Genomic DNA, 72,089 nt, shown 5'->3' on the forward strand with positions numbered 1-72,089 from the left:
CTTGTAACAACGTCCCATATTTTAATTTAGGCAAATAAAGAAATAAATAAAGTCTTTATAAATTAATTGAGTAATACTACATACTAGCAGTCCTTCACATGTTCAAATCTTATCTAAGCTTTCCGTGGTAACAGTATATTATTAAAATAACTTTACAACTTTCTTTTCGACTAATTGTATAGTATATAAATAATGGTAACCACTGAATACATAATTAGTGAAAAAGTAATCCTTTCATTTATTCAACTAAATGTTATCCAAGAACATTCAAAAACTGAACGAAACCAAAATAGCCATCTCTACCTTTCTAATGATAATTTCACTGTCAACCTAATATTTACATCTGCAGTTTTCATACCAGTGAGAATTTTACTACACTTAATTTGCCATTTTTAGACAGAAAAAGTACGGATAGCCGTAAAATATTTGCAAATTATGTACCCATGGCCTTAAGCATATTTAAAACTATATTTGAGACACTCAACATCTATCTTGTTAGACGAATGTGACTCACTCGTAAAAAGTATTTGCCATTTTAACGAGATGGCATTGAATATCTTTTATAAATCGGTTTGTGAGGTAATGTAAATTCAATTTGGCTTGTTTGCTTATTGATCCCAGCTGTAAAACGAGAAATAAAGGATTTGCGTCTAGAGGATTTGCTATATTTCGTTTCGTACCGGAGATATATTGATGCTCGCCTTGGGTGCTTTAATATGAATACATACATAAACCTATATACTTACGTACTGATTATATTGCGTTACATCATACAAGTCAAATAAAATATTTGAATTATTAAAAATTTCATGCATTTCATAATAGTTATTTTCCTAACAAGTGCAGAAAGTCATTCTTTTCCTCACACGACTCCAGTTTGCCGAACGACGCGAAGCGGGAGTTCGGCAAGTAGTCGAGTGCGTAAAAGAGACTTTCTGCAAGAGTTTTTTCAATATTTTTTCTAATAGTCTTTAAAAACTTACCAAATCTTAATCAATTAATTTAATTAATATGAAAATACATACACAAATTAATTCTTTGACAAGGTTGTCAAAACCAAACTTTCAGTAGTAATTGCACAATAGCTCTGAAATTATTGAATTTTTCCCGAGTGACACTTTGACAGTTTTAATTTCACGAGCCGAAGGCGAGTGAAATTATGTCAAAGTGTCACGAGAGCAAAAGTTCTATATTAATTTCAGAGGTCGAGTGCAATTTGTTGCGATTATTTCATGAATAAAACTGTTCAAAACCAAAATTTTATTGTAATTTATTTATGTAAGTACCATTAAACACACAGTTTTTATAAATATTTGACGATTGAAAGTCATCACTTTTATAATTTTTAAAACATTAATTGTCATTAATGTCACTGAATGTATTTTTTCGTAGCAACGAAGGGCATCTGACGTAATATACTTAACGACGCGGGAGATTATCAAAAATTATCGATTTAATTCAGATTTCTGTAGCTTTCTATTGGTCAGAATCTCCTATGAATGAAATAATCAGTAGTAATTGCACAAGAGCTCTGAAATTATTGAATTTTTCCCGAGTGACACTTTGACAGTCTTAAGTTCACGAGCCGAAGGCGAGTGAAATAATGTCAAAGTGTCACGAGAGCAAAAATATAAGAATCTCCTATGAATGAAATAATCAATATAATTAGTTAGCATGACGACGATCTTGGTTTCCATGAGGATGATTCAAAACGACTGTTATTGTCTACCGATTTGACTTTTCGAATATTATGTCAAAATAATTTTATTTCATCGAATTTTCGCGTTAATTTCATTAAAACAGGAACACAATAAGATATATTTGAAATAAATTAGTAAATAATATCTAAATATTAGTTTATTGCATGTATTATAATTACTTTAAAGCCATATTAGCATATCTAAATTAACACGCGTGCGGAAAAGAAAAAACCGCGTGCGGAAAAGTAACACGCGTGCGGGAAAGTGAAACTTTCTAAACTAAAATGCGCGCGCGAATGTAGACATTTTTTCACGCTCGTAGAAAAAATACTTTTCAGATATACCTGTGTACAAGAGAAAAACTTGATGACAATGATAGAAATATGTATTATAAGGTTCCATATTGTAAATTATGTCATAGAATTAAAATACAAGAATTAAAGATTACTACAAGATACTACTACTATAATAGATACTACTACTATAATAGAATTTTATTTATATAAGATTATATTTTCTTTGCCGAAGTCTGTACCAAGTGTACATTATTATTTGTTCACTGGTGCAAACTGTATTTACCGATCGTAGATATCTAGATTTCTACTCTGCCAATTTTGCCTTTGCATCCTCTGGCTCTACTTTCAGATCGCATTCAGGTATCTTCCCATATGCTCTATACAAATCACTGTAAAATTCCTTTACCATTTCTGCACTCTTTTCCGCAGATGGTGCGTGTGTATGTTCACAAGTAAAATATTTTGAAATTTACCTCTTGTTGTTGTTCTGAAGCTATTACCTTGTAGCATTTTTCTAATAAACTATTTTAAATGGGAAATATACCACAATTTTACTAAAAAAATGATTTTATTAACGTTTCGACGTTAGAATACCTTATTTACCTCTTATTTTTAAAATATGTAATCTTTCTGAACTTTCCTGAACCTCAACAGTTAACTTCTTTAAGTTTTTTTGGATATTTCTATTTGGTCTATTATTATTAGAAACCTGTTACCAATATTATATTTGTACGTCCCCTATTAAAGAATCTGTAGTGTTTAACTGATGTAAATAGTAAACATTAAATGGAAGTTCGATGGACAAGTTAGGAAGATGCCAGAACTCGTGGCTGAAAGACCTGAGGACCTGTGGAGATGGTTTGACCGCTCATCTGCAGGAATTTTTCGTGCGTCAGTTTCCAAAGCTACAAGACAGAAGAATTGCCGATCGATCAAAATAATTACAAATTGGAGATATTGGAATCATAAACGTCAAAGAAGAAAACTACAGCGGAAGTAGTTAGTCAGCATAAAGCAATAAACTGGACAGAGATGGATGCAAAACGCTGAAGAAAGAGAAATCTGGGAAAATAAGGAGGAAGCCCTGTTCAAAGCGGGATGTTCTTGGTTGATTATATAAATTAAAATCTGAAAATCAAGATATAGTTTCAAACTAATAGTCCATTAAAATGTTACATTTTTTAGGCCGTACCTTGCGTTTCTTAGAGGAGTCAATTTTATTTCTTTAATGTGTAGGGGGGATCAGTAGAAGCTTAAGTTCAAGTTTTTGGGGTCGCCATCCTTGTCCCCCGGTCGCCATCTTGGAAATGGGGTGCAAAGGGGTTTCGCGCTATATCTCGTAAACTACCTAAACTACGGAAAATCTAATTAAACATAAAATGTAGCAAATTAAATTTTACACAATTTTGTTTCTATTATTTTTTATCGTCAAGTGACCAACAAAAAAGATATAACCAAAAATATGTAAATTTTTTTTAAGAAGTTTCCTTTTGGATGTTATAACTTTTTTTCAGTTCATTTTAAAATAAAATAACATTATAGCAATTTTGTAGAGGGTTTTTCAGCGCACAATTTCCACTATAAAGTTGTTTAATTCTATTTATTTATATAGGTTTTACAGCGCTCCAAACTTGACAAGATTCTCGAATGCTCATAGGGATACAATAAAAACAAAAGTTAGGCTTACTATATATTAGTTAGGCTATCTATATATATATATTTTTTATTCATACAATTTATTATGATTTTAACATTCCTATGCTATTATTAATCTGTTTTTGACCTTTCTTCCCACTATAAAACTTATAACTCTAAGCATATATAGAAAAGGCCCAAGAAGTTGTTTGAGGACAAATTCGCCGCTTCAGAAGAAGAATGACGCAACCTCAAAATGCAAAATTCTTAAGCAGAGCAAAAAAAAACGATTTTAAAGTTGTTTAATTCTATTTATTTATATAGGTTTTACAGCGGTCCAAACTTAACAAGATTCTCGAATGCTCATAGGGATACAATAAAAACAAAAGTTAGGCTTACTTTTCTATCTATATATATTTTTTATTCATACAATTTATTATGATTTTAACATTCCTATGCTATTATTAATCTGTTTTTGACCTTTCTTCCCACTATAAAACTTATAACTCTAAGCATATGGGAGAGGCCCAAGAAGTTGTTTGAGGACAAATTCGCCGCTTCAGAAGAAGAATGAGGCAACCGCAAAATGCAAAATTCTTAAACAAAGCAAAAAACGACTTTTGGTATCAAAATCATAAAGTATGATAAAAATTAGCCATTCACCACACCGTAGTCAGGATCTCGAAATATAAGCGTTTTTTGGGGTGTGCCGCTTGTATATGAAGTAACATAACTTTTTTCCTATTATATATTTTGACTTAAAATTTTCCAAAAAACTTCTTCATGAACTATATTTTATTGTTGTGTTGGTTAAAATTATAAACTAAAAAGTTTGTCACTCAACTTTTTTAAGTAAACATTAAACTAACGAAATATGATGACAAAATGTTAATAAATTAACAACTCCTTTTTTAATGTGTTTAAACATTTTGGACAAATTTCATTGTTATCTACGTACTTCAAAAATGACACACTAAAATTTTTAAAAGGAAATATTTACAGCGACCAAAGATACAGCGAGGTAAATTTGAAAAATCATCATAATTGGTTTTTGGCATTTTTGTATAAAATTTATTATTTTAACATGTTTCACCAACTCTAGATAAAAATAAACTTCATATTCGGATTCAGCGACATCGAAAACATAAATATAGACCAAAATTGATCATTCACCTTAAATTTGATTTTCGTGGTTGGCATAACGGTTAATGCCGCTCGTCGTATTCATAGAAAAGCATTATTTTTCTACGAGAATTAGAGAATCTGGTCAAGTTTGAAGCGCTGTAAAACCTAGATAATGAATAAAATTAAACAACTTTATAGTGAAAATTGTTTATTGAAAAATACTCTACAAAATCGCTATGATGTTATAGTCTAAGAGCTAGTGAACCTTTTGACTAACGGTCGTCCTGTAAGGCTAAAAATTTGTAGAGTGATAATTCATAGCACACCAAAGCTAAAAACCATGACCTGGCAGGCCTCAGCGGTGCACGTGTATCTACCAGGTGAATCGAAAAGTGCAAATTTAGGGGGTAAAATAAACTTTCTCCTGTAAGGTTTAAATTTAAGTATGTGTTTGAGTAAGTCATTTAGATGAAATGTGTACAATGACAGGCGATTCTGAAGAGCATAAGACCTTGCCAGGCGAGGGGAAAGATTAGGGGTTTTTCCTAAAATTATTCTTTTTGCATCGAACAAATTTTTTTTAGGCTTTTTGAATCATTCCAAACAGAAAAGGTCCTTAGTTATTTTTCTCTTAAGTTAATAGTTTTTGTTATATAAGCGACTGAAAATTTTGAAAATTGCGAAATCGGCCATTTTTAACCCAAATCGGACATTTATCTAAAAATTTCAATATTGGCAAGGTACGCAGATATTCCTTAAACATTGATTGATGAAATCCCGAAGAGTTTTTTGCAATAAAATATCGAAAACCGCTTTGTTTTTTTAATTGCTAATCAAGCGGGCGCTACACTGTAGTATAATTGAGGACGTTTGAGCTTGCATAAATTCATTATCTCGAGAATGGGCAAATTTGAAGAGAAATCCTCAGACAGGTCGATTTTTATTTTTGAATTAGGACTTTTTGGTATATATATAATACTAGTGACGTCATCCATCTGGGCGTGATGACGTAATCGATTTTTTTTTAAATAAGAGTAGGGGTTGTGTGATAGCTCATTTGAAAGGTTATTTAATTCTCTATTCAGTAATATAAACATTAACATAATTATTTATACAGGGTGTACAAAAAAAAATTTTTCTTCTATTTGTCAAATTTAATCAAAGTTAATTTAATAAAAAAAAATTTTTTTGTACACCCTGTATAAATAATTATGTTACTGTTTATATTAGTGAATAGAGAATTAAATAACCTTTCAAATGAGCTATCACACAACCCCTACTCTATTTAAAAAAATCATCGATTACGTCATCACGCTCAGATGGATGACGTCACTAGTATTATATATATGCCAAAAAGTTCTAATTTAAAAATAAAAATCGACCTGTCTGAAGATTGCTCTTGAAATTTGCCAATTCTCGAGATAATGAATTTATGCCAACTCAAACGTCCTCACTTATACTACAGTGAAGCGTCCGCTTGATTAGCAATTAAAAAACAAAGGGGTTTCCGATATTGTATTGCAAAAAACTCTTTGGGATTTCATCAATCAATGTTTAAAGAATATCTACCTACCTTGGCAACTTTGAGATTTTTAGATAAATATCCGATTTGGGGTTAAAAATGGTCGATTTCGCAATTTTCAAAATTTTCAATCGCTTATATAACAAAAACTATTAACTTAAGAGAAAAATCACCTAAGACCTTTTCTGTTTGGAATGATTCAAAAAACTTAAAAAAAATTTGTTCGATGCAAAAAAAATAAATTTAGGAAAAACCCCTAATCTTTCCCCTCGCCTGGCAAGGTCTTATGCTCTTCAGAATCGCCTGTCATTTTACACATTTCTTTTAAATGACTTACTCAAACACATACTTAAATTTAAACCTTACAGGAGAAAGTTTATTTTACCCCCTAAATTTGCACTTTTCGATTCACCTGGTAGATACACGTGCACCGCTGAGGCCTGCCAGGTCATGGTTTTTAGCTTTGGTGTGCTATGAATTATCACTCTACAAATTTTTAGCCTTACAGGACGACCGTTAGTCAAAAGGTTCACTAGCTCTTAGACTATTATTTTATTGTGAAATGAACGTAAAAAGAGTTATAACCTCCAAAAGGAAATTTCTTACAAAATGTTCTCTTATTTTTGTTTATAACTTTTTTGTTGGTCACTTTACGATGAAAAGTAATAGATATAAAATTGTAGAAAATTTAATTTCCTTCAGTTTATGCAAAATTAAATTTTCTGTAGGGTAGCTAGTTTACGAGATACAGTACGAAAGCCCTTTGCAACTCTTTTTCCGAGATGGCGGCCGGGGGACAAGGGCCCCAACCCCAAAAACTTGAGCTTAAGCTTCTACTGAACCCCCTACACATTAAAATAATACAATTGACTCTTCTAAGAAATGCACACTAAATGTAACATTTCAATGGACTATAATTCAAATAAAAATTTATTTGGCCTATTTTTTGAAGTTATCCTACATCTTTAGGCGCATTTGGGTGCGAATTCATGAAAAGTCTTGGTCCTGGGTGCAGCTGAAACGTTATACTTCCTTTGATTTGGGTATTACAACGATCTGTCAATAACTGTTCAATATGTCGGTTATGGGTAAACAGATGTTGTGTATATTAGTTTTTGTTGTGCGGACAGAGACAAAAGCAAGTTTAGAATTTTAGTGACTTTTTTAAATAGTTTTTAAAAGCAACAGGTCCGTAATTGTAAATGTTTCATTATTGTAATATAAAATTATATAGGTACTTATTTGGAAAATGTAAAATGTACCTACCTGGTAGGTTATGCTTTAACTTACATAATTTGATTACCAACAAAATTTATACCAATCTTCATCTAACATATTGTTTTCTTACTCTATGTTTTGTTGCATTTTAATATTTTAATTCCACAAAAATCAAACTAAATTGATTAAATTCAGAACTGTCAAAAAGTTTAAAACGTTCAGTTGTTCTATCTTCCCACATAAGGGGTGTGTCTAAGTTGCTAAATTCTAAGGTGCTTTGATTTTAAACCTAACCACACTAATATACGCGGTTCGATCCCCAATGCAAATTTTTATTTTTTTTTTATTCTTTTTTGTACATTTTGTGATTGTAAATATATTTATTATATAACTTTTTTTAAGACAATACGTATTTAGTTAAAATTTTTGCCAACAATTATTGTTCAGAAATTATTTCTTTGTGGCATTTTTTAATGTGTTTGTGTTTGTTTCATTCTTTAATTTTTGGGTATTAATAAAAATTTTTGGAAATTAGTAAGTATTAAAATTACTTTAATATTATAATAAAATATAAATAAACTGTTTAAAGTATGTTAATTTCGTTGAAATCATATAATAGAAGTATAACTTCGTGCGTACAAAGTACAGACACACACACACAATCTTTTTTTTTATGCTCATATTCCAGAAAGCCACTGCGCATCGGTCACTGCGAAATTCGGATTTTTTGCACAATCTTACTCAAAAAGGACTCCTTTTAACAAATTGGCATGTTGCCAGGACCAAAAGGTGGTCAAAAATTTTTTAAACGTTTTTTTTTTGTTTTTTTCCTAAAATTATTTTTTTTGCATGGAAAAAAGTTTTTTTAGGTTTTTTGGATCATTCCAAACAGAAAAGGTCTTTAGTGACTTCTCTAAAAATGACAGTTTTTGGCATATGAGCGATTAAAAATTGAAAAATTGCGAAATCGGCCATTTTTAACCCTCGAAAACTATGTGAAAAACTGAAAATTTTAATGTTGCCAAGGTAGGTAGATATTCTTTAAACATCGATTGATGAAATCCCGAAGAGTTTTTTGCAATACAGTATTCAAAACTCCTTTGTTTTTTAATTGCTAATCAAGCGTGCGCGACACTATTTTCCACCGACAGTATGGTGCAAATGAAAGGAATAAATTCGTTATTTCGTAAACCGGCGACTTTAAGGAAAAATCCCGAAACAGGTCGATTTTTATTTTTAAGTTATGATGTTATGGCATATATGGTATACTAGTGACGTCGTCCACCTGGACGTGATGACGTAATCGATGATTTTTTTAAACGAGAATAGGGGTCGTGTGCTAGCTCATTTGAAAGGTTCTTCAATTCTCTATTCAGTAATATAAACATTTACATAATTATTTATACAGGGTGTCCAAAAAATTTTTATTAAATTAAATTATTTGACAAAAAAAGAAGTAGAAGAACACCCTGTATAAATAATTATGTAAATGTTTACATTACTGAATAGAGAATTGAAGAACCTTTCAGATGAGCTACCACACGACGCCTATTCTCCTTTAAAAAAATCATCGATTACGTCATCACGCCCAGACGGATGACGTCACTAGTATACCATATATGCCACAATATCATAACTTAAAAATAAAAATCGACCTGTTTCGGGATTTTTCCTTAAAGTCGAAATAACGAATTTATTCCTTTCATTTGCACCATACTGTCGGTGGAAAATAGTGTTCCGCACGCTTGATTAGCAACTAAAAAACAAAGGTGTTTTGAATAATGTATTGCAAAAAGCTCTTCGGGATTTCATCAATCGATGTTTAAAGAATATCTACCTACCTTGGCAACCTTAAAATTTTCAGTTTTTGACACAGTTTTCCAGGGTTAATAATGTCCGATTTCCCAATTTTTCAATTTTCAATCGCTTATATGTCAAAAACTATCATTTTTAGAGAAAAGTCAATACAGACCTTTTCTGTTTGGAATGATCCAAAAAACCTAAAAAAAACTTTTTTCCATGCAAAAAAAAATAAGTTTAGGAAAAAAACAAAAAAAAACGTTTAAAAAATTTTTGACCACCTTTTGGTCCTGGCAACATGTAAATTTGTTAAAAGGAGTCCTTTTTGAGTAAGATTGTGCACAAAATTCGAATTAGAATATTTTTCCTAGCGGATGCGCAGTGGCTTTCTGGACTATCAGGGTTTCATAAAAATCAAAATATGATGCAAATATTATAAATTTTTTTTCCATAATGCGATTACTACTAAAAGTTATAGTATGCAAGAGATGTCTCTTCTTAAATGTCAACAGTAGAAATACATAATCTAAAACAATATTTCGCTTAACCAACTCCAATGAATGCAAATATCTATCTATAGAAAAGTACCTCTGAATCCTGAGAAATATTCTTAACAACTATTTGAAAACTGCTTAAAAGCTCATGGTAAATCCAGCATGTACGTTTAAGAAAAACATTTTCCATTTGATAAAATTTCCATTTCCATCCAGCCCGAGGTACATACCAAGAGCCAAGACGAGACAAGGCACGACAATAATGGAAAATAATAGTTCGCTCTAGTTTATCTTCATTTTAGAAAAGTAGAAAGCATTGCCAGTTATAACTTTACTTTGATGTAGAATGTCTCTTTTACTGATTATTAATGACTTCTGAAAATGAGGCTTGCCATATTCCGAATGGTACAAAACGGGACAAATTCGAGAAAGACGTAAAGACGTCGGTTTTTAATCAGGATGGTTTTCTTTGAAAATTACACTTATTATAACTTGACATGATTATTTATGACAATCTCTTAAATCTATCTTTAGAATATTAGTAACAGATGAGCATACAGTGGCGTATCAAATCAGAAAATCAGCATTTTTTAAATACTATTTATACTTTATTATTCATTATGGATTATTAGAAAATAGATAACTAAATAGATAAAGAAGTATAACTTCAACAAGACATTAATCGTATGCAACAGATGTGTGTTCTTAAGTATCCACAGTAGAAATACATAATCATAAACAATATTTCGCTTAACCAACTCCAATGAATGCAAATATCTATCTATAGAAAAGTAGTTCTGAATTCTGAGAAATATTCCTAAAAACTATTAGGTCTGGATCCCGCGGATGAAAAAAAGTTGATTAATAGCAAGCTGAAAATTTGTTAATAGCTTAAGGGTGTCTAGTCGGATAAACTTTGATATATGGGAACACTGGAACAGGAGCAGTTTTAATTGGGGAACAGGTTAAAAATTTACAACTGTCAGACCACGAAAACGACACATTTATTTTTTCCGACAGAATAGACTTAAACTCTCCGAACAAAGATTAAACTCTTCTTCTTCTTGTAGTTTCATGGCCTCCACCTCTTAGGTACTTGGCCAGAAGATTAAACTCTAATGCAAAAATCAGACTGTTATTTATCACCTGTCATAATTCCTGTCATTTGACATATTCTACGTGTTCCGCTCATTATAATTCCCATTTGGTGATAAATAGCAGCCTAATTATTGCATAAGAGTTTAATGAAAGGGTAACAAATCAATTGGAAGTTCTGTCGCACAAAATACATGTGCCGTTTTCGTGGTCTGACCGTTCCAAATTTTTAACCTGTTCCACAATTAAAACTTCCCCTGTTCCAGAGTTCCCATATATCAAAGTTTGTCCGACTAGACACCCTTAAGCTATTAACACATTTTCAGCTTGCTATTAATCAACTTTTTTTTCCTACGCGGGATCCAGACCTATATTTGAAAACTGCTTAAAAGCTCATGATAAATCCAGCATGTACGTTTAAGAAAAACATTTTCCATTTGATAAAATTCCCATTTCCATACACCCGGAGGTACATACCAAGAGCCAAGACGAGCCAAGGCACGACAATAATGGAAACAAAATAGTTCGCTTTAGTTTATCTTCATTTTAGAAAAGTAGAAAGCATTGCCAGTTGTAACTTTACTTTGATGTAGAATGTCTCTTTTACTGATTATTAATGACTTCTGAAAATGAGACTTGCCACATTTCGTATAGTATAAAACGGGACAAATTCGAGAAAGACGTAAAGACGTCGGTTTTTAATCAGGATGATTTTTTTTGTAAAATTACGCTTATGATAACTTGACATGATTATTTATGACAATCTCTTAAATCTATCTTTGGAACATTAGTAACAGATGATTATACAGTGGCGTATCAAATCAGAAAATCAGCATTTTTTAAATACTATTTATACTTTGTTATTCATTATGGATTATTAGAAAATAGATAAAACTGCGAAAGCTATCGAATAATCATTATATCGTTTATGGGGAGGCTGCACGGAAAGACCATTATCATCATCATGGCATCCACACTCTTAGCGGAGTGATTTCCGCCCTCTTTGGGCTCTTCCGGTTCGTTTGTCGCGATGAATTAATCCGCATTAACATTTTGGTTTTACAATTGGTTGTGTGACTTGGCATCTTCTACAATTTTTCTCCATTCCTTCCTGTTTTTGCTTCTAGTTACCCATTCTCTGACTCCCATCTTCTTAAGGTCCTCGACTATCTGGTTCTTCAATCTAGTTTTGGGTCTTCCTCGTGGTCTGCTTGATACAGGTCTCCATTTGGAAATTTTCTTGATGACGTCTTCTGGATTTCTCCTTTCTATATGTTGCATCCATCTGAGTCTCTGTGCCTTGATTAATCTGATGATGTCTTCTCCTTTCAGAAGTCCTCTTATGTAATTCAAGGCATTACATGTTCTTTTGGTGGGTTCATTTTAAATTTTCCAAATAGGTAGGTACCTATGTAATTTTTATTAGGATACTGATACATTTACAATTATTACGTACCTGTCGCTTTTAAAAACTATTTAAAAAGTCACTACAATTATAAACTTGCTTTTTTCTCTGCCATCACAACAAAACAATAAAAAATAATATACACAACATTTGTTGATCCATAATCTCCAACAATTATTGACAGATGATTTTAACACCCAATACGATCCCATATAACGTTAGAGCGACTATTTTAAATACACTGTCATATATAACGATAATTGACTAATATACTGTCGGTGTGCGCATGCGCCAGGGAAAGTAAAAATTCACCCTCGTGCCTAAAGAAGTATAACTTCAACAAGACATAAAACTAATCGTATGCAACAGATGTGTGTTCTTAAATATCCACAGTAGAAATACATAATCTAAAACAATATTTCTCTTAACCAACTCCAATGAATGCAAATATCTATCTATAGAAAAGTAGTTCTGAATTCTGAGAAATATTCCTAAAAACTATTAGCTCTGGATCCCGCGTATGAAGAAAAAGTTGATTAATAGCAAGCTGAAAATTTGTTAATAGCTTAAGGGTGTGTAGTCGGACAAACTTTGATATATGGGAACACTAGAACATGGGCAGTTTTAATTGTGGAACAGGTTAAAAATTTGGAACGGTCAAACCACGAAAACGGCACATTTATTTTGTCCGACAGAATAGACTTAAACTCTCCGAACACAGATTAAACTCTCATGCAAAAATCAGACTGCTATTTATCACCTGTCATAATTCCTGTCATTTGACATATTCTACATGTTCCACTCATTTAAACGCCCACTAGGTGATAAATAGCAGTCTGATTTTTGCATGAGAGTTTAATCTCTGTTCCACAATTAAAACTGCCCCTGTTCCAGTGTTCCCATATATCAAAGTTTGTCCGACTAGACACCCTTAAGCTATTAAAAAATTTTCAGCTTGCTATTAATCAACTTTTTTTTCATACGCGGGATCCAGACCTATATTTGAAAACTGCTTAAAAGCTCACTGTAAATCCAGCATGTACGTTTAAGAAAAACATTTTCCATTTGACAAAATTCCCATTTCCATCCAGCCCGAGGTACATACCAAGAGCCAAGACGAGACAAGGCATGACAATAATGGAAAATAATAGTTCGCTCTAGTTTATCTTTATTTTAGAAAAGTAGAAAGCATTGCCAGTTATAACTTTACTTTGATATAGAATGCCTCTTTTACTGATTATTAATGACTTCTGAAAATGAGGCTTGCCATATTCCGTATAGTACAAAACGGGACAAATTCGAGAAAGACGTAAAGACGTCGGTTTTTAATCAGGATGTTTTTCTTGGAAAATTACAGTTACTATAAGTTGACATGATTATTTATGACAACCTCTTAAATCTATCTTTAGAACATTAGTAACAGATGATTATACAGTGGCGTATTAACCTTTCCGGAACCGTGCTATAAAAACTTACGCTGCAGGCCGTGTTGGGCAACTATGTTACCCCACTAAAATACTTTAATAATTCATTTAAATTTTACATTATTGTTTGGAAAGTTATATAATAAGGCACTAGTAACTGAAATAATTTGTTTTTATTATTAAAAAGATTTACATTTTTTTTATTTTTACCTGTAATTACAATTTGATTTTATTCCTGATTTTTACAGTCAGGGCATAAAAATGTTTTCTTCTCGATGTATGGTACAAATTGGTTTTCTGCATGTACTACATGATATTTGAGTCTTTCTATCACGTGCCCTGGCACAAAAGCTGCATTTGCGACTTGTATATTGTTGAATGTCTCTGGCAGAGGTTTCTGGCACTGTGTGTGCCGCGAGGAGTTCATTTCAATTTTAGTATAAAATTTAAATTATATTTGATAATTTTTATAAAAAAACGATTTAGTAATATATTTTCTAAGATTACCTGAAGGGATAAAAAAAAATAAAAATATTTTGAAAAGTTATAAAGACAAAACCGCATCTGGGGTAACCAAGTTGCCCCGCACGGCCACGGAAAGGTTAAATCAGAAAATCAGCATTTTTTAAATACTATTTATACTTTGTTATTCATTATAGATTATTAGAAAATAGATAAAACTGCGAAAACTATCGAATAATTAGCATTATATCGTCTATGGGTAGACTGTGTGGAAAGACCATTGAAACGAAATAGGCGATGGACTACCCCAGCTAATTGACATAATATTCGAAAATATTACCTCAATCATCCAAGATAGCCATCGTTACACCCTTAGCTTAACTCAGTCACTCAGGTGTGTGTTCGTCTTGTCCTAATCTTAGAAATGAACTCTGAAAATTTAGAATGGAAGCAAAGAAAACAGTATTTTTAACTAATCATGTTTATTGTTCAATAAATATATAATAAAAATATGACTTAGTAAATTGCATTAACAAATATATTCAAATTCTTGCCAAAAACTAACAATTCTGGATTATACTTATGGCTTTTGGTAGCTGATGGTAACTTCTTGATGACGTATGGTACAGCTGTTGATTTCTCTTGACATGGGCTAGATGAACGGCCTCAGGTCAGTGCAGCTCTAGTTTGCTGGTGGTGTTTGTCGCTGAAGTCTAGTTGCGATACATCCAATCGTCTTTGCCTGAAGAGTAGCATCACCGGTGATGAAGGCAGGTGGCTCCCGAAGGGAGAAAGGTAATTTTATCCAAAAACTATAAAATAGAGACACATATCAATCATCAAGAAGAAAAACCAACGTGTGCCAGCCTGCCATTCTTTAATCCAAAGAGTAGCAGATGATAAGAATAAATTAAATGGAATTAAGATGAGGAGAATAGTTAAAATTTTGATTACTAAACGTGCATATATGTAAATTAAAAAGAAAATATATTTAGAACTAAAATATTAGAACACATGGTCTGACATTGAAGGTTAGTTTAGATATAAAAACATTAGAAAAGCTGTAAGATGTATAAATGTAATTAAAAAAAATAATGAATTTTCTTACCCCAAGAGAAGAAGATTTGATTTGGAATAAAAACGATTTAATTTTCGAATTACAGGCCTTTTTAAGAAATAATAATTCTTCCCTTCCAGTTTATGTCAGGGAGTAGGGATGAAGTGACACTGTCATTGAAAACGACATTTGAAATGACGACCAAGTACTATGAATTATCAGGAATGTTCCGTATTGAACGACAGATATTTAGAGAGCAAAAGTATACGGGGTACGTTCAGTATGTTCAGTTGATAATTTAAATGAAAAGAGATATATTAAATAGAACATAATAAAAGAGAATAATCAAAGAGGGCGCCAACGAGTTTTTAACGAAGAAAACTGGTAAAACAAATAGAAGAAAATTATTGTTAATGATATATTAAAGAAAATAAAGTAGAATAATTATGTAAAAATAAAATATCAAAGATGTTTGTAACGTTACACACTCCTCTCACCCATCAGAAAAATTTTAAACAAAAGTGAGAAACTTTTCTCAAAGGAAACAAAAATGTTACACCATAAAGGAAAATAATTACACTTTTATAAAAAATAACTTTTTAGAAAGAATATAAAATAATTTGACGAAATAAAATGCTTAAAATTCCAACAATTACACTAGTTTAAAAAAGTACTTTTTATAATACCACGGTTGTGTAAAATGGTATATATAATATTTATATAATATAATAATTAACTTATAAAATACGAATTTTAAATATATCAACTTTTAATTATTTATTAAAAAATTAAAGAAATATACGCAACAGCCGTGTTTGAACTATGGAACTCTTGGTCTGCAGTGTAATGCCACTGACCCACCGTCAATTTGTACATATCGATTTATTAACGTACTTTAAAAAATCATTGCATTAGCCACATTTTTAAAATAGTTTGAGATAAAAAAAATCGATTTATCCATTCAGGGTGATTGATTAGTGGGGAAAAGCTCCGTAGATCCGTTATATTAATAGATAGCAATAAAAGTTAATAACAAAAATTGTAGCCAAATTTGTAGCCAACTACAGATGGATAATCAGTAATCGTAAATTGTCGGTTTTAGACAATACCGTCATGGCTTACCTAAAATTTGGAAAGATTAATTCGTTATTAATAATTTGCTAGGAAAAATGAAAACATCTCAAAAACTAATAAATTTAGATATAGTGAACGTTATATATAAATTAAAGTACGGTAATAGTACTTTTCGATAGTGATATAAAATACAGGGTGTTTCTTTTGAAATTACTGAGAAAATAATGTACTTGCATTTTGACTCACCCTGTATTCAATATAAATAAAATCCGGAATATCAATCATTTATGAAAATTTTGGCAATAAGTTAAAAAATATGGCATCAATAAGCAATTGCCGTTTTGCTTATTTTTATTTATAAAGGCAGTTGAACTTGTTACGATTTTCATATAAAAATTTTTATAACTTTGTAAATACCCTGTATAATATACCAAACCTTTATATTTTTGTAATGAAGAAGTTAAGAAGATTTCGAATATAAAATAAAATATAGGGTGTTCCTTATAAAAAAACATAAGTTTGATCTGCCACTATGTTATCGAACACCCTGTAAAATTCTTACTAATTCTGTAATATGAAGCTCAAAGTTGGCTACAATTTTTGTTATTAACTTTTATCGCTATCCATTACTATAACGTATCTACGGAGCTTTACCCTACTAATCAATCAACCTGTATAATAGCAGTTAAATATTACGTTGTTAGCTAGTTCAAAGCTATTCTAAAAATTTCAGATACCTACGTAGCCTAGAACTATTTTTAAAATGGATTACAAAATTTGCGGAGTCCGTGACACCGACCAAGCCAAGTATATATAAAAATAAACGTTTTAAAATTTAAAATAGATAAAAAGGAGAAGATCGGAGCGAACCCGGCAAGGTTTACAGCGTAAAAGCATGAAAAGCAAGAACACATTTAGACGGTCGACAACTAATAAAAAAAGACTGACTAAAAACAGATCGAAGTTCCACGAATATTACTAAAAGCAGTAAAAGCATTTTATAAAAATGTATATACATAGGTATACCCTAAGCACAAAACGAAGATGACCTCAGCTTTATAATGAGAGAACTGGAAGAGAATTATACAAAGAATAGAAGGGAAATAAACCTAAAGAAAACTGAATACCAAGAACAACCAAGAATACAGATATACAAATCAAAGGAACAAACAAGTACAGTATTTAGAACTGACTATTTCACTAGACTGTTTTTAACTGATAAAACGGTATAGCAACGCATAGTTTCCTACTGACAAAACTCCTTAACGACGTGAAATCTCAGCGACAAAATTATGACAGATAATAAATAAAGATAAATAAATAAATAAAGAAATAAAGATTATATTTCGTTGATATGGTGCATTAATTGTCTCGTGAAATAGTCTTGTCGAATATCATTCGAGAGAAAATTATTTCCGGCAAAATTTTCTCCTGGTTTCATTCAAGTTCGTTGCCTTTTGGTAATTTTCGCTTATGAAATTTTTACAAAATCACTCGACTGACGTCTCGTGATTTAAGTCAAAATTTAATTCGCGAAAATTGCCAGGCAGCAAACTTTCATACCAGTCGAAAATATTGCCGGCAAAATTTTTAAGGCACTCATGTGAATTGCAGAACTCGCTATCGCTCATTCTGCAAACTTTCACATGCGTGCCTTAAACGTGTACTTTTAATACTTATATCATAAATAACTCTTAAAATACTACTGGATTAGGAAATGAGTCTATACTCGCAATCTTATAGTTTGTATGTTTATTAGTTGTTACAATCAAGGGGCGACCGGTTTCGAAGCTTACATTTTATGCTTCATCATCAGGCCCAGTACAAATAGTCTTCACGTGTACAAACTACTCGCTAAAATTAACAAAAAAGGCGAAATGTACATATATATAAAAATATAAAAAACAACTATGTCTAGGTTGTGATCAAAAACACACCATAAAGCAAACCAACTGTGGAGTATTGAACTCAGTGTTCCATAAAGTGTATATTGTGACTTTTTATATTGGGAGTGACCAGTCTGATGTAAATTGCTTGGTATATAAATTTTAATATATACTACCCTCAATCCTCAATTGCTTAAGGGTTGAGGGAGTGTAGACAAAAGAGTATAAATGATCAAAATACACATAAAGTTTTTTTTGCAATAGGTATGTACTTACATATCAGTACTTGGAACTGTTCTACAGCCAAGGATAATTTTTTCGGAAGTCACCAGCCCCATCAAAAAGCAGATAAGTTATATCTTTTGGATCTTAAGTTGCAAATGTATAATTTTTTGTAAGAACAGTTGGTTTTTGTCTTCAAACTTTTTATGCAGTTGTTTTCTTTAATGTTGTATAATAATGTTTGTATTGGTGTATAAACTCTTAAAATTTTAAACATATGAATCATATCATAAGTTAATCAAAATAACTGTGCCTTTTCATATTTAACTTCAAATATTTTGAAAACTAATGACTTTATCGTTACCAATAAAGAGTATATTATTTACGTAGAAAGTATTGGAGAATCTAAAAATGGCACTAACATAGTAATTCCTCCAGTAGCGTAGAATTTCAGAAGGGTCAACCATTCACTATCCCCTGTTGTTTGCCTCTGGTAGTAGCTAGAAACGTTTATCATAATTTAGTAGGGTGTATAGTAGTCGCACTTTCTGCCAAGTATGAAAAGGATACGTTGTATAGTTTTGAAATTCTGAGCAAACATAGTTTTTAAATTATTAGATAAAACACCCTGTAACTCAGTAAGGAACCACATTTTATTTAATTGTTTTAGGTTAAATCTTCGTATTTTGTACTAAGGTTTCTCCAATTACTATATGGACAATTATTAGTGAAACACCCTGTATAAATAAGTACAAGTATTTAAAAAAATATTTTGTTTAAATTTTTAATTATTTCTAGTAGTATAGAAGCAATCATCGATGTCCTAATGCATTTGGATCCGTTTTGAATATAATATATTTTCTACAAAGAAAGAAAACGAATGGGAAATGTCTCAAATCCATTTTCATCTTTCGTGTCAGTAACCTTCTTCAGTAAAATTCTCGAGAGGAACGTCTCAAATTGATTCAATTCTAGTAAGGGGTGAGAGAAAACTTCGATCAAATAAATAAGGGTATCCAAATTTCAGACTGGAAAAATAGGGTCGCTTAAAAAAAGAATCGAAAAAAGAAAGTTTTTACGTGCTGTCCAACTCCATAGAGTTACATTTGTTTAAAAATATTGTAAGTATGCTATAGGGAGCTTTGTATTGAACAAATATATAGGATAAGTCATTATTATTGGGGCATAATATACTAAACTCAATTATTTTTACCAAAATAAGGCTACTGCCTTACATGTCTAAATTTTAAATTACTGCCTTTTTACATGTCTAAAGAGAAAGGTATTCGATCAGTGCGTCCTCCCAGTCTTGACGTACGGATCAGAAACACTTACCTTAACTAAAGCCTCGGCTACCAAACTAAGAGTCACGCAGAGAAGAATGGAGCGGTCAATGTTAGGAATAACTCTGCAAGACAAAATCAGAAACGAAGAAATCAGGAGAAGAACAAAGGTGACTGACGTCATCGAGAGGATAGCCAGGTTGAAGTGGAGATGGGCAGGACACGTAGCCAGAATGACAGATGGGCGATGGACGAAGAGGTTATTGGAATGGAGGCCAAGAGAAGACAAGAGAAGCGTCGGTCGACCGCCTACAAGATGGACTGACGACTTAAGAAAGGTAAATAAAAACTGGATGAGGGCGGCGCAGGATAGATGGGGTTGGAAACGAGGGGAGGAGGCCTATGTTCAGCAGTGGACTTTTGAGGCTGGATGATGAAGGCTACTGCATCACGTATCTCTTAAAATATTTTTAAAAATCTTTAGCATCGAAGCGAAAAACTTTTGTTGTAATTGCTGTAAATATTCTATTAATAAATTAAAATAAAAATCCAAATAGATTACAATAGTTGATTATTGTTTAGAATGAACGTTTTCGGACTTATCAGTCCAGCTTCAGTGAACTTTGAAGTACTGGCGCTAATAACCGCAAATCTAAACGAAATAACTATCCTGGTACAAGTATGACCGTACTCGAAATAGCAATTACATCAGTCTTGGTCTGTAATAGCCTGCCAACCAAAATGCCACGGCTAGTGTAAGACTATCTAAAATAGACAGTTTTTAATAAGAATATTATCTACCTAAATTATCGAATTTTTAAATAAATACATAAAGCCTTTATTGAAAATACTTTAAAATATACTCTGTAATTTGTGATTACATTTTTTCTTTTTTTTTTTTGCAGGTAAGTCAGCTGATGAACCAAAATGCTTTATTGTTAAAGGTATGTTTTTTAATTATATAATTTAAATATTGTAATTGTATACTAGGTATTAAATAATTCAATTCAAAGTTTTATCTCGAAGAAACTAAAACTTTTAATAAGATCAAGTTTGTGGTTCCATCATCGTGGTTTCTATTACTTGCAAACCATACGAATGTTGAAATAAAAAAGACTAGGGGAGATCTATAATTTGCACCTCATTTTCTTTTTGAAATTCTTTTTTTTTATAATAAATAAATATTGCTACAGTAAAACCTGTGTTAACGGCCACCTGCCAACATCGGCCACCTGTCCTAACGGCCAGTTTAAAAGTTTCCCAAACCATTTATATGTAGACTACAAAAACTGGAAATGGCAGCCACCTTTATATATCGGCCAATAGTTCTTTCATTTTTAGTGGCCGTTACTGACAGGTTTTACTGTATTACTAATCAGATGACAAGACTTTACAAGAGCAAGAAAAAAAAATAATAATGATGTCTTCAACTCAGAAAAGTATTAGAACACTCGCAATTAGTAAAGAACCAATAAGATGTAAACTTGAAGTCGATGGGCGAAGCCTTGATAGCATTGAACAAGTAATGAAAACAAAGTTCCTAATTATTAGCTTCACTATCTAGCTATGGAAACGTTCAAACGGAAGTAAGAGATTAAGTACAAAGAGCAAATAGATTATCAGGATGTCTTCATAACACTATAAGACGTAACCAACATATTAACTTAAGGTATAATGAAGATTCTATAAGGCAAGTACAAGACCAATAATGACTTGACTTGAAGTACAAGACTAATAAACATTAACTAAAAAGGGGTAGTTCCCTGGGTTGGCTGTATACCTTATAGTTAAACAAACTGGAACATGAAGTAAAAACCACTTCTATGTAAAAGGTATATTTACTAAATTTTTTTTTAAAATCCCAATGGATTCAATAAAATGAGTTCATCAGAACGTTTTCAAACCTATCGGTCCATCATCAGTGATCAAGTATATTCAAATGGGAAATAAGCCACAATTTTACCTAAAAATGATTTTATTAACGTTTCGACGCCCAAGTCGGGTGTCGTTGTCAAAATACAAAATAATACTAAATAAACAAAAATCTTGTTGCTTAGTAAAAAATTCTTCTAATAATTTATTTAATCTGACTCATTTATATCGGCAATTCAGACACGTATTATACATTTTAAAGTAGACGACTTTAAAATGATATTGCCAATATTGATGAGTTGCGTTCCTGGGACGACTTTACTAAAACATAGTTCATTCGATTACATGAACTCAATCCAAATTCAAGAATATCCGCCACAAAAAATCATAGCGTGTGATCTGTCTTTAAAAAGACAACCAAATGCAACGGTGGCACTGAAATTCTCACGTTAGAGATTCCATAGTAAATCACGAGGGAAAACCAGGAAAAACCTCGTGATACTATCTTAGCTTATTTCCCATTTGAATATACTTGGTTATAAAAAATGCCACAAGAAAATAGCTTCAGAACAATGTAGTCTGACTTAGTAGTCATCGTTGACCGAAGATGGTTGATTGGGTCCTCGGGTAGAGTTTCACCATGTTCCCAGAGGTTTAATCCCTGAACATCGGCGTTTAGCCATTTTAATTTTATTTTAACATAATGTAGATTTATTTATAATCACAACCATTGTTTGGTTCTGGAGCTATTTTGCAAGTATTCAAATTCACTGATGATGGACCGATAGGTTTGAAAACGTTCTGATGAACTCATTTTATTGAATCCATTGGGATTTTAAAAATTTTTAGTAAATATACCTTTTACATAGAAGTGGTTTTTACTTCATGTTCCAGTTTGTTTAATAAACATTAATGCATCAGAACAAGGCTCGATACAGTCAAAATATAGAGATTGCTGGAAACAGCATATCAGTAGATTGGCGGAGACAAGGGTCGTTAAAATAGCAAGAGGAAAATCGCCAAATAGAAGAAGAATCGGCTGACCACGTAAGAGGTGAAGTAACAATCTTCCGTGGAGACAACAACCCGGCAAAAAAACAAGAAAAATTGCTTTTATAAAGGAAGAGTAAGAAGACTTCTAGTGAAGTTGATTTTATTGACAGAACAGGGTGTGGTCCCTATTAAGTAGTAGAACCAAGTAGTGTATCGCCTAAGGTAAGAATAATATGAAAACGAAAATGTTAATTTGAATGCATCGATGCATATTAAAAAAATGAGTCGCGTATTTTAAAACTTTATTTTATTGAAAAACTATTTACAATTTCACCATTTGTTATTATAACCACCTAACTTGCTTGGAACATATGATTTTAAAAGACCACTGTAGTCGTCACCATGACCGAAGGCTTGGCTGTGACCGTAGCTATGGCTGTACTGTGAACTTGAGTCACCCAAACCGTAGGAGTGTGATCCATGACCATAAAGTCCATGACCAGAACTTCCATGACCTCCTAAGTGACCGCTGGAACCACCAAGACCACTTAAGCTGGAACTTCCCCAACTGCTGTAGCTTCCACTGGAACCTCCCAAACTGCCATATCCTAATCCGCTTGAGCTAGAACCTCCATAACTGCCATATCCTAAACCGCTTGAGCTAGAACCTCCCAAACTGCCATATCCTAAACCGCTTGAGCTAGAACCTCCATAACTGCCATATCCTAAACCGCTTGAGCTAGAACCTCCCAAATTGTTATATCCTAATCCGCTTACACCAGAATTATAGCTGTCTCCATAGCTTCCTAAGTTGTAGCTTGAGCTGCCATGACCTCCATAACCTAAAATTAAATTATTTTTTAAATTTCTTTAAGAATCTGAGCACCAAAATTGATATTTTGGTAGCTATGTTACTAATATCTAACAGGATATTAACGAGGCTTAGCACATTTAAGCTAACTGCTGTTGCTAGTCCTGATATTTTACAGGATAAGTTCTAAACAACTATTAAGAAATGAAGTTTTTTGAATAGGTATGTATTTTCATTTCATTGAGTAGCAGGCCGGCTTTAGAAAGGACAGATATACTATTTACCAAATTTTCTTTTTAAACGAGACGCAGATAACTTGTTATGAGAAAAAGTTCCTTTGTATGTTTTGTTTGTGGATTTTAGACAAGCATACGATAGAGTGGATAGACATAAAATATACCCAGGAACATTTGGGTATACCAAAAGAATTGATCAGACTAGTAAAAATGACACTACATAACACTGTAAAATTGCTTGGCACGGTCATATTTCATATCAATTTACGGTTGAAAAATGGTTGAGACATGGATACCCTGTATCCAATACATTAATCAACTTAATGTTAGAAACGGTAATCAGAAAATGCAGGATGGAGCTGGAAGAAATAATCATGAAAAATGAGCACCAGTGCATGACCTTTGATGACGATCTAACGATCTTAAAAATAATCGCCAAAGAATTAGGAGAGTGAAGAAAAAAATTATTGAGGAAGCTCATAAATTCGGAATGGAGCTAACTGAAGACAAAACCAAATATATGATCATGGGAGGGACAGAAGAAAACAAAAAGAAGAAGGCTTTTAGTGTGAGGTTTGTAAGTGATAAAAGCTATAGTTTTAAAATGGTGGGCAATTTTGAATACCTGTATTATTAAAATGGAACAGAGAAATGGGAGCTCGATGCCAGAGTAACACAAGGGAATAAATTTAGTCAGTTTAAGAGCTAGCACTGATGAATTCAAAATACGTTTGCAAGCAAGGCAAACTCCAAATATATAAAACAGCAATGAGATCCACAGTAACATATACCTGAGAGGCATGGACATTAAATAAGAAGGAAAAACCATTCTCTGAAAAGATGGGAAAGGAAAATATTTAGACACGTATTCAAAGAAAGGAAGATAGAAGACGGATGGGACAGAAGAACCAATACCGAATTAATGGCTTTGCATAACGAATCTACTATCACCAAAGTCGCAAAAGATTAGATGGTTAGGACATGTAGAAATAATGGTAGCGAATAGAACGCTTAAACTAGTTACGACCAGAAAACTAATCGGTTCCAAAAGAAGAGGCAGACGCAGAACGAGATTGATTAATAAAGTGAAGATATCTAAATAATTTTAAATTATATTACTTATTATATCTGTTCCTGTCTTTTTCACCTCTAGTTTTAAATATCTATTGCAAAATGATTAAGTTTTATATTAACTTTTGTAATTACTATTTTCGATTTACTTATGTAATTGAATACTTTCCAACAACTCAAGTATCTATATTGATTAACCTGTTCTAGCACGTTGCTAGTGATTTCGAAGGGTAGAGGTATGTTTTGTTATTGTTAAATTGCCATTGTAAAAAACTAACACTGACTAAAAAATATTCTTCTTACAAAGCTCAAATTTTTCAAAATTAACTGCATACATTGCGAAATATTTTGGAAGTACTCACCATAACCAGATCCATAACTAGATCCATAATTAGATCCATATCCAGATCCATAACTTCCAAGAGAGCTACTATATGATGAAGCATCATAACCAGCATTTGAATATTGTGGAACTTGTGCAGAAACTTGAGGTTTGAGAACGATGTGCTTCTCAGGCAAGTTTTGGTATGAGTTGGAATAAGTGTGTACTACTTTTCGCTCTTTTACGTAAACAGGAGTAGGTACTTTTACTTGTTCATACTTGGTTACTGTCACAGGGTAGGGTTGTGGTACTGGATGTGGTACTTGTACCAATTGCTACAACAGCATCAACAATTAGGTATCTAACTTAAAGAAGTTTATGAATATGAGGTGATATGAACAATAAAAGTAAACTAGTGTGGTACCTTACCTTAATGTAAATTTTCTTTTCAACTGGAACGGGGATGGTTTTGGTGATATGAACTGGGTATGGCTTTGGTACTTCCACGGGTACGTGCACTTTAACAGGGACTGCCACTGGTTGGGGAACTTTGACTTCGTATGGTTTGGGTACTTCGTATGGCACTGGAACCTTGACAGGTACTGGGTATGGTTTTGGAACTTCCACAGGCACTGGTTGTGGTACCTGGACGGTTTTGGTAACGGTAACAGGGTAAGGTTGAGGGACTGGTACTGGAACTTTTTGGGTGATGCGGCGAACTTCGTGGGTACTGTGGACGTTGTGGACTACTGGAGCTGAAAAAATATAAAATTAGATCAACGAAGGTAAAGTATAAAATTAGATCAACGAAGGTAAAAATTGACCAATATAAAACTGGGTATATGATAAATAAAGGAAAGGAGAAAAAAATGAGTTAAATATAGATAAGAAATATCTATTTATTTTTATACAGCTTCATTTATTCAATCTACGTAATCAGCCCTAAACATCCATCCTTGATTATAGGCCTCCTCTTCCTTCTTCCATGCCTCTCTATCTTGAGAATTTGCATTCATTTTGACCCGGCGTGTTTCTTTAATTAGGCCATCTGACCATCGCATTTGTGGCCTTCTCTTTTTTCGTTTGTGGTTCCACGCTCCAATGTATAATCTTCTTAGTCCATCTTTCGTCCTGCGGCCTTAGAGTGTGTCCGGCGAACTTCCACTCGTTTCTTTTCCTGTCTGATTGTTTAATGTTCAGCGTTTGTCTTTCCATGAATATTTCTGTTTTTACTATCTTTTCCATATTTTCCTTTATAAGCGTTCATATCTGAAAGCCAAATATGAGGACGGGGAATATACATTGATTGAAGACTATTGTTTTAAGGTAGTGGTGGTATGTTCTGTTCTTTAGAATATAAGACCGTTTTCCGAATGATGCGCAGGCCAATCTTATGTTTCTTTATATTTCTTCGGTCTGATTTGCTTTATTTAATTTATTGTCTTGTCGTAGATATATAATCAAATAAATTTTATTATTATCTGCGGAGAAATATTACTTACCTACTGAGTGGTATCCATAGGATACAGAACCTGAATCTCCTAATAGACCTCCGTTTAAGCCACTGCTGTATCCAGATGCATCACCACCATATCCATATGATCCGCTGCTGTAGCTTGACAAATCGCCACCATATCCGTGGGATCCGCTACTGTATCCAGACAGATCGCCACCATATCCATGGGATCCGCTGCTGTATCCAGAAAAATCGCTACCGTATCCTTGGGATCCGCTGCTGTATTCAGATGACGATCCACTGCTGTAACCGCCTTCACTGCTGTATCCAGAAAGGCCGCTATCGTACCCAGAAACTCCACTGCTGTATCCTGAAAGACCGCTACCGTACCCAGAAAGACCACTGGAGTGGCTGGAGAGGTCACCACCATAGCTTGAAAGGCTTTGACTAGCGAGATCTCCTCCGTAGGTGTTTAGGGTGCTGTAGTGGTCATGATGACGTTTTGAGATTTTCTTTTCCTCAACTTCGACTTTCTTGTTCTTAGCGTCTGCGGTACTGGCTACAGCCAAGCCCAGACAGGCTACAAACTGTAAAAAAAATTAAGACAAAATTAAAGATAATTAAAAATGAACAAATACTGCATTTATATAAGCTAAAAAAAAGCTGCAAAATAATCGATAATAATCTAAGAGGTTATATTTCAAGGAAAGCATAATGATAAGTATGCCATTGGTTTCTGTACTTCCCATGACCTTTGAAGTAATGTTAGCATTGAGAAAAAAAGCTTCCTTTATTCCCAATCGTTCTCTGAAACCATATTATTTGTCTTTAATTTTTTATTTACATTTATGCTTAAGGAGATGCTCAAAATCTTGGTCCAATGTTATTTAAATGCATTAATTTTTTTCGAATCCTGAGAAAACTAATAAATGTTTTTGAAAAATTTAAACGCAGAATGAAAGACTATGTATACTGAATGTCGAAAGTCCCTTAGAATAAACAAAAGTTTCTTTTGGATGAAATATTTGAAATTAAAAATCACACTAAATTTTTTTTACCCCTGTAAATTATTAAAACAGACATTGTAGAAGTTTTCAGGGACTTTAGGCTCTCGATAATAACGTAATCTTTCGTTGTGTGTTTAAATTTTTCAGAAATACATATTAGTTTTCTCAGGATTCGAAAATATGAATGAATGCATTTAAAAAGCATAGGCCTGAAATTTTGCGCCTACCCTCTTAATATAAAATTCCTTTTAAAATTTTGCATACAGTACACAAAACCGTTAATATTACGACCTTTCATGCTGCACTAATTTCTAAAACCCCTTTAATAAAATTTTCTTAAACGAATTCGTCTTTTCTAAAAATTGAAAAGCGAAATACCGGCTTTTCCGAGATAGTGGAAAAATTTGCGATGCATCACGATCCAAGTCTTTATTTTTTCTTTGCACTTTGTCAGGATATAAATTTGTTTGTGAAGTATCTAGTAGCTTAAAGGAAGATATATTTATGGTGCAATTCCTGCTTGAATGTATGAAGATTTCAAGAGGTATGTCAGACAAATATAGCTGTTTATTCGCTTGAATTCATGAACATATCAATATTTTTAATAAATCTTAGTTGGGCTATTGTGTGAGATTTAGCATTATTTTTACATGAGATTGAGCCACAGTTGTTGATGAAATTAACTTAACTATTGTTTGACGTTTCTATTTTCACTACAGAAATCGTCTTAAGCAAATTAAAAAGAAAATTATTTTTAAAAATTCTGGGAAAATTTCATAAAATTATCTTTTTATTTATGTGTACTTTCTATACAAATGAAATTTTGGTCTCGATCTTACGCACCCTAGCAATCTGTGGCTGAAGAAAACATTGTTTGAAATGATATAACTACCCCTGGTAACCATAGAAAAATTACAGAGGAACTAACTTGTTCAATAAAACACTAATATCAACAACCAGTTGTAACCAAGTGATAACAAACAAACTGAATGAATTTATAACAATAGCAGAAGAACAAGAAGGTTTTAGATTGGGGGCATCATGAACCGACGCTATATTATTTATAATGTGGCAAATGTAATAGAAATCCTTGAAATACAACAAACCGGCATGTTTATGTTTCGGAGATATTGAGACAGCATTTGACACGGTAAAATTAAAGGACTTTATCTATTTATCGTACACAAGGGAGATACTTCTAGTAATAATCAAAACGATCGAAAATATCAACCATTACATGACAATAAAAGTAAAAGTAGAAGAAGAACTAACTGATCCAATTGAACCTGACAATGGGCTTCCCTAAGTCCTCTACTCTTTAACCTGCTCATGAATGAAATAATAAAAAGTAAAAATTCAAATAGGATACGAAATAAGAGAAAAACAACTTAAAATATTCTGCTATGTAGACGACACCATATTAATCTCTCAAAGAGAGAATGACTTGCAACGTAAGCTGCACGAACTTAATATAACCATCAGAAAATTGAACATGTTATATTTCCCCAAAAACAACACAATGCAAGGTTATAACAGAAAATCTTCTAAGATCTAAATCATGTTTCCTCAATGAAGGAATATGGAGATAAAATTATCGGCAAATACATGAAAGGCAGAATTTACAAAACAGTGATCAGACCATGACTGTTTTGTCAACCAATGACATATGCGGCAGAAATTAGTCATAAGTAAAGACTTAAGGCTACGGCTCCACGGGCGGGAAATTGACGCTAGCAGTAGCAGTAAAATGAACTTAAGATTCCGCGGAACGGAATGTGAATAGCCGAACTGAACCGACTACGCACAAGTCCTGTAGTCGGTACAGTTCGGCTATCCCTATTCCGTTCCGCGGAACCTTAAGTTCATTTTACTGCTACTGCTAGCGTCAATTTCCCGCCCGTGGAGCCGTAGCCTAAGACAGATAGAGCAGGGCGCATCTGTAAAAATATTACTACATTTGGACATTGAGAGGGGACTCATATTTTTTTGTAGAAATTGCTTGAAAATAACTCATATAATAATATTTGAGTTATCCTCCCACTCAAAAAGGTCCGAAACATTGTTTAAATAATCAAAATGTCAAAAAATCATGGAAAAATTCGATTTTTTTTTGGTTTTTTGATTATAACTTTAAAAGTATTCATTTCTGAGAAAAGTTATACTGACAAAAAAGTTGCGTAAATAAATTTCCTATAACATAAAATTCGTTAAAAATTTTAAAAATTGTCACCCTTGTTGCAAAATAGCAATAATTGCGAAAAAACAATAAAAAAATAAGTATTCCTATTTTACGTTTTGCAACCATTTATGCTACACTTGGGACCTTCATATTTTACCCAGAAAAACTTTATGATATAAGAAAACAACACTGTGAATTTTAATAAGATCGGTTCAACACATTTTGCAAAATAAATTTTGCAATTCAGCTTTCGCAAAAAAATTTTTATTTTTTCAAAATGTTGCAGGACTGAAAATAAAGCAGATAGTAGGTTGAATTTTTTCTTACATATAGAATAATACTGTACCTTTCATTTGCAATTTGCAAAATTAAAATAGGTTAACTAATACAGCGTCAGGAATTAAAAAAAAAAATCAATTTTTGGTGCTACGCGCAGGACAGCGGATACGTTTGCTCTGATTGGGCATTCCAATGACTTTTGATAATGATTAATAAATTTTAATTTTTAGTATATTTCGATATAAATAAATAAATTTGTTTATTGCAAAATAAAAACACATACTCTGTCCTTTGAAATTACACTTTTTTAGCAAAAACTTTCTTTGTTCATATATTTTAACTTAGAGAATAAAAGTTTATTATTTTTAAACATATAAAATTGTTTAAACAATATTTCACAAACAATAATCAAACTAGTTTGATTTTTGTGGAATTAAAATATTAAAATACAACAAAATATAGAGTAAGAAAATAATATATTAGATGAAGATTTAAAGAAATTTTGGTGGAAATCAACTTGTTTGAATCGAACACCACTGTCCTGCTCGTAGCACCAAAAATTAATGTTTATTTAAAAAAATTGTTGACGCCATGGTAGTTAATCAATTTTAATATTGAAAATTGAAGATGAAAGGTACAGTATTCTTCTATACGTAAAAAAAATTCAACTTGCTTTCTGCTTTATTTTCAGTCCATGCAACATTTTGAAAAAAATGAATTTTTTTTGCGAAAGCTGGATTGCAAAATTTATTTTGCAAAATCTATAACCCATCTTAATAAAATTTAGAGTATGGTTTTATTATATTATATAGTTTTTCCAGGTAAAATATTAAGGTCTTAAGTGTAGCATAAATGGTAGCACCAGAAATTTTGGTGGAAATCAACTTGTTTGAATCGAACACCACTGTCCTGCTCGTAGCACCAAAAATTAATGTTTATTTAAAAAAATTGTTGACGCCATGGTAGTTAATCAATTTTAATATTGAAAATTGAAGATGAAAGGTACAGTATTCTTCTATACGTAAAAAAAATTCAACTTGCTATCTGCTTTATTTTCAGTCCATGCAACATTTTGAAAAAAATGAATTTTTTTTGCGAAAGCTGGATTGCAAAATTTATTTTGCAAAATCTATAACCCATCTTAATAAAATTTAGAGTATGGTTTTATTATATTATATAGTTTTTCCAGGTAAAATATTAAGGTCTTAAGTGTAGCATAAATGGTTGAAAAACGTAAAATACAAATACTTGTTTTTTTACGGTTTTTTCGCAATTATTGCTATTTTGCAATAAGGGTGACAATTTTTAAAATTTGTAGCTAATTCCGTATTGTAGGAAATTTAATTTCGCAACTTTTATATTAGCACGACTTTTCTCGGAAGTGAATACTTTGACAGTTATAACCAAAAAACGAAGAAAATAGTCGAATTTTTCCTTCATTTTTTGACATTTTGATTATTTAAACAATGTTTCGGACATTTTTGAATGGGAGCATAACTCAATTATTATTATAGGAGTTAATTCCAAGAAATTTCTGCAAAAAATATCAGTCAACTCTCAACGTTCATCTCAAAACAGATGCGCCCTGGACTAAGAGAGAATTCTAGAAACAGCAGAGATGAAAAATCGATGGTAAGGCACATCTAGAAGTACATGGCGGAGATGCAAGGTGGATTGACGACTGAGTAAAAACAGAAGAGTAGAATGCAACGATCATATTATAAGCCTAATGACCACAAATAGAGTAGTAGGACAGCGAGAGATGGTTCCCCAATAGGAAGACGATCAATGAGAAGACCAAGAAAAAGATGGAATTACAACTTACTGGAGGCACATTAAAAAAACAGACAGTATCATGTATACTTACGCAAAAAGAAATAGAACAAGAATAAGGTGAAAGTTAAACACCAGCTTAATAAAATTAAAATAGATTAAAGAATGTTGTTGAATGCAATTCATTATTTTTGTTGAGAATAAGCCATAAATTTCATTTTTAAATAACTTTATTTGACGTTTCTATTTCCACTTCGAATCTTTCAGAAATTGTCTTTTGAGAACGATTTCCAAAGTGGAAATCGAGACGTCAAATAAGAGAAGACGATAACAGAAGAATGGAGGACAAGCGAATTAATCCTATTATTTAAAAACCGCAATAAGAAACAATAAATTATCTTCCCTGCTCTAATTGTAAAATCTAATTGTTCTATATATCTATTGCATGCACTACAAGAATTACAGTTTTCTCACTTACCACCAAAAACGCCTTCATGTTTTTACCTTCGCAACCACCGGATGCTTCTTCGCCAACCATGAATGTTTCTCGCTATTTATATATAATATAAAATTCAGAAATATTTCGCTACCAAGGCCGGTCGCTGCCAGGTCAAGTTTAAGACCATTTTTTCTAATTTCCATATATCAAGGCGTTATAATTATCTGGTAAATCCTAATGTTTAGATACACGATTTATTATGTTTATTTGAATTTTTAATTGTAGATAACGCTTTTTCTGTTATGTCATAATCTATATCCGTTATATTGTGCTCTTGTAAATGCCAAGCATCGAAAAAGCATTAATCTGTTATAAATTCCATTAACTTGTTCATAAAAGCTTAAGAGAAGCTATAACAATGCTATTAAAAAGCAAATAAAGATAAAAATGCAAATTGCCAATTATATTTTCGGACTGTATGCTTCTGTTTAATCTGTTTCCTTTGAAAATATATGCTTGGTACTGTAATCGTTTATTTTCATACACTTTCTCTAAGACGTTCTGTGTTGCTTTAAGTCCTATGATTTTTTTCTTCTTATTCATCATTATCAAAAGACATTCCAACTATGGTCGGATGTAACCGTCCCTTAGATGAGTCCATTCATTTCTCTTCGTTGTTTTTTGCATTCATTCCGTACAAAACCACAACATTCCGTAAGTCATACTCTTATAATATTTACAACTTATATAATGGTATCCCTGAATCAATGAAAAAACTACCTATTAACTCATTCAAAAGAAAAATGAAATTACATCTTCTTGAGTCAACACATAATACCCTATAAACATTACTTTTTATGTCCTATCACCTGTATTGTTTCTTTTTTATTTATTTCTATTATTTAAATTTAATTACTGTAATATAACTGTTATATATTTTTGATTTATATATGCCAGCAGAAAATGTTCTTTAATTGTTAAAAAAAGGGCCAGAGCTTTGATCAGCAGGCACAGCATTCGTGTTGTGCTATGTTGTTCTCTTGTCCCTTTTACAGAGATTTCTTTTTTTTTCCTATATTGTTATATTTGGTACATGTACTTCTTTATTTTGTCTCTGTAATAAAGAGTTTTATTATTATTATTATATTATTCATGACCAGCCATTCGCTTGATGTCATCAGTCCATCTGGTTTGAAGTCTGCCTCTTGTTTGTTCATGATCTCCATTCAAAAATTTGGTTCGTCCAACGTTTGTATTCCATTCTTCCTGTGTCCTGCCCAGTCCATTTAAACATAGCAATTTTTTGGTTTATGCCTGTTAGTTTTGATGGTCTTCTTATTTCTTCATTGGGTTTGCGATGGCTGAGCTTCATTTTGAGCATTCTCCGTTCCATAGCTCTCTGATTTACGGTTGGAATTCGTGGACTATGTTTTTGTTAAAAGCTTATGTTTAAATTCCACATATTTCAATAAATAAAATAAAATATAAATTCAAAAATAGATATTTACAATTATAATAATAATAATTCAATATAAAATAAATAAATAAAAATAATAATTCAATAAATAGTTCTTTAAATTAAAAAAAAGACTACCAACTCTCTTCTGAAAATATAGGGACTGTCTTTATAACTTAGAAGGGAGTTGATAGTACCAAAAATATTTTAACAAATGTATATTGTTTATTTAAATTTGTTAAATGTATTTGTTAAATGTAATTAATAGATTATGGCAAATTAAGAGGCTACAGTAGCGAGCAACAGGTAGCAACAAACGCGTTCCAAGATTGCGGCTCTAATTTTGAATATTTTGTCGAGATATTTGGCACACATATTAGTAATATAATAAACAATGGCGGTACAGAGCCCAATTTCAGAAATATGTTAGTACGTGGAAATTACTCTATAACTAAATAAAATATTGAAAAAAGGAGCCTGTACCGCCACTAAGAAGAAAAAAATAATAAACTTTCTTCAAATAAACTTTTTTATCCCATGCCTAGATTTTGTGTAAACTTGGAACTACTAAAATTTTTTATTTCTGACAAGAAATCGAACATATTATAACTAAATAACTAATTAGGCAACATAGAGAAATTATCACTGTCTTTTTGACAAACCTGCGTCAGATTTTCTCTAATTTGTTCTGTCATCTTTATCGATATCTGTTCAGTGCAGTAGTGTGTTAATTTAAGAATTCGTTATAGTTGTTTCATAGGCAAATAGTGTTTATTGGTAGTTAATTTATTATATTTTTGTTGTTGTTGTATAAGTTGTTGGCCTCTTTGAAATAATAGATTGTTGTTAATTGTGTTTTAGTTCTATGTAGGTAGGTAAGTAAATTTTACGTAAAAATATTTCGAATTCTAATGCGAGTATAAAGTTTTAGGAGGATTTTTTTATTGTTAACATATCAATAGTTTAACGAAATGGGAAAAGTTAATCAAACGAAAAATAAAGCGAATCATTCCAAGAAAAAGTCCATTAAAAGCCGTGCCAAAATTACGAGAACACCGAAATTGGAGCCACCACAAATTTTAATAATGTAAGTACCTATGAGAAGTAATCTACTGTTGTCATAAATAAAAAAAGTGTGAAAAGTTGTTTCCCATGAAAATGAAATTCGTAATAGATCTATGTTTAGGTACAGAAATCCTGACTACAGTACAAATGCCAATTTTTTTTAGGTAGGTATTCATAGTCCTGTCGTTAGGGGGGTACAACGGCCTCCTTTATTCAGATCTTTATTCTTTATTCAGATCTTTATTCTTTGGCGCTCTATGAACTAAATAAAATAAGACGGCTCTCGTTTCGCTTCACAACGAAATTATTATTTATTATTATTATTTCGTGCAAATACCTATGCTAACATAAAATATTTTCACCCATTTTGGTTTATTTTTATAAATATTAATTTATTAATAACAAAATTGGTTTCGGTTACTTCCATTTAGCGCGCCTATGAGTTAAATTGTCAATAATATTAATCTTAGATAATGTCAAAGATTACCACTGTTGCCAAAGTTTATGATACTATCTCCCGAAGTTATATTTTATTGCTACCTGTTGATCGCTACCGTTTACTCTTAATTAATAAATTGTAAAAATAGATTAAGTAGTTTAGTAAAAAATGTAAAAATATAAAAAAATATCTGTAATCCCATCAGGAAAAAAAAACAACTTGGATTAGTCACTAGAGGCCAGGTCATATGTATAAACAATAAATAAATAACTAAAAAAAAGTTTCAATTCCACATAATAGAACAAGCAATATTATAACATCATAATAATGTCAGGGTAGAACTAAACTTACGTGCATAGAAATCGGCCCACTTAAAAATTTGGTCATTTTTGATGTCTCATATTTCCTAAACCTGTATGCCGATTTAAGTAATTTTTTAAACATGTTATAGCCTGATTTTTTAACAATACCACTGTAGTAACATTGTTGCTAAACAGGTAAATTTTTATTGCATACCGGGTGTACCAATTAAACTGTGTTTTTTTCTCAAAGTTCGCATCACCCTGTGGATATTCTAGCATTTATAAAATACTGAAATTAAAACCCAACTATAGCCTCAGGTTTTTTTAATATTTTGTTTTTTGATTCATTCGTTTATGTTGGTTATTAAAAAAGTTAGGTACTTTACCAACTAGACATGTTCTTCATCAATACACGGTGTTTCTAAATTAGTACTACAAACTATAAGAGGTAAGTCTGCATGAAAAATAATGACAGTTGGCTTTATAAACGTATGTCCGCAAATGTTTCGTTTCCGAACTGCGGGATGTTGAATTTTTTCTTACAAACTGACGATTTATTTTATTGCTTTAAAACCAGTTGAGCTAGGCCAATGAAATTTGATGAGTTTTAAGACGTAGTTATTGCACACTTTTTGACATACAATTAATAATTTAATATTCACCATTAGCGCGCATAAGTGTAATATGACCGATCATATTACCCGTATGCACGCTAATGGTGAATATAAAATTCTTAATTTTATGTCAAAAAGTCCGCAATAACTATCTCTTAAAACCTATCAAATTTCATTTGCATATCTCAACTGGTTTTAAAGCAATAAATAAATCGTCAGTCTGTAAGAAAAAATTTAACATTCCGTATCTCGAAAACGAAGCATTTGCGGACATACTTTTTTAAAGACAACTGTGATTATTTTTTCATGCAGAATTACCCCTTAAAGTTTGTCGCACTTATTTAGAAACACCGTGTATTGATGAAGAACATGTCTAGTTGTTAAAGTACCTAACTTTTTCATTGTCCAACATAAACGAATGAATCAGAAAACAAAATATTAAGAAAACCTGAGGCTATAGTTGGATTTCAATTTCAGTATTTTATAAATGCTAGAATATTCTACAGGGTCATGCGAACTTTGAGAAATTTACTTGTGTAGCAACAATATTATTACAGTGGTATTCTTAAAGAATCAGGCTATAACATGTTCAAAAAATCACTTAAATCGGCCAACAGGTTTAGGAAATATAAGACATCAAAAATGACCAAATTTTTAAGTGGGCCGATTCCCTAATGTATGTTACTCCTTAATGACTGCAGATTATTTAGCGTTCTTATCGTCTACAAGACTAGTGTCAGATCAATAGTATGCAATGGATGAAAGACATCGATGATGATAGAAAACACAAAAATGAAGCTGGAATTCTTTGAAATAAAGTCCTAAGGAAGATATTTGGACCTGTTAGTAAAAACGAATTGTAGATCCAGGTACAAGCATGAATTCTTGTAACTGTTCAAAGAGACAATTATATCAGAATTCGTTTAACATCATAGACTTCAATAGGCTAACCATGTGGTGAGAAGCCAGACCTAAACACTGCCGAAAAGAGCCCTAGATAATAAAGGGCCAAGGACAAAAGGAAGACCACGAAAAAAAAGGAAGAAACGGTTCCCCAATGCGACAGAGAAAAATGTTTTAAACAAGGTAGGCATCTTTTTCTAATCAGCGGGGTTTATCGACGACGTGACTTACACTGCCTCCAATTAAGTAAACTACGCCGATTAGAAAGAAGGTGCCTACCCAGCTTACAACATTTTTCTCTGTCACTCTGGGGGAACATTCTAGCATTGTTTAACTAGATTGTCTAGTTAAACAATGGTTCTAGATTGCAGGTATTATAATGTTTATGGATTAGGTAAGGCTATGTTAGGTTAGAGACTAGGGACTATCAAGACTGGAGGCCAAGTTTCTATTTGGGCTCTAATACCTTTAGAGAGAGAAGAAAATCTTTAAAAATAATTAAAGTGAAATCTGGAACACCTTCAAAAAGATTTGGAAGTGAATAGTGTAAAAACAGAAAATATTAAGGTACCTACTATAATAATAATAGAGCAATAGCAAGCACATGAAGGAAATGAAGGAAATATAAATGGGCTTTACAAAAAAAGCCTTGGATTAATTAAAAATTTGTTTTATTTAAAAGTTATATACAATTTCACCATTTGTTGTAACCGCCTAAATATCTGGAAATTTGTGTTTCGAAAAAACTTCTGCATTCATCATAATACGTGGCTATGGACGTGTTCTAAACCGGCACCTCCCACAATGCCTACTCCTGCACTCCCTATACTGCTATATCCAGAAGATAATAACCCGTTTACTCCAGAACCACCTAAAGCACTGTAATCACCAACGACAGAGCTTCCTAAGCTGCCGTAGCCTGCGCTGCCAAGACCTCCCAAACCTAAAAGTAAAAAGTTTTTAAATCTTCTGAAGAATAATAGACGCTCAACAATGCAGCATTATCATTATATAGCAGAGCGTTAAACATTTCAAAAGACAATTTGTGTTGTCCTGATTATTTCATTCATAGGAGATTCTGACCAATAGAAAGCTACAGAAATAAAAATTAAACTTATTATTTTTTGATGATTTTAACTTCCAATCGTATAGTAAGATATTTGATCACGTGTTTAATTCTGTCCAATTGGATTAAAATTATACTGAGAATTATCTACTGTAGAAAATTACCGATAGAATTTTTTTAAGTAGGTTGTTTCTGTTTAATGACAACCAGTTTCCTAGTTTTGACAACTGTCACATTTAAGAAAATATCCATAATATACGTATCAAAAAAATAATCTTACGAATATCACACGACAGTAAGAATAAATAAGAAAATAATGCTTCATTTTTAATCAAATTTGTTGTCATTGGGCAATATCCGGGCTCTCGTGTCTATTGCCAGACAACAAATTTTCGAAAAACTGTCGCATTATTTTAAATTGATTCTCACTCTCTTGTGATATTATACCCGATAATTTTTGATAATCTCCCGTCGTTAAGTATATTACGTCAGATGCCTTTGTTGCTAAGAAAAAATACATTCAGTGACATTAATGACAATTAATGTTTTAAAAATTATAAAAGTGATGACTTTCAACCGTCAAATATAGGGCTTTTCATCGATTGTCAGTTGTTTCGAGCTTCTGTCATATGTTGTATAATATGTGTATAACATTAATATACACGGGTAATACGAAATATGGAAGAAGCTCGAAACAAATGACTGTGAATGAAAAGCCCTATTTATAACAACTGTGTTTAATTGTACTAATTTGTACTTAAGTACATAAATAAATTACAATAAAATTTTGGTTTTCAACATTTTTATTCATGAAGTAATCGCAACAAATTGTACTCGATCTCTAAAATTATTATCGAATTTTTGCCCTCGTGACACTTTGACATAATTTCTCTCCCCTTCGGGTCGTGAAATTAAAACTGTCAAAGTGTCACTCGGGAAAAATTCGATAATCTTAGAGCTCTTGTGCAATTACTACTGATAATTTCTTGATTTTATTTTAGTTTATCCAAAAAACAAAATGTTTTCGGTGATATTATATTATATTTTAAACAATTACGTACTTATACAATTATTAAATCGTGACAAAATGAGATAGATTAAGCGACGAGACGATTAGCACAATGGCTAACTAAGACCAATAACAAATAAAATAGCTAAGATACAAATACACTATAGTATGAGCATCGGCTGAGGATACAACCCAACGGAATTACAAGAAAATTCCACGAAGCAAACAACATCGTAAAAAAAGAAAGAGGCAGGCCAAAACGAAAATAAAGCAAGTAGTAGAGGTGGGAACAAAAATCACTCCTGGAATTGAAAATAATGACAGGAAATGGAAAAGAGCGGAAGAGATGGGTGGATAGAAATTAAAATAGCTAGCCCAAACCCAACACCCTGATAGGATAAAACTAAGGGGAGAAAAAAGAACGATATTCAGTCATGTTAATTAACAATCAACAATGCAAAAGAACAAAATAAAAATAGGTAATTTCCGAATATCGAGAGGGAGCCTACATACTTTGCATGAAGATGTAAACTTAAATATAAAGATTCAAGAAATTACTGGTATCACAAATAGTGCACCTACAATATCCTTGAAACATACTGTAAAGTTGATTTTGGACCCGGTAGAGCTATGAAACTTATGGAATAAAGTGAAGATCTTGAAGTCCCTGTTTGAAGACCAGGGAGATGATAGGAAACCTGTCAACTCGGATGAATGGTCTGATTCAGAGATTCTTAAATCTCTGAGGTTCAACAAAGCTATCTGAAGAATCGAAAGAGTTCAGGATATGATAATGTGCATGTCGAGATTCTTAAAACATCTCACGTTTCAACACATTTTTTCATCCAAATGTATGATTCAGACAAAGTTTCAACATACATACAAGATGCATTTTCTGTTTATGCTTCTCTTTATAATGTTCTTCTCATTTAAACTTCTGGTGGATTATTTACTTCTCTAGTACCTTTATTTCTGCTTTTTATTAATTTCAATTGATAACTTATTACCAAATGATGCCACTGACTCATAACTAAATGATATTGACATCGATATCCCGTTCTGTACCTATCTTGTACATTTCATATTAACATGATGATGTAAATATTTATAACATAGAAATAAATCATGTATTTTATTTACTTTTCTATGAGCTTTAGTACCACTATTCATTATAGAAACAATTATCTGACTACCATCTTATTTATATGCAAAAGGAATTAATCGAAGATAAAATAAATAGGATTGAAATAAATTAAAATTGGCGCTTCCTATCTGAATTTTTGATAATTTAAAACAACATTAGTCAAAATATGAATGCTAGAAATAGCAAAGATAAAAACCCTTCGAAAAATCAATGGTAAGACATTATGGGACAGAGCTAGAAATACAGATATACGACGGATATGCAAGGTGCAAAATATAAGTGAAGGGGAAGAAACAGAAGAGTAGAATGGATCGACCACATAAGAAGAATGACAAGAAATACAGTAGTAAGGACGGCGAGAGACGGTTCCCCAGTAGGAAGACGATCAGTGGGAAGACCACGAAAAAGATGGAATGACAACTTACTGGAGGCACATTGAAAAACAAACAGAGTCATGTCTACATAAAAAAAAGAAGAAGATAAATACGAAAGTACTTACCATAACCGGCTCCATAGCTACCAAGAGAGCCACCGACTCCATAGCCCCAAATAGATCCACCGACTCCATAGCCCCCAATAGATCCACCGACTCCATAGCCCCCAATAGAGCCACCGACTCCATAGCCCCCAATAGAGCCACCGACTCCATAGCCCCCAATAGAGCCACCGGCACCATATAAACCACCAATGCCTCCATTTGCGTATTGTGGAATTTGAGGAGCTACTTGAGGTCTAAGTACGATTTGCTTTCCAGGCAGAGGTTGGTACGACTTAGAGACAGTGTGTAATACTTTACGGTCTTTTACGTATACAGGGGTAGGTACTCTTACTTGTTCATATCTGGTTACAGGTACTGGGTAGGGTTGTGGTACCGGTTGTGGTACTTTTACCAATTGCTAAAACAACAACAATAATAATTGTTATAAAAAAGTTCTTTGACATATGGAATATAATTGTATATTCAAAATAACTTTTAGTTTCCTTACCTTAACAAGTACTTTCCTTTCTACTGGCACGGGTACGGTTTTGGTAATCGGAACTGGATATGGTCTTGGGACTACCACAGGCACGGGAACTTTAACAGGGACTGCTACTGGTTGAGGAACTCTAACGTTGTATGGCTTGGGTACTTCGTATGGTACTGGAACCTTCACTGGAACAGGGTATGGTCTTGGAACTGTCACTGGTACGGGTTGTGGAACGGGAACGGTTTTGGTGACGGTAACAGGGTAAGGTTGAGGGACTGGTACTGGAACCTTCTGAGTTATACGACGAACTTCGTGAGTATTTTGTTGAAGACCTACAAGTACACAAAATTTAACACAGATAATTGTTTAAAATTTATATTATAATATAACTAAAGGAAGATAGATAAAAAATGATTAAAAAACATTAATAATAATAATTTAGGAAAAACTAATGCCAGTTAAATGTACCGAAATTACTAAACCCTCAAATGATCTCCTTGATGTGACGATCTGTGAGGAATGTTGGCGATCACCATGGCAATCTTTATCTAATCTGCAGCATCGCGGAAAAGCTGTGCAGATATTGTGTTGAACCACTTCGTGGACCTTGCTTTCAGCTTGTAAATTTTTTTATAGATTATCTTTACTTTTTTGAAAGGCAATAAACTCAGATTTCAGCCATTTTCTTAATATTGTTTTAGAGTTGTGTTGTACTTGTACCTACATGTTTTTGAGTATCTTTGTGATTATTGCTATTGATTTGTTGTCCATTAGTTGACTAGTTCTGCTGGTATACTTGTATATATTATCGAGTCCTTTTGCTTTGCCATCCTTTAGCTATTTTATTGTAGAATAAATTCCCTACTGTCATATTCTTGGTCCATAATTTACCTCCTCTTCTAGACCAAAGGTGTTATCTCTTTTGTCTTCAAATAATTTCTCCAGGTATTTTATCCACGTTCTTATTTTACTTCGTCCAAGATGATGTTTCCATCAGAATCAGTTAGATTTTCAGACTATCTCCGTCTTTGTCCATGTGTGACTTCTTTAATTCTCTCACAATCTTTTCTATGTACATTGTGACTCTCTTACTTTGACTGTAGAGTCTCAATTTCATTGCATCTTTTCCATTGTTTTTTTTTCGTTCGCTTCTCTGATTTTCCTTCCTATTGATATATATCTCTATTTGTCTGGGTCATTTTTGGCTTTTCTTCTTTGGTCCATTAATTTTAGGATCTCATCTACCGTCTACGATTTTTTTTTATTATTTTATCTGCCATCAAATAATCTAAGAAGGAACTTGAAAACCAAACTACAAGTGTAGTGTTTAAAGTAAATTCCATTAAAACAAAGACCATAGTGCATACAAAAGATAACAAGCAACAAATGTGGGTAGAAATATAATCAATATTTAAAAAGGGTTCAAGGCAGGTTTTGTTTATATTCGATTCAGAGTTGAACTACCATCTCCATATAGCAACTATTTCAGCATCCTTATGCATCATCAGTGAAGATTATGCAGTCACAACTCTGAAGGGAATATAAACATTCTGCCTCTTTTAAGGCAAAACATCGCGATGCAATGAACCCACCTTTTGAGACGCAAATCAGCGACATCTAAATCAATATTTACTTTTATAATATAGCTGACGTAGGTAGAAATATAAAATTATTATCAATTTAAGAAAATATGTTTACCTGCTGCTCCATAACCATATCCTGCACCTCCCAATACACCTCCGCTTAAACCGTTGCTATATCCGGAAAAACCGCCATCGTATCCAGAAACGCCGCCGATTATTCCACCACCGATTATGTCCCCGCCGATTATTCCTGAGCCACCACTACCGTACCCAGAAAGACCAGCAGCGTCAGACAGACCGCCGATACCTGAGATACCACCACCGATGCCTGAGATGCCGCTGCCGATACCTGAGATTCCGCCGTCGATACCTGAGATGCCACCACCGATGCCTGAGATGCCGCTGCCGATATCTGAGATGCCACCACCGATGCCTAAAGATCCCGACAGATCTCCTCCGTAGCTGATACCGTGGTCAAGGTGACGTTTTAAATTTTTCTTGTCTTCGACTTTTTGGTTTTTAGTGTCAGTAGTACTGGCAACAGCCAAGCTCAAAGAGGCTACAAACTGAAAAAGATAAAAACAAAATTTAAAAGGAGTAAAAGAACCCTATAAAACATCTGGCGGATTAAGATGTACAGTTCATAAAAAATTGTAAAATATGATCCAAGAATGGAAACTAATCTGGGTTATATCAATGAGAGCTTGGATTCATCTTCAGAAATTAAAAGCCGAATATATCGAGCCTGGTCAACTTTTTTAAGAACGACGTAGGTACGTACTTGCAGCAACGATTTTAGTATTGACTTTCGCGTTCGAACGACATACCTATTGGTATATCTTTCCAGTCCTACTGTATCGAGTGGAATCGTGGAGTCTAAGTGAGGTTATGTTTAAAAACTTGAAATCCATTAAGATTTATACAGATGTACGAAGACGATTACGAAGAATAATCAGGGAATAAGCAGAGTTAAAAATGAGAAGATCCTTAAACGTCTGAACCAAACAATACCACTAGTCAATATAATAAAGGGACGCAACATGAAACCTGTACCCTAACCAAGATAACTACATATAAACTAGCCATAACAGAAAGGGCAATGTTAAGTACACGACAGTAAGGTAGGAAGAGGAACATCTTGGTAAGATCAAAAACCAAATTCGAGGATATCACAAAAAAAATTGCCAAATTCAAATGGAGCTTCGCAGGCTACAATGATTGAAAAGATATCAACGTTGAAACAATACAGCATTGAAGACCTTACAAAGGTAGACGACCAAGAATAAGATCGCAGTAGAGATGAGCATGAGATGAGTAGATTATACATAGACGGAACAATTTAGAAGTGTGTTGCTCAGGACAGAGAACGATGGAAGGAGAGACCTATGTCCAAAAATGGACAGTAGAAGGTTAAGAAGAAGAAAAAATATCTAGTTGTTATCTACTACTTTCTATTTCCTCTTGAAAATTCAAGATATCCATATTCTAACTCCATCTCATATTCCATATTCTATATAATGGCTTAGGTTAATCATGATATAAGAGCACACAGTAGCGATCAACAGGTAGCAACAAACGCGGTCCAAGATTGCGAAAGTTCTGCGAACTTTCAAAAGTAAGGCAACAGTGCGTCGGTAATTCGACACTGAAAGTGACGTTTATACTATCAAAAACAATAATTTCTATACACATAGGCGCGAAATGTTGCTAAGTCAGTGACGTTCGATTTCTTGTTATAAAAAAATCGATTTTTAGTGGTTCCAATGTGACACAAAATCGAGGCACGGGATAAAAAAGTTTATTTAAAGAAAGTGTATTTTTTTGTCTTTCTTAATGGCGATACAGTAAATTCCACATACTAACATATTTATGAAATTGGGCTCTGTACCGCCATTCTTTATTATATTATGAATATGTGTGCCAAATATCTCGACAAAATATTCAAAATTAGAGCCGCAATCTTGGAACGCGTTCGCTGCTACCTGTTGCTCGCTACTGTTTGCTCTTAAATTGTCTACTACTTGATAAAAAAAACTAAAAACAATTTGTAAGGAGGGGTTTAAAACGGAATTAAGCAAATAAATTGAAAAAGGAAAGAATAATTAAATTAAGAAAGGAAAGACAATAACATAACAATTACATCTGATTATATGGAGCAACGATATTACAAGCACAACTAAACAACGAATCTTTAACGACAATAGTGGAAAGCTGCTTATCATTCATCATTCTCTTTGCCTTATCCATATGCGGGGTCGGCTGCCCTAATTGCATTCTTCCACACAATTCTATTTTGGGTCATATCAATGTCAATCCCCTTTACCAACATGTCCTGCCTTATCGTCTCACCCCAGGTCTTCTTTGGTCTTCCTCTCCTACTCTTTCCAGGAATCTGCACTTCAGCTATTCTTCGTATTGGGTGATTAACATCTCGACGTTAAACATGATTAAACTATCTTAACCTATGCTCTCTCATTTTGGCATCAATTGGTGCCACACCTAGACTTCTCCTAATATGCTCATTTCTAACTTTATCCTCCTTTGTCACTCTACTCATCCATTCTCATTTCCGCCACATGCATTCGTTGTTCCTCCTTTCTCTTTCTTCTTCACTGCCCAACATTCAGTTCCATACATCATAGCCGGTTTTATGGCTGTTTTATAGAATTTTCCCTTCAGCTTTAATGGAATTTTTCTGTCACACAACACACCACTCGCTTCTTTCCACTTCATCCATCCAGCTGGAAAGCTGCTTACTGGATGACAAATAAAAAAATGGAAAAGAGGACAGATGCAATGGATATGGTGTTTTGGAGAAGAAGCTGCAAATTAACATTATTGGACAAAATGAGAAATGAATCATTTAGAGAACTAAAGAATCTGAAGGAGACACTAAATAACGAAATAGAAAAACTAAAATCACTATGTTATGGACATGTGTGAAGAATGAACAAGACAAGAATACCTCTGAGAACTTGGAAATGGAGACCAAACAAAAGGAAAAGAGGACATTCTACATTACAGTGGAACGGTCAAATAAAACAAAAATGGAAAAAGACACTTCACTGAAAAAGATAAATAGGACAAGAAGAAAGCTTGATTGGGATATGGTAATTACAGATGCGATTTTTGACGAAAGAAAAATCATGGAAAATTTTATATATCACTGAAAATCACTTTATATATCTACTAAAGAGATTTTTTGAAGAAGCATTACTATCTCAAAGTGAAGGAATAATAATTAACGGAAGATCTATTAACAATATAAGATATGCAGATGACACAGTGATTATTGTAGGCTTTGCTGAACAACTCCAATTAATACTAAACCAAACAAACAGTTTCTGTGAAAAATATTTACTAAAAATGAATATAAAAAAGATTAAATACATGATAAAAACTAAGAAAACAAATGTACAAGCAAGCATACATTTGGGAAATGTACCTATAGAAAGGGTTGATAAATGCAAATACCTAGGAACCTGGATTTCAGAGAAAAATTATTATCAAACAACAGAAAGAAGAACCAGGATAGAAATAGCAAGAAATGCGTTTGTGAAAATGAAAACAGTTCTCTGCAACAAAGACCTTAGCTTAGAACTGAGAGTAAGAGCTTTGAGATGATACGTGTTCTCGATACTGCAATATTGACTTGAAAGCTGGACATTGAAGCAAGAACACATAAATAAGCTACAGTCATTTGAAATGTGGTGTTACAGAAGGATGCTTATAATAGCATGGACACAGAAGAAAGCGAACACGGAAATATTGCGAGAAATGGATAAAGAATGCGAAATAATAAACACAATAAAAATAATAAAGTTACAATATATGAGACACGTAATGAGGGGACAGCGATATGAAATGCTAAGACTGATAATACAGGGAAAGATAAGAGGCGGAAGGAGTATAGGAAGAAGGAGAGTGTCATGGTTGAAGAATTTAAGGGACTGGTTTAAATGCAGTTCTATAGAACTCTTCGTAGCAGCGGTAGATAGAGTAAAGATAGTGATGATGATATCCAACCTCCGATGAGGAGAAGAAAATAGCGAAATATATTGCCAGAGATGTTATTAAATAATTGATAATATATTTCACAGAAATAACATCCAGCCTAGAACTAATAGCTAACTAACACAGCCTATCCAGGTCGATGACAGCAATCGATGGTGAGACTCATTATTCTGTTTGACCTCATTATGAAAAAATTGTCAACAAAGCTCCATAGGTATACAGAAAACATAAACAAAGATAGATAGATAAAGTGTTGAAAAGTGTGAAATGAATATAGTCAGAAATGTCACAGGAAAGACCCTAAGAGATCACTAATATAATATAAATCTCAGGCAAATGTGGTAAGATAGAATACATATAAGCGATTTAATAATAAATAGAAAAAATAAGAAGAGCAACATTATAAGTATACTGGTAGAGCACAGACAATTCAAATTCAATAGGAAAGTATTCAAAGAAGGAATAAGTTCAAACAAATTAAGGACATAGAAAGAGGAAGAAAAATTATAAGTATACTCATGTTTTCGAATTTGCAATTTCGAAGTTTTTGAAAAACATTTAAATACCTTGGAATGTTTTTAAATAAGAAAGGGACACAAGAAGACGAAATTGGAAATATGATAAAAGCAGTCACAACAACATATCATTTGCTGTATAAAAACTTCTTAAATAAAAAAGAAATAACAAGGAAAACCAAAATGATAATATTTAAAACAATTTACGTACCTATCACTATATGTGGAGCAGATAATTGGGTATTAAACAACAAACAAGAAAAGAGATTGCAAGCCGCGGAAATTAGGTATTTAAGAAAAGTCATGGGAGCTAGGAGCACCGATAAAATACGTAGCGAGGATATTTAGAAGAGAATAAAAAGTAAAATTATTAAAGAAAAAAATTCATGAAAACAAATTTAAATGGACTGGGCATTTATTTAGAATGAACGACGGCAGATAGTAGGTTAAAATGACATGGGAAGCGATGCCGATAGGGAAAACAGGAGAAGCCGACCAAGGAAAACGTGGAATACCAGTGTGATTGAAATATTGCAAAATAGAGGAAAATCGTAGCAGGAAGCCAGAGAATTAGCTAGGGACCGAAAAAAGTGGCGTAAGTTCGCAGTGAACATCGAGTAAAGAAGACACCTCGAAACCTTAAGGCATAAGAGCCACACCGATTATATATGTTACATTTTTTCTCTATTATCCGAGTACAAGTTTTACTATTTTCAAAATAGAGTTTTCAAACTTACCACCAAAAACGCCTTCATGTTTTCAGCTCCTCAACCACTAGATGATTCAACGCAAACCATGAACTTGCTATTTATATACATATAGTATGTACATACATTTAGTACATACCTTTCCCTACCAAGGCCGGTCGCTACCGTTTCAAGTTGGAGTTCTCTATTTTTTCTAACTTGTAATGTTAAATTCTAATATTACAGATGAAAATAATATTAGTTAAATAATAATATTCTATTTCTAAATCAGTCAATTATAGAATTGCAAATGGAACTGTAAAGGTAGATATTAATGTTACAAAAAATTTAAAAAGATTCTAGTACAACACGGTAAAAAATGCATATCTTAAAAGATGTTTTCAGGGTGTATGCTTGCAAATTTTGACTATTTTATTTACAAAATCTATATTCTGTATTTGAATGCTATGTTTGTGTAAATATTTTTATAAAGTTTCGCTTGGTTTAACATTTTGCCTTCATTCTTTTTGTGTTAGTTGGATACCTGTGTTTAATTTTTTTATTTATAATTTTCATTATCCATAATTATTAAAAATGTGTTATAATAATTACCTAAATATGAGGAAATTTTCTTCCCATTTTTCGTCAGCTTTTCCCTTCTTATGGGAGGCTGTTTCTTTCTCTTCTTCGAAACTCGTTTCTGTCCCTCTTGTCTTCTTAACCTAAACATTTCTCTATAACTTCTCCGCCACATAGTCCTACCATCTTCTCCTGGGTTTTCTTCCACCTCTCCTTCCATTAACTTCTATCGCTCTATCCTTCGTTCCATATTGGGACCATGCAAGTTCGGAAACGCGACACCTGGTTTCATAGCTCAGCAACATCTTTCGCACTTTTAATTATATTGGCCAATCATATTGGCCCTGGTTGCTGGATAATTGTTAAGACCATAGCCCAAAAAAATTACAAGAAGAAAAAGTAAGATTTAGGTTATGTTATTAAAAGGTAAACAATTGTATGTAGTAAATAAAATTGATTATTAAAATGCAGTACTACAAGCAAAATCCAATTTATTAAATTTACTTTTATATAATAATTGCATATCATATCAATATTGTGGAACAACATATAATTTTTCTTCTTCAATGACAGAAGGTATGAAATATACGTCAATTTGACAATTTCAATTGACAATATGAATTATTTCAGAAAGTTACAAGATTTCTCCGCTATTCACGCACGATCGTTTCTCGTATCCCCTCCAAGTACTAGCACACCACGAATAGTTTTCATTTCTACGTGAGCAAAACATTGCAGTCTGTTATCTTGAATCTTTTTTTAAACTGTAGTCACCCCGGATCTTTCCCTTACCAACTCATTTTTAATCCTGTACCTTCTAGTCTCACCCAGCATCAAGAGTAACTGTAATATATTAGAATTTAACATTATAAAGAAGGTATGACGAATAGACTTGGATACAAGGGATTTTGATAGTCATTTGCTTTTTCGGTTAACAGTTTGATAGTTAAGAGGTATCATTTATACTGGTAATGGTCTAATTAAGAAGTTAACCTCGTTAAAATTTTAGTTGGTACCTAATATAATGTATACGTAATACTCAGTAAGGTTAGGGGTTTGTAATTAAATAGTTATTTTTTTTTCCGTTTCCGTTTTCAAATAGTAATAGCGTCATTGCTTCGTTCCAGCTATTACAGTTGAGTCCACGAGTCTTTACCGGTGCGTAATTAATACCTGGCAAGATAAAACATATATTTGATAAGTCAAATTTTAACCCGTAATAGGAGCAGTAACTATTTACTGTCACTTGCTATTGCGTTTAGTAAATTTCAATTTCCGACTTATCATCGACTTATTTCGTATGCTTTAAATGATGACGCATGGGTAAAGACTCGTGGACTCACTGTACGTGTCTTTTTCTCTGTGAGAATTTTACTCTTTAGAATTAAAAAAATACTGTGTCATTTCTACTATGTACTTGTTTTATCATCTCCACGGTAATGCCATCTTTGCCAGGTGTTTTATTATTATTTATTTCTTTCAGCGTTTTTCAATTTCAAGCTACATACCATCTTTGGGTTCTAAGCTTTCATTCGACACCTCGTTTGTCATTCTTTCTGGCCTAATGACAAAGGACTTGTGTTTACAGACGGACAGATAGACATGGATAATTCACATTTTTCACATATTTTTTTGATAATTTACATTTTTTCAAAATGTGTATGGGTGAAAACAAAAAACCTAAACAGATCCTGATATCAAAATCTAGAAAATATCTACAAAGGGGACAGAATGAAGAACTAAGAGCGAAAGCAAGAGACTTGACGGCTAAAATTCATTTACTTCGTATTTTAACCTCTACCCGAAGAAGTCTTAAGTTGTGCTCACTACGGAGAGCAATGGATTGTATCCTCGCTCCGACCATTGCTCCCTGGTATTTATATTCGTTATATTCGTGAATTCTCGCATTTAAAAGAATGTATTTATTTTACATAGTGATCGATAATATAGCTTCGATCCCTATGTAAAATAAATACATTATTTTAAATGCGAGAATTCACGAATATAAATACCAGGGAGCAAGGGTTGGAGCGAGGATACAATCCATTGCTCTCCGTAGTGAGCAAACCCTTACCTACTCTTTTCGTTGTTTTTAAAAGCAATGAGGTTGCATATATAATATATGGTGGGGGGCAAAATTATGGAATAAATTTATTTTCTGTAGAATGTGCGATTTTAGAGATAAATCCCGAAACTGGTTAATTTTTATTTTTAAATTACAATTTTTTTACATATAGTTCATACTAGTGACGTCTTACATCTCAGTCTGATGACGTGATCGATGATTTTTTAAATGGGAATAGGGATCGTATGCTAGCTCATTTGAAAGAGGGTTCAATTCTTTATTCAGTAATATATACATTAACATCATTATTTATACAAAGTGACCCAAAAGCTAACTTTTGAATTAAATTAATTGACGCAAAAAGAAGAATGTATGTAATTTATTTAACTTAAAATACATTTTATTGCTGTTAAAAAATAGAAAAAAATGTCTATTTCGGAAATAAACATCTCTTTTCCCTTAAATCTCAAACAGCCTCCCACCTGCTGTTTGAATGTATTTCAAAAATATAATGTATTTTGAGTTAAATAAATTATATAAGTACATTTTTCTTTTTCCGTCATTGAACTCAAAATAGTATATTGTGCAACAAGTGTGGAAAGGTACTAATATCTCACGAGTTTGAAAAGTTGCGGTACGAGCGCAAGCGAGTGCCGCAATTCAAACGAGTGAGAAATTACCTTTCTGCACGTGTTTCACACTATACTTTTTCTACAAGCACAGTTTTTCCTAAAAATAAAAATCACAATTTCCAAACGACGATTAATTATAATAGGTACCTATGTGATACATTTTAAACTGTATTTAATTAATACCTACTAATCAATTTAAATTCCTTATACCTAAATAAATTGCACAGAAATCAGTTAAAAAATTAATGCACTGCCTTAATTTGTTTAAATTTAAACAATTATTACACATTATTGACATTATATTTATGCAGTCACGGATTTACACAAAACCTACTTCATTCGACGTCTCTTGCACAGGTTGCTAAATCCTTATTGGTTATTTGATAATTATAAAATATTTAATAAGGATAAAATTGTAAAATAAAACAGTTGTAACATCCATAATTGAGTTTCTGTGCTATAGTTAAATATAATAATTGTCTTATAGGTTATATATTTGTCTAAAGTTTAACCACGGATGTAAACAGAATATAACGTTACTCAGAATGCGGTAGTCCACGGATGTAAACAGAATATAACGTTACTCAGAATGAGGTAGTCAACTGTGCAGAAAAGAACTTTGCGGCACAGAAACGTCACTTTGCGGCACAGAAACGTCACTTTTCTGCACACTAATGTCAAATATCTTATACTGTGAGAAAATATCAAGTTTGCTAACATAAAACCGTGCAGAAAAGTGCACTTTGAATAGTGGTTGTAGAAAAATTATTTTTTTGGCCACCCTGTACAAATAATGATGTTACCGTTTATATTGCTGAATAGAGAATTGAACATAAACAACATGTCAAATAAGCTAGCACACGAACCCTGTTCCCTTTAAAAAAAATCATAGATTACGGCATCACGCGCAGATGGGTGACGTCACTATTATGAAATATATGCCAAAAATTGTAATTTAAAAATAAAAGCCGACATGTTTCGAGATTTTTCTCCAAAATGGTCTATTTTAGATCAAATGAATTTATTCCATAATTTTGCCACTCTCTGTATACTCTTAATACTTTATAATCCAAGTTATATACGATATTTTTGCGTGTTATTTTAGTTGTAATGATTGGGTTGTTGGCATTAATTAAAACAAGATGTTTTCATGAGATTAGTTTTATAATTATTTTTAACTTTCTGACAGACTGGAGCGTTTTTTATGGGTGTTTATTTTTTGTGGTAGTTTTAATCGCTTTTATAATTTAATTAGGTAAACACGTAATATTGAGGTAGGTTATCATTACCAGTTTGATTAATGTGTGAAACATGATCTTAATAACGTGGATATAAAAAATGTTGTAATATAGGTTTTATAAAAATATTTATAAATATAATAACAGAATAAAAAAACTACAAGAGGTATTTCAGATTGCGTGGCAGTCATAGAACGCATTCAACAATCATACGTGTATGCCCTAATAAGTACGTATGACTATGACGATATTGCTACATGTTAATTTATACAGTGAGAACGGTTAAGTGGGAATAAATTCATTTTCTCGATGGACAACTTTGGAGATAAATCCCGAAACAGGTCGATTTTTATTTTTAAATTTGATTTTCTGGCATATATGTCATACTAATGACGTCATCCATCTGGGAGTGATGACGTAATCGATTAATTTTTTAAACGAGATTATGGATCTTGTGATAGCTCATTGGAAAGGTTATTTAATTCTATATTCAGAAATATAAACACTAACATAATTATTTATACAGGATGTCTAAAACAATTTTTTTAATTAAATTAATAGACACAAAAAAAAGAATGTATGTAATTTATTCAATTCAAAATACATTTTACTGCTTTCAGAAAACAGAAATCAAATGGTTATATAACTAATAAACACCATTTTTCGCTTAATTCAATGTTCAAATTGTTAAGTGTCAGATGGGTGGAAGCTTTAACGTTGAATTTAGCGAAAAATAATATTTATTTGGCGAATAAACTTTTTTTCTGTTTTCTGATAGCAGTAGAATATATTTTGAATTAAATAAATTACATACATTTTTCTTTTTGTCTCAATTAATTTAATTCCAAAAACAATTTTTGGACAACCTGTATAAATAATGTTAATGTTTATACTACTGAATAGAGAATTAACACGTTGACGGACAGAACGTCTATAGTCGTCTAATTTCCATTGATGTAGGTTATACATTTAACGCAATATCCGTCAACGTGTTAAATATTCTTTCAAATAAGCTATCACACGACCCCTCCTCTCATTTAAAAAAAATATCGATTACGTCATCACGCCCAGACGGATGATGTCACTAGTATGATATATAGGCCAAAAAATCATAATTTAAAAAGTAACAATCGACCTGTTCCGGGATTTGTCTCCAAAGTCGGCCATTTTAGAGAAAATGAATTTATTCCAACCTAAACGTTCTCACTTTACATATAATAATTATGTTAATTTATATAAATAGATACAGACATATTAATTTCCCTGAACATGTATGTATTTTTATATTCGTGTAACCAATAGCTTGGAAATCTCAATATTTATTTTGTTTTATAATCTCTTGGTATTCAAATTTTTGGTACCGTAACTAATAAAAGACAGTTCCAAAATCTGTCAGTTTATATCTATAGATAAACGTTTTTATTTTGACGGTCCTTTTTTAACTTGTGTTGTAAAATAAACCGTGAACACATGTCTCTGTAATTGTTGTGCTTTGAAAATGCCGAAAATAAACAGTTAGTTCAAGTACTAGCGAACTATTATGGTGAATTTGAAAAATGCCCCCGTTACATCACTTGATGTCGAAAGAAGTTCTTCTATGTACTCAGATAGAAGCCAGATTTATGTTTTTGTTAGAAAAATTTTTTGTACCACAATTCGAAATAATATTTTTTTTGTAAATTAAAAAAATATTGTAACAAAAAAGTATTTTTTTTATTACATGCATATTTTCTAGATAAACTTGCATATCTTTGAGTAAAACACTGCATATTTATTTGCATATTTAATACCTTTTTATTTGCATATTTGCCTGAGTCTACTTATATATAACAGAAAATTTACTAAGATGTAAATTAGAACTGCAATGTCAGATAACACACCAAGTAATGCAGTTTTAATATCTAGGCATTACACTATCTTGCTAAGAAAAGAGAAATAAAGAAAGAAAGGAAAAGAAAAGAAATGAAAGGCAGAATTTACAAAACTGTCATCAGACCAATAATGAAATACGCGGCAGTAACACGACCCGACACAGAGAGGACAAAAAGATTGCTCGAAACAGCGGAGATGAAAACCCTTCGAAAAATTGACGGTAAGACACTATGTGTCACAGATATACGACGTATATGCAAGATGGGGAAAATTAAGAACTGGGTAAGGAACAGAAGAGTAGAACATAACAACCAAATAAGCCGAATGACAACATATAGAGTAGTAAAGATGGCACTACACGATTTCCTGATAGAAATACGATCAGTGGGGGAACACCACGAAAACAATGGAGCGACAACTTGTTGGAGCCGCATTGAAAAAACAGAAAGAGTCATGTCTACACAAAAAGAAGAAGAATTTTTCCATTTTGGTGTCTTTATTTTTAACATATCTCCTCTCACCTGGACTTCCCAACTGCACTTTGGTCTCCCTCTGGATATGTTAGCTGTATTAGTACTAAATAGTATTGTTGTCAGTATGTGGACCTACTTTCCTTAATTTTCAGCTAACACAGTAGGTAAATAAGAAGAATCTCTCCAACTTTTTCTTCATAAAACAATAGGGCTTTTCAACGCTTCTTATTTGTTTCGAGCTTCTGTCATATATCGTATAATCCGTGTATATTAATATTACACACATATTAAACAACATGACAGAACTACGAAACAATTGACACTCGTTGAAAAGTACTACATATAATGTAACCCTCGTCACTCAGACCTGTTGCAAGTGATTACTTTTTTCGTTTCTGAGAATAATAATCTTTTGTTTAATATGCAAAGAAAATCATTTGTTTTTATACCGTGAGTATATTTTACCATTTGAACTTTGGTCATTTTTTAGGTCGATTTTCTTTATTGGATTTACTCCAGGGAAATAAGGCAAAAATATACCATGTTCGGGACACTTGAGCAGCCAGGTTGCAAATGAGTTTTTTGGGTACTATATACCTAATGCACTATACATACAAAAATGCCCGTCACAGTTCGGACGAGAAATTTAGTTATTAACAAATAAGTGTCAAAAATGGCAGTTTTTTCGTTTAAATCGCTACAGGTAAAAATAAGGTAATTAAATATCTTATTTGTACTATTATTCTTTTAGTAGATCAGCTAAGGTTTAAAATGTCAATTTTTGAATTTCGGTTCGATCATTTGTTGCTTCAGAAATTGCAAAATAAACTAAAATTTCGAAAATAAAAAAATTGCTATAACTTTTGTGAACATAATCTTGAGACTTTCATATTGCACAAAAAGTTGAAACAAACAGTGCATATAATGCATAAAAAAATTTAAGACGATTCGTCAGTCAACTTAAATTTTATTCAATTTGTTTATCATAATGAGCTTTTTCTTCGCAATATTGTTGTTCAGAAAATAGTAATGTAAGAGCAATTCTGTGAAAACCACATAAAAGAAGAAAAGTCATGTTTTCAAAGTGTTTTAAAAAAATCATTAAAAAGTTATTTTTATCATTCCGAAAACATTTTACAAAAGTAGGGTCATTTTTAGTTCATAAACAATTTGAATAACTTGGTTAATATTGACTATAAATTAAAACTACTTTGGAATTTGAAAGGTTTGTATTTTTTATACAAATTTTCAGAAAAACACTTTTTGCCTAGGTCAATTACAGTCAAAGTTAGCCACTTTTTTTATTTAATTGACAGCTACTTTGTTTATAACAACTAAGCAACCCAACTAGCGCCATTTCGAAGTTGAAGGTATATAGTTTATGTGTAAAAGTTTGAGTAAACTTTAAACTTTAACAGAGTTGTTAACAAAGCTTTAAAATTAACGTTCTAACGAAATCGATTTGTGGTCGGTGGAAATGAATATTAAAATCCGTGCACTCGAAAAATGAAACTGATTCTTCAAACATATGCTGGCGATTAATACCTCCAGAGCTTGTTGATGGATTTTGATCATAATTTTTTTTAAATTGTATGTACTCGTAGTCTTATAGAGTACGTTATGTACGTAAATCCCCACCTAACATTTCAAAATGTTAGGGGGAGTTCCCCTTATCACTCAGGGATATGAAAAATAGATTACGACCGATTCTAAGACCTACCGAATATACATATAATATATAATTTCATAAAAATCGGTCAAGCGGTCTCGGAGGAGTATGACAACTAACACTGTGACAGGAGAATTTTATAGTTGGAAATATATAGATGGGTATTAACAAATAGGGGTTGGTGATGGAAAAGTGTAAATTAAGGGTTGTATGTATTTTTCAATCCTACATCCTATAAAATTAAGATAGACAATTTTGTTCAAAAAAATTGAAAAAAAGGTCAGTAGGGCAACCCGCTTTATAGCTTATGGGTATGAAAAATTTCATAAAAATCGGCCAAATCGTTTCGGAGTAGTAGTATGGTAACTAACACTGTTACAGAAGAATTTTATGTATATTGAAGTAACTGTGAATTAAATAATAAAAGTGGCTAACTTTGACCGTAATTAACATGGGTGAAAAGTTTTTTTTTTGAAAATTTGTGTAAAAATACCAGCTTTTGAAATTCTAAAGTAAATTTACTCTACAGTTAATATTAACAAAGCTATTCAAATTGCTTTCAAGCCAAAAATGACTCTACTTTAGTAAAATGTTTTCGTAGTGACAAAAATTACTTTTTAATGATTTTCTTCAATAATTTGAAAACAACACTATTGTTCTTTCATGTGGTTTTCACAGAATTTCTATATAATTATTATTTTGTGAACAATAACATTACAAAAAAAAAGCTCTTTGGGATAAACAACTTGAATAAAATTTAAACTAATTGAGGAATCGTCTTAAAATTTTTTGTGCAGTATATAGACTCTTTGACTCAACTTTTTGTGAAATATAAAAGTCGTAAGGTCACTCTCGCAGAAGTTATAGCAAATTTTTTATTTTCGAAATTTTAGTTTTATGTTGCAATTTTCGAAGCAACAAATGATCGAACCAAAATTAAAAAACGGCCGTTTTAAACATTGGCTCATCTACTAAAAGAAAAGTACTATAAATAAGATATTAAATTATCCTATTTTTACCTGTAGCGATTTAAACGAAAAAACTGCCATTTTTGACCCTTATTTGCTAATAACTAAAATTCTCGTCCGAACTGCGACGGGCATTTTTGTATGTATAATGTATTAGGTATATAGTACCCAAAAAACCCATTTTCAACCTGGCTGCTCAAGTGTCTCGACAAAAACCTTATTTCCCTGGAGTAATTATATTTCCCAGCCTTTTGAAGTATCTGTCTTCATCTGTCGTCCATCATGATATTCCCATCCATTGTTTCCGTTTATAAATAATCTTGATATATTGAGTTTCAAATCAGTGATCAATAAGTTGTATGTGTTCTGAGAGGACATTGGCTGCGATTAGTGTTTCAGTTCCCTTGATTGAGTTTCGATATAGTTCATTAATTGCTATATTATACTCGATTTCTAACGTGTATCCCGAATGAAGTACGTGCCTCCTAGTGGCGGGATACGGGCAACAATACATTGGCTTATAGGGCAGTCCTTACAGTAGGGATCCTGGCCTATACAGAAAAATGCAGGCGGGTGTGGGGTAATACTGCACTTTGGTTGCATTGGTGGTGTATTGGCTAAACGTGCAGGATAGGGCAGGGTATGGTGCTGATAGAAAAGGCATTCAGGCATCAAATATCCAAAAATCTTTTCAGGCCATAATAATGAAAAGACCTTCTCCAAACGAAATAAAAACTTATACTGAAATGATGGCATCTCCTGAGGTAAAATGTTCCGGAAGTAAAATGAGCCTCCATTCGGATCTCCGGGTGAGGACTATCTCAGGGGGAACACCATTGCAGGTTAGAAAAATCAGGATAGGGTCTTGGAATCTTGGTAGTCTTACAGGTAAGAGTCTGGAGTTAGTGGATGCGCTCAAACGAAGAAGAGTTCAAATTGCTTGTATTCAAGAAACTAGGTGGAAAGGACAAAGGGCGAAAGAACTAGGTGATGGATATAAATTGTGGTATGTAGGGAGTAGTAACAGTAGAAATGGAGTTGGTATAATTGCTGATAGTGAAATGAAAGATAACGTAGTAGAAGTTGTAAGAACGAGTGATAGAATGATGTCAGTGAAATTTGTAATTGATAAAGAGGTATTGAATGTTGTGTGTGTGTATACTCCTCAAACAGGTCTGGGTGAGAATGAAAGAAGAGCTTTCTATGATCAATTGGGAGACATACTGAGTGATATTCCAGCGGAGGAGAAAGTTATAATAGGAGGTGATTTCAATGCACATGTGGGCCAAGCCAAGACAGGATATGAAACAATACATGGGGGATTAGGCTTTGGAACTAGAAATGAAGCTGGAGATGACATGCTAGAATTAGCAACAGCATTGGATATGGCGATTGTTAACACATTCTTTAAAAAGAGAGAAACTCAACTTATTACCTACAAAAGTGGACAACATCAATCCCAAATAGACTACTTCATGATAAGGAAAGAAGACATACGTGAATGCAAGGACTGCAAGGTAATAGTTAGTGAGACAGTAAGCCAACAACATAAGCTGCTTGTTCTGGACATCGAAGTAAAAAGCGAAACTAAACAAAAATATCGGAGAGGACCACAAAAAATCAAGTGGTGGATGCTAAAAGATGAGAAGGAAGGTCTATTCAGGGAAAGAATAGTAGAAAAAATATGTTGGAACATGAAAGGAAGCCCTAACACAATTTGGAGAAAAATGGCCAATATTATTAGAGAGACGGCTATTGAAATACTTGGGAAAACGTCAGGAAAGAAGTTTGAAGATAAAGAGACTTGGTGGTGGTCAAATGAAGTACAAGGAAAAATAAAAGAGAAGAGAAAATTATATAAAAAGTGGCAAGAAACCAGATCGGACATAGATCTTCAAAACTATATGGTCGCCAAAAAGGAAGCGAAAGTAGCAGTAGCAAAAGCTAAAGCAGAAGCGTATTCAAACCTATACGATCAACTTGATACCAGGGAAGGCGAAACGAAGATATATAAAATAGCCAAACAGAGAGCGAAGAAAGCAAAAGATTTTAATCAGATTAGATGTATCCGAGATGAAAATAATAAAATACTAGTTCACGAAAGGGATGTCAAAAAGAGATGGAGAAAGTACTTTGACAGCTTATTAAATGAAGAATTTGACAGACAGCCTGTAGAGTCAACGGAGACAGTAGCAGCAATGGTCACCAAAATAACCAACGAGGAAGTGGCTCAAGCGCTTCAAAAAATAAAGAAAGGAAAAGCGGTAGGACCAGATGATATTCCTGGGGAAGTATGGAGAGCATTGGGAGAGACAGGAACAAGGTGGCTAGCAGGTCTATTTAATAGAATTATGGAAGTTGGACAAATGCCAGACGAATGGAGAAGCAGTATACTGGTACCTATTTACAAAAACAAGGGAGATATACAACAATGTACAAACTACAGGGCTATAAAACTGCTTAGCCACACCATGAAAATATGGGAAAGAGTAATTGATAGACGGATACGTGAAGAGACCGAAATATCCGAGAATCAATTTGGCTTTATGCAGGGTAGATCAACAACAGATGCAATTTTCATTATAAGACAGTTGATGGAAAAATACAGGAGTAAAGAAACAAACGCTCATATGATATTCATTGATCTTGAGAAAGCATATGATAGAGTTCCTCGAGAGATTCTTTGGTGGGCACTCAATAAGAAAGGAGTCCCTGGTGAATATGTAAAGATTGTGAGGGATATGTATGAGGGAGTAACGACTAGTGTTAGAACAGGTGTGGGAGAGACTGATAAATTTCATGTGAAAGTAGTATTGCATCAAGGTTCTGTGCTTAGTCCGTATTTATTCTCATTAGTTTTGGACCAAATAACAGCGAAAATACAGGGTAACATTCCATGGTGCTTAATGTATGCTGATGATGTCGTGTTAGTAGGAAATAGTGAAAGAGACTTAGAACAAAAACTGGAACAGTGGAGACAAGCTCTGGAGGAAAAAGGTTTAAAACTTAGTAGGACAAAAACAGAGTATTTGGAATGTTCATTTAAAGATGGAGCTACTACAAATAAAATGGTATCTTTGGATGGTGAAATGATTGTAAAAAGCAATAGTTTTAAGTACCTAGGATCGGTATTACAGAGTAATGGAGAAATAGATGGAGATGCATGCAGTAGAATTAGGGCTGGATGGATGAAGTGGAAAGAAGCGAGTGGTGTGTTGTGTGACAGAAAAATTCCAATGAAGCTGAAGGGAAAATTCTATAAAACAGCCATAAGACCAGCTATGATGTACGGAACTGAATGTTGGGCAGTGAAAAAGAAAGAGGAACAGCGAATGCATGTGGCGGAAATGAGAATGCTTAGATGGATGAGTGGAGTGACAAAGAAGGATAAAATTAGAAATGAGTATATTAGGGGAAGTCTAGGTGTGGCACCAATTGACGCCAAAATGAGAGAGCATAGGTTAAGATGGTTTGGTCATGTTCAACGTCGAGACGTTAACCACCCAATACGAAGAATAGCTGAAGTGCAGATTCCTGGAAGGAGTAGGAGAGGAAGACCAAAGAAGACCTGGGGGGAGACGATAAGGCAGGACATGCTGGTAAAGGGGATTAACATTGATATGGCCCAAGATAGAATTGTGTGGAGAAATGCAATTAGGGAAGCCGACCCCGCATAGGGATAAGGCAAAGAGAATGATGATGATGACTCGATTTCTAACATAATCATATTAGATAAAGAAAAATTAAATTCTATTATTATTTTTGCCTTTTATTGGATCTGAAAAATTCTACAAGTTTATCAAAATAGTACTTTTATTATTAATAGTCAAATAGTTTGTATGAAACACTTAGTTGTGACATGAAAATGTATTTAAATAATTTAAATTATTATAATACTATAAACATATTCTAGTAAACAAACCTGAACATACGACATCTTTGCTACAATCATTTTTCATGTCCTGTTAACTGTGGATAATATGGAATGTTATGTATTTCTTCGAAAAAATAACATGGTTTTTTACTGTACTAGAACAACTTATATTTTTTAGCGTTTCTATGAATACGCCTTTAGATATTTCTTGCTTAAAAACCATTTTTTAACATCTCTTTTACTTGCCGGTTACTCATTTAAATTAATATATTCGCAGTACCTGTTTCTATTTTTTTCTAATTTTTGAAAATTTATTGTTGGGATGTTTAACGGTCGATTCAAGTTACAAGAGAAGTAACGGAAATTCCAAGATATTATTTATTGTCTCCTTACATTAGGAATTTAACCCCTTCTATAGCATTTTATGTGAAAATTATTGTCTAGAATTACTAGTTAAAGAACTATGTATATTTTTGACAATTGCTAAAAAAAATTTCCTTTATTTTATTGAAAAAATGTCGCTAATGGCGAAAGGGAATACCGAGGGAAAAAGGGGACTAGGAATAAAAAGAACACCGTGGTTAAGAAATATTCGACAATGGACAGGGCTAAAAGCAGCTAATAAGAACAGCTGACGATAGACAAGAGTTTGCAATTGTAGTAGCTAACCTCCATAGAGGAGAGGGCCCTTTAAAATGAAGAAGAATCAATAAACGGTCAAAGATAGCTAGATTATTTCTATTGTTAGAACATGCCAAATTTTACAAAACCTTAGAATTACAATTGATTTGAATAAGGAAATTTGGTTGGGTTTTGGGCCCAAAAGGTAAACCAAGGATATCCAAAAGGTATTTAGGAAGTTTTTCAGCTCCTCCAGGCGTTGGTGGTGTGCTGCTTGTATCTTTTTTTGTTGATACTATCTATGAATCCCCATGCGAGGGATTAATATTATGTAATTAGATTATTATTTATTATGTAATTATGATATTCATCAGTCTTAATTTTGCTTTCATAACTAATTTGATTCTTCTTTCTGTCTTCTTATGGCGGCTCTGGCCGGTGCTGTTTTTTGGACTGTCACGTTAACATGTGGCGTGAATGTATACACGCCATAAATACACCTTGGTCGATTATAACTTCTAGGTATTTATCATCGTTTTGCCATTCGATAGGTCTCTTTTGTACTGCTAGCTGCTTTTCTTGGTTGCCCGTTCTCTTTTTATAGTAACCGCTTGGGCCTCTTCTGAATTTACTTAAATCTGCCACTGAATATTTCTTATAGATATATCCAGGTTTCTGTATGTTGTAGCGATTACAGTGTCTTCTGCATAAATGCTGACTAATATTCCACGTGTTATTTGATCATCTGATGTATATATGCTATACATAAGGGGCGATAAAGTCGGCCTCTGTGGTACACCAGTTTCCAGGGCTTCGTTTAAAGTTAGGACTGGTCATACCACCATGACCACCATGAGCAGTGGTCATACCTGCACCCTAAACCTTCGGTTGCTTATGTATGAGCAGATAAATTTCATCATACACCGCTGTATCTGTAATCTCCAATTTTGTATGTAATACATCATGCCACATTTTGTCGAAAGCTTTCCTTACATCCAGAGAGGGGTCTCCTTTGTATTGCTTGTAATTTCATCCAGTTGCTATGTACTGCGTAAGTCTGAGTACTTGTTATCCTCTGGGAAAATGATATCTGAATTCAAGTTGCGTTTTTGGGATTAATAGCCTATTGGAAAGAGGAAATCAAGTTTAAAAAATTGGAAGAATATAGTGCGTTTCGAGAAAGAAGAAAAACACTATTCTAAATGATTTTGCAAAATCGGGTTGTTTTATTCAGTTTAATATTTATGAGTACTTATACGAGTACTAACAAAGACATCTTTCAATGTGCTTCGTGTTCGAAAGTTGAGCATGACCAACCAATTATTATTTTAGTCAAACCATTCATAATGATGTAGATCTTTTTAGAAGTCACGATTTACCACTTGGTACTAAAATATCTATCATTACAAGCGACATATTTTCCACGTTATTATACGGAGTAGAAGCCTGGACACTTTCTGAAACTTATATAAGATGGCATTCGAAATGTGTTACAGACGCATTTTAAGAATTTCATTGGTGGATCGTGTGACTAATTTTGAGGTCCTACGTAGAATGGGCAAGAAATGCGAGATTATTAACACAGTCAAAGAACGCAAACTAAAATATCTTGTCCATGTTATGAGGAGTGACCAGGGGTATGGCTTGATGCTACTTATTTTTCAGGGCAAGGTATTTGGAAAGAAAATGTCAAGGAGAAAAATGTCTTGGCTTCAAAACTTAAGTGGTTCAATACACCTTCAACCGGACTATTCCGAATGGCAGCAAACAAAGTTAGGATAGCTATGCTGATCGCCATCATCCGGAACGGATAGACACCGTCAGAGGAAGATTAGTCATTTTATTTCATCATAAAAACTTAATTGGTTAGTCGGATATATATTAATTCGAATTAACACGTTTGTTCCAGTTATTGAGTACTAGACGTACCAATCAAACAAATGAATAATAAATTTAATTTGATTTTAATTGGCAAACTAAAAATAGCTTACGTATGTGGTAGACTATACGACGTCAATAACACTTTTTATTATGTGTCTACACGCAGTCTGTATAGTTTAATAATTATTCTTTTACCGAATAATAGTAATTATAGCACATAAATAAAAACCGGGCTAAGAACCAAGAAAACGTTGTAATAAATCGTCTTCTATCTATTCGAAACGGGCTATGAGCAGTACCTGTTTTGGTAAATCTTGGACAGAGTGCCATACATCTGTGTAGTAAACAAACAAGATACATACCTACTTGCAGAGTAAATAAACAATAATAGGTTTTACTAAGAATCAAAAATGAATAACTATTTTCAATTTCGTTGTAACACCAAACTACAGCCGCATTATATTCTAGTTCAATCAGAGAGTGCGGCAAGCACCTCTACCGGTTTCGGAACTTATTAGTCTCTCATCAGGAGGCACATATGCTGCTCTCTCTTATCCAACCAGGAAAAACCCCGGCGTGCAGTCACATATTGCAACGAACGAAATGGCAGGGATGTCCTAGCGGCAACTGCTAGCAAAAGACTAAGTTTTCAATCTAATAGCAAATAAAACAATACCAAAAATATTATTCTACATCCTACTAGATCGAAAACAATGAAAACCTTCTCTGGTTACACCTCCGAGGCTTCTAAAATTTGCAAGCCATAACGGATGCTGAGACTAAGGAAGATGAGGGAATTTTACAATTTATAATTCACGTCCCATCAGATCAGCGCGGTAAAGTTCCAACGAGAATGCTTCCCTTCGTACTCCAATCAGAGTAAACATGTAATACAAAAATGAATAACCATTTTCAATTTCGTTGCAACACGAAACTACAGCCGCATTGTATTCTAGTTCAATCATAGAGTGCAGAAAGCACCCTACCGGTTTAGAAACTTATTAGTCTCTCATCAGGAGGCACATATGCTGCTCTCTCTGATCCAACCAGGACAAACACCGGCGTGCAGTCACGGATTGCAACAAACGAAAGAAAGGACGTAGAATAATATTTTTGGTATTTTTATGTGCTATTAGATTGAAAACTTAGTCTTTTGCTAGCTGTTGCCGCTAGGGCATCCCTGCCATTTCGTTCGTTGCAATCCGTGACTGCACGCCGGGGTTTGTTCTGGTTGGATCAGGATTTCGAAACCGGTAGAAGTGCTTGCTGCACTCTCTGATTGAACTAGAATATAGTGCGGCTGTAGTTTCGTGTTGCAACGAAATTGAAAATGGTTATTCATTTTTGATTTACCTACATGTTTACTCTGATTGGAGTACGAAGGGAACCATTCTCGTTGGAATTTTACCGCGCTGAGCAGATGGGACGTGAATTATAAATTATTGTAAAATTCCCTCATCTTCCTTAGTCTCAGCATCCGTTATGGCTTGCAAATTTTAGAAGCTTCGCAGGTGTAACCAGAGAAGGTTTCCATTGTTTTCAATCTCTTAGGATGTAGAATAATATTTTAGGTATTGTTTTATGTGCTATTAGATTGAAAACTTAGTCTTTGGTTTTACTAAGAATTTAAATTAAATTAATGAAAACTTAGTTATACAAATTAATTTGTTAATTAAACTTTTTAATTATTATTATAATAATAAACAGTTTTTTTTACATAAAGCTTTACTATAATTTGTTTATTTCATTTAGGGCCGGTTGTTCGAACGCTAATCAACAATGATCATTATCAAATATTTAATTACTGTCACCAACTGTCAATGTCAACTTTGTTTGGGTTGCTGAAAACATAATGTGAAATTACTTAATCAATTATGTTAAAAATTGTTATGTTAATTGATTAACTAATCTCATAATTTTAATCAATTATGTTTTCAGCAACCCAATAAAAGTTGACATTGACAGTTTTGGTGACAGTAATTAAATATTTGATAGTTATCATTGTTGATTAGCGTTCGAACAACCGGCCCTTACTGAAAGAATTCCTCATAAAAGAGTTTTTTTGTCTTCTTTTTTCTCTTGTTTTATTTTACTTTCAGTATCCACTTGCAGGTACTAGATTGTTCTTCAGTTATATTATTTTTAAATACATTATTTATTTCTACCCATGGTTCCAATTCGCTGATAGATTTCTTGATACTTACCGACCCAGTATGTTCTTTGGAACATAGTGTGTCGCATCATCCACCTTCTTTTTTGTTTGAACTCTATTTTCAAATATTTTTTGTTGGGCAGTGAATCTTATGAACTGTGAAGTCATCGATAATTTGCGATATGCGGACAACATGGTACCTACTCCTAGCTTCTACTCAAAAACTTCTACAAACATTACTTGATAGTGTCGTTGAGAGCTGTAGGGTAGCAGGTATGGAAATGAATATACGGAAAACCAAAATACTCGCAACAAGTAAACAACAGAATATAAAACCGTCTTTATATGTACATAGCACCAAACTTAAACAAGTTGAACGAATCGTTGAGTTTGGATTGCAGTTATATTTTAATTCAGAGAGTTACGGTGAAATTAGATCCAGAATATAGCAGACCAGAGTCGCTTTTAAACCGTCTACACACGCTCTGACAAAGTTAGGGCTGACAAATTTAGACTGTTGGAGCGTGTGTAGGCTTTTCGCAGTACAGAAATGAGTAATCCTGACAGTCAGACTGACCGATTTTGTCGGGTGGTCTTGCTATTCCGACATCCTGATTTTATCGTGTCAAGACGTGTGTAGTGTTGTTGGCCTGATTTCTGACTCCAACACGGATTAATAATTATTATTGTTAATAATCTATACGGATTTCTTTTGTAAAGTGGTCGACACAAATTACGTGTTAAACTATGCTAAGATCTATAATATGCAGGTATATGTTACAGTTCAAGTTGATTCTTAGTTAGAGTTGACTTTTCCTAGTTCGAGTCAACTCCAACTAAAACGAGCAGTAACAGTTCTTCTTCTTCTTCTTTTATATAGGCAGTACTGCCTGTTTTTCTTCAACGGTGCCTTTCATTCTGCCCCCAAGTTGTCATTCCATCTTTTCCTTGGGCGTCCTATACTTCTCCTGCCTAACGGTGACTTGTCCCTGGCTATTCTTACTATCCTTGATTCAGACATCCTGCATGTGCTCATTCCACTCTTCTTTTCTGTTCTTTACCCAGCAGTAACAGTTGATTTGAAAAATTTAATTCAACTTTTACTAGTTTGAGTAAACTATGCCTGGATCGATTCAGTAAATGTTGATTATACGAGTATAATCTCACGTGCTTTTTTGATGACTGCGTCGCTTTGTTTTGACCGTTTTAACTACTTATCATGATTTGCAAATATAGGCCAGTAAATGAAGCTGAAAAATGGCAAAACCTCGCAATTTTTTCGTCCAGCATGGATTTGTACACAAATTTTGGGATTAGGCTCATTTTATCCTGTAGTTCATTTTCTATATTGATCCCTTGTACGCTTTTGGTTTTTTAAGGGGAATACTACCTCTAATTGTAAAAAAATTATAAAATAGCATTTTAAACTTTAATAGAGTCAACATTTGGTTTTTATTAGTTAAATAATGATTGTTTTATGCTTTAGGATATAATATCATAATATTTCAACTCTTAAAACCACCCTTGTTGGAGCTATATATATTTTATTTTTAAACTTAAATTTTTCTAAATTTTAAATAGGTCAAATTTTTTGGGTGTATTAATAATACATATACAGTGCGCTGGAATAAGTGTTACTCCCCCCCCCTTACTAAATTATATATTTTTAGCACATAAGCAAAACCCTCGGACAGGTCGACTTTTAAAATAATCATAGTATATTATAGCATCATTGTTTCGAACTTTACGCGGTCCCTCTTCAGGTGACAGTGATAACTTTGATTTTTTTAAATGGGAAAGTACATCATGTGACACCTCATTTAAAATCTTTTGAAAGACTGATTATAAAAATGTATAAATACCTTTATCCTTTTTGAGACCGTATGCGCAAAATGTCGGTCGAATTATTTTGAAATGTATTCATTTTTTTTTTTCGAATCCTGAGAAATATAATGGGTATTTTTGAAAAATTTAAACGCATAATGAAATATTACAGTATTATCGAGGATCAAAAGTTCCTGAGAACTTCTGTAATAATTATTTTAATAAGTCACAGGGGTGAAAAAAATAGAAAATTTAATCGGATTTTTAATTTCAAATATATCATTCAAAAAAATTTAAGCCAATACAAGACTTGGCTTAGTGTTGATTTCGATATTACCATAAATTTAGTTTTCTTTATATTCAAAGATAGTCCATATTCTTCACTAATCTTAGCAATGTATGTAGCTCTTCAAGTGTTTCTGCGATCAGAACGGTGTCATCGGTAAATCTCAGATTGTTTAATCTAACCGCTGTGTCTAGGTACACGCTAACGTGTACGCAAATAAAAAAGTTAGGTACAGTCGAATTAAACTTCATTAAGCCAGTGACGTCATTATTTAGCGTGCGTAGAGACTGTATATTTTGGTACACGCTATTTTGATATGTTTAGTGTTTGTTTGATACAACAAATATTTGTTATTAAGGGAAACAGAACTATTCAGATGTTTCAAACTTAATTATTGTAATAAATCAATGTGTATAGTACAAAAGTATATATTCGGGTGCAAAATAAATATTTAGTTGACTATGACATGTACAAAGTACTGTTAAAATAATTTTTAAATGTAAGTTAAATATACCAGTTTATAAACCAATGCTGTTGTGTTTATTTCTATTTATACAGGGAGTTGAACTTGTTACGATTTTCATAGAAAATTGGTTATAACTTTGTACATACCCTGTGTAACATAATAAACCTTTACATTTTTGTAATGGGGACGTTAAAAAGATTTCCAACATAAAATAAAATATAGGGTGTTCCATTTAAAAAAACATAAGTTTGGTCTGCCACTGTGTTATCGAATCACCTGTAACATTCTAACTAATTTTGTAATGTAAAGCTCAAAGGGGGCTAAAACTTTTGTCATTAACTTTTATTACTATCTATTACTATAACGGATCTACTGAGCTTTATGACAATAATCAATAAGCAATCGCCCTGTATATTTATCTTAATACTTCTGCTACCCTTAACCACGAATTTTTGTGTCTTATCTTTTTCATAATGTTTTAAAATGTTGCTAAACTCATTAAAAGAACTAAATAATTATTGTCCACACTCCATAATTAATTTAAAAACAAACACTAAACAAAAACAAATAAAAAATAAGAAATCTCTTTAACTGCTAATCAATATTAAAATATAAACACAATGCGATTAGACAAATTCTGACACTCACGGTATTCTCAAGTTAGCGTGTATGCAAAAAAAAACAGAACAGTGCACGCTAAATAGTGACGTCACTGACTTGATGACGTTTCGCGTGTACCCAACTTTTTTATTTGCGTACACGTTAGCGTGTACCTAGACACAGCGTAATCCGACACCATTTATTTTAAATTTGGATTGCTCAGAGTGTTCTATTCATTACGTCTTCGGAATAGAGATTAAACAGGATTGGTGACAGTATACACCCTTGTCTCACACCTCGCTTTATTTCAATTTCGTCAGTGCTATTATTCTCTACTCTCACTACTGCTTTCTGATTGTAGTACATATTTGCTATTAGTCGGATGTCTCGTTTATCTAAATTATTTTCTGCCAGGAGTCTGATTAGATGATCATGCCGCACTTTATCAAAGGCCTTGTTATAATCTATGAAACACATGAATACATCTTGATTTATGTTAAGACATCTTTGAGACAAAACGTTCAGTGCAAACAACGCCTCTCTTGTTCCGAGTCCATTTCGGAATCCAAACTGGGTATCATTGATGTCCATTTCCAGTTTTCTGTGTACTCTAGTGTGTATAATTTTGGATAAATGCTATTGACAATTTCAACTAAAATGTTGATTGAGTCTTCTTCTATCAGTTTAAGGATTTCCGTTGGTACTTCATCTGGACCTGGGGCTTTACCGTTTTTCATTCTTTTTAGTGCGTACATTACTTCCTCTTCCGTTATTTCTGGACCTTCGTCTCCTTGTAGGTTACTTTGTTCAGATTGTTTTCTATCATCTGCAAAGAGTTCTTCAACATAGTTTTTCCATGTCTTCAATTGTTTTCTCACTATTATGCAACAGTGACCTAAAATTGGTATTGATGATCCGCCTATTTCGCAGTCACGTGTTCTCGGGCTTACTTTATGGTGTGATGTCTCAAATTGTGAATAAAATTCACTCTTTCTTTCGGAGCCCGACTTTTTAGATTTAGGCTATTCGCCGGGCTTCCAAGAGAATATTTTATTTTCTAATTTCGCACATAGAGGTCGTGCTAAGCATACTCCGGTGGGTTTCTTCTATAAATCCACCAAGAAATAAGAGCAATTTAGTTGGATTCGAACACTCAGCTATGTCCCCTGATGACGAGTTGACATGACTCGAAACTAGTCGGGCTCCGGTGGGGTTCGAATCTAACTAAAATGCAATTATCCATTTCATTTTACTGTATTCTCCAGTAAGAGACGAATTGGTTAGCCCCAACGGTGTTTGCTTGATGTATTGTCGGAAAAAGGATTCCGTTACATCGCCTTTCATAGCTTTATTTATAAAGCTTGAATTTGCTATTCGCCGGGCTTCCAAGAGAATATTTTGTTTTCTCATTTCGCACATAGAGGTCGTGCTAAGCATACTTTCTTCTATAAATCCACCAAGAAATAAGAGCAATTTAGTTGGATTCGAACACTCACCTAGTGTCCCCTGATGACGAGTTGACATGACTCGAAACTAGTCGGGCTCCGGTGGGGTTCGAATCTAACTAAAATGCCATTATCCATTTCATTTTACCGTATATATATATATATATATATATATATATATATATATATATATATATATATATATATATATATATATATATATATATATATATATATATATATATATATATATGTCAAAAAATCGTAATTTAAAAATCGAATAACTTTTGTACTTTACATTTTTTTCTAATTTTGTAAATAAAGCAGTTTACAAGGGGGTCAAAATATAGTGAATTACCCTGTACATTCACTGGGGTCGACCGACCGGCTCTGTCCCGTCATACAGCTGACCGACTATAATAACTTTTATTTATATTTAATTTAGAATGTGTGTACTGATTTTCAGCCTTAGTAAATGGATTTAATTACCTTCGTAGGAAAACAACTTTGATACCCTCTCAGTAGCCCCTGTTCTACGTTTCGCTTGACCAACCGCAGTATGTTTCTCTACACAATCACAGTAATCAACTGTGAAAAATCTAGCTCTAGTAAATTCAAAGAGATTTTTCAGCGCTGGCTCTTGGACTATAATAGTATAGCCAAAAGTACAGAAGCAAGCAACAGTGGACAGAGTACAGAGAACAAGTATTACAACTAAACTTTTTGTCCATTGATTTAAAAAAAAACATTTTCAGTTCATTTTTTTGTAATAAAGTTAGAATCGCCACATCGAAACATAAATACTAAAATCCAAACGACGTGTTTTTAATAGAACAACCCAAGAGGAAAACAATTTGCAAACGATTTTATATCCGATGAGAATTACGTTCGTGTCAGAATCAGGATCGATTAATCACAGTTCGATTAAATTTAGTTTAGGACCGTATTAAGTAACATAATAAGGATTTCTTTCTTTTCTTTTTATGGCTTGGACATAGGAAATTGACAAGACTATTTTGTAATTTGTATTCACATAGGAAGATCTCCATTACGATGGTCAGACCAAATAAAGGACATGGCTGGTTACTCATCCCCCGAAGCCAAACAACAGGCACAGTGAGAGGTAATTAGACAGAAATAGTTAAACAAATTACATGACGCCCCTACATCCTTGCGGAGAAGAAAATATAGAGGAGGGAATGATAAAGATATTCGTGTCATTAAAAATTTATATTGGAATTAAACCGCTACCGGAAAAATTAGAGATAGCTAGACGGAATTTCCATACAACGACTAGTCAGCTAAGGTTGCATTTTTTCCCAATGTTTCTCGGACAATTTATCGATTTGTCGAAGATATACTAATTCTGTCAGAAAACATTGAAGGTATTCATGAAGCAGGAGAGGAAATGAGCATTAAAGTAAACTCAAACAAAAAGAAATTTTTACGTAAAATAGAAAATTTCCGTAAAATAGAAAAAATCGTCACTAAAGTCATTCATTATTGTACTCATTTGCCCTCATTTGTGGTAGTAAAGTAACATT

General features: G+C 32.9%; 1 protein-coding gene across 7 annotated transcripts; it reads right to left on the reverse strand.

Annotated features, from left to right (window-relative positions):
- Positions 1–22,848: 22,848 nt before the first annotated feature.
- LOC114340923 (elastin-like) lies at positions 22,849–48,117 on the reverse strand. 7 transcript variants are annotated; one of them, XM_050643226.1, is made up of 6 exons: positions 32,176–32,333; positions 26,506–27,046; positions 25,433–25,758; positions 25,044–25,338; positions 23,271–23,405; positions 22,849–23,192 (listed from the first exon to the last, which is right to left on the reverse strand). In XM_050643226.1, exons 1-6 carry the CDS (start codon positions 32,233–32,235, stop codon positions 22,894–22,896), a joined length of 1,656 nt encoding a protein of 551 aa, XP_050499183.1. In that variant the 5' UTR covers positions 32,236–32,333; the 3' UTR covers positions 22,849–22,893. The 7 variants fall into 7 exon arrangements, with proteins under 7 accessions (XP_050499183.1, XP_050499179.1, XP_050499182.1 ...); XM_050643222.1 differs by having other exon boundaries at positions 22,849–23,231; XM_050643225.1 differs by having other exon boundaries at positions 22,849–23,153; positions 23,232–23,405.
- Positions 48,118–72,089: the final 23,972 nt, after the last annotated feature.

This window comes from Diabrotica virgifera, chromosome 2, assembly GCF_917563875.1.
Source record: "Diabrotica virgifera virgifera chromosome 2, PGI_DIABVI_V3a".
Taxonomy (NCBI): Eukaryota; Metazoa; Arthropoda; class Insecta; order Coleoptera; family Chrysomelidae; genus Diabrotica; species Diabrotica virgifera.

What these genes read in the sequence shown, in the direction of transcription:
- LOC114340923 (XM_028291700.2), bottom strand. Translation starts at nt 32,235, where the DNA reads ATGGTTGGCGAAGAAGCATCCGGTGGTTGCGAAGGTAAAAACATGAAG. An exon ending in AAAAGAAAATTTACATTAAG is followed by an intron (nt 25,339 to 25,432) that starts GTAAGGTACCAC and finishes ATGCTGTTGTAG; the next exon opens with CAATTGGTACAAGTACCACA. An exon ending in TAGTTATGGATCTGGTTATG is followed by an intron (nt 23,406 to 25,043) that starts GTGAGTACTTCC and finishes ATTTAATTTTAG; the next exon opens with GTTATGGAGGTCATGGCAGC.